Below are 71577 nucleotides of genomic sequence, written 5' to 3'. Positions count from 1 at the left end.
TGGCTCCTCTGGACCTGCATGTGCTGAGGCTGCACGGGGCCATTATCCCCCACCCTGTCCTTCCTCCAGGACACCTGGCCTCCCTCCCTCACGAGTTCGGGTGGGAAAAGTGTCTCAGGTCCCACAATCTGGCCAAGGCCGTGCCCTGTCCTGGGCAGCTCCCCAGCCTCCCGACTCCCCCGGTTGTGGACAGCGAACACTCCCCGCTGGCCACTCTCCTCTGACACCTCCACGGTGATGTCCTCCTCCAGCCCCTCACTGCTGTGACCGTGGCCTCCTTCTGTGACAGCTCGTCCCCTGTAGTGTGGGGTCCCCTCCCGCCCCTACGGGGGAGGCCACCGTGGAGCTCCTCGGGGGTGCTGGAGCCCCGCACAGGCATGTCCTCGTGCCTCCAGGCTCTCCCCAGGGACACCACCTCCGGGTGGCCTTCCAGCAACCCTGAGGATGTGTCACAAATTCCCTTTCCTACCCTGATGTGCTACCGCGGAGGCTCAGCCCCACCCCAGCGCATCCTGGAGCCCGAGGCAAGGGCCTTTTTAGGCGTGAGCCCTCCGCAGGCCCAACTTGGGGACAGGCTGTGACCTGTGTCCAAGAGGGGGGCCTGAGGCCTGGGACAGGAGTCTGTACTGTTTTTAGGCAAGGGAAGCCCCAGCCGGCAGTGGGAGGACGTGGCCCCTTCCGCCACAGAATCAGAGCCTCCCAGACCTTCCGGGACCCCCTCCCAAACCTCAGGTCCTTGTCTTCCCCTGCCAAGGCTGAGCTCTGCCTGGCTGAAGCTTCCTGTGCCCCCGCTGTGGGGCTGGGGGCTCTAGCTGCTGCCAAGGGTGCTCTCTCTGGAACGTCTGCTGTTCCCACCTGTCTGTGCCCCCCACCCCAACGCCGCCACCACCAGAGGTGGGTCCTCACTGCCAGCTCCCAAATCTCACCTCAGTGTCTGCCTCCAGAGGCCACCCCTGGGGGAGCCCACCCTTACGTGGAGACTAGTGTGCAGGAGGGTTATCAGGGACCCTCTGAGCACCTGCACCCCAGGGGAGGGGAGCAGCCGGGCGGACGGAGGGTGAGGCAGGCTGCCTTCGGTCTCCACAAAGGCCTCAGCCCACCCTCCATGCAGCTCTGCCACGGGGATGCCCTCCAGAGGGGCGCCGGGCCTTATGCTCCCCGCCGATACCCCAGGGAAGGGCATGACCTCGGGCCTGCTGAGGGAAACTCTCAGAGACGGCTGGCCTGACGGCAGCTCTCCCACAGCTGGGGGCATAAACCCACTCAAAGAGGAGCTGGCCCGTCATGGCATCTTCTAGGAAGGATGGCCCCAGGACGCATCACCCCACGAGGAGACGTTCTGGAGAACGGACAGAGGGCTTTGATAACTGTGCCGGGCGTGAACGGAGATGGGCCAGCAGAGACGGGACACGTGGCCACCTCCCAGTTACAGTGACCTCACCCCAGGACTTAGAGTAGAAAACTCATTCGATGCAACCACAACCACTGCTCAGCATCTGCGTTCAACTTCCAGGAAGGACGCTGACCGTGCCGCCCCCACTCACAGAGGGAGAAGCAATGGCAGAGGGTCACCCCCAAATTCATGGACAGCCAGCAACCAGGGTGTGTTTGCAACGTGAGTCCCCACCTCCCAGAGCCCACGGCAACTCGCCTACTATCTGCGGCTGGTGACCCAGGTTTACTGAGGGCTCAAGGGGCCTTTGTTAACGCAAAGCTGACCAAGGCCAAGATAATAATAATAATCTTTTTACTTTTTATTTTTTTCAAGTTTGAGAGTGAGTGTGAGTGGGGAAGGGGCAGAGAGGGAGGGAGAGAGAGAGGGTCCCAAGCAGGCTCTGTGCCGTCAGCTCAGAGCCTGATGCGGGGCTTGATCTCAGGTGAGATCACGACCTGAGCCGAAATCAGGAGTCGGACGCTTAACCCACTGGGCCCCCCAGGCACCCGTTTTTCACTTTGAGAATTGTGGTGAAATACACAGAACATAAAAGCGACCACTTGGGGGCGCACAGTTCAGTGGCATTAAATGCCTGTGCCCCGTGGTGCAGCCGCCCCGCCATCGTCTCCAGAACCCGCTCGTCTTCCCAATGGAAACTCTGCCCCCGCTAAACGCTAACTCTCCTCATCCCCTGGAAAGCGCATTCAACTAACTCCCTGTCTGTACTATTTGTGATCCTTCCTGCAAGTGGAATCTCAGGGCACTTGTTCTGTGACGTCCTCCAGGGCTCACCCGTGCCTCAGCCCGTGTCAGCATTCCTTCCTTTTAATGTTCAGTAACAGTCCACTGCATGGAGACAAGCGATCTTTAAGGACAGCAGCCCCAGCCCCTGAGGCTGCCCCGCGGCCAGCAGCATGGATGAGAGAGGCTGTAGGTCACAGCCGTGGTGACCTTCAGGGAGGAGTCTCCTCCTCCTGTCTTGCGAGCCACCCTGTCCTCGAGGCCACTCTGTGAGCAGCTTTCAAACTAATAAAAGCAAATGGAGTTTTTGATTGCGCCTAATGAAATTATGGGACTTCCAGTGTTCGCTTGAAGGAAACGTTAATTCTGAAATATGGAGCTCACGCCTGCGTCTCCTCCCAAAGGGAACAGCGTGGCTCAAGGGACGTGGCTCGCCGGGCACTAAAAGGCGAGGCGGGAGAGCTGGCACAGGGCCCTCCCGGCTGGCCCTTCCTTTTTTTTTTTTTTTAAGTTTATTTGTATTTGAGAGAGAGAGAGAGACACTGTGAGCAGAGGAGGGGCAGAGAGAGAGAGAGAGAGAGAGAATCCCAAGCAGGCTCTGCACTGTCAGTGCAGAGCTCGACGTGGGGTTTGAACTCATGAACCGTGAGATCACGGCCTGAGCCAAAACCAAGAGTTGGATGCTCAGTTGACGGAGTCCCCCAGGCGCCCCCAGGCTGGCCCTTCTGCCCACTGCCAGGGTCTCCGGGCCTCCCCCAGGGGGTGAGCTGCCTGGCTGCAGGAGGCTGCAAAACACACACTCTTCTGGGATACCAGGGGCCTCTGCGCCCTTCCTGCAGCCGGGAGCGAAGCTGCAGGAAGACAGAAGGCCCAGCTCCACCATCATCCTGGGAACAATGACTCTGGCAGCACAAGGCAGGGGAGGCTGGGTCCCCAGGGAGACAGGAGGCTATGAGAGCCACCAACCCTGGGGACACCCTGCCCCTTTGCACATCACATCCTTCTGGCTCATCACCCTGACACATTTGAAGGGGCCCCCATTTCACTGCAGAGGCCCTAGCAGCCCCTCTGGGCTCAGCACACACTTGGCCACCAAAGAGCAAGGCTGGCCTCATCCCGCTGGCACCTGCCCACCACTCCTTGGCTGGTTCCTGCTGCCCAGCAGCCGAGGCCCCTGGCTCCCTCACTCCCTCGCAAGGACCCCCAACCCCCAACCCTCGCCAGTTCTTACCCCCACCCAACAGCACCCTCTGACGGCAGCTCTTGGGGACCTGCCCCCCTCCATCCCAGATCCCAGAATCCCCCACGTGCCATGCTGCTGCTGCCTCTGCCTGGGACCACCCCCACGCTGCCCCAACCCCCCATCCACCTCATTGTCCTTCCCAGCCGGGCACCTCCTTCCCTCCAGATCTCACCTCCCCTTCTGCGCCCCTGACTCACTGCTGGCACACGGCCACCCTGAGACCGGGCCCCTGGGACATGGGGCCTCCACCACACGCCTCCTGCCAGCCCCACTTACAGATGAGCAAACTGAGGCAGGCCACCACCAGGGTGGCACAGGCAAGGACGAACCTGTGCAAGTCCACATTCGCAGACGGGCGTGGGGTGCAGACAAGTCTCCCAGAGCACACATTCCAGAAACAACACTTCCTGCCTTTTCTCTGAATCACAGGAACATGCTTCATCTGTCGCTCCTGGGGCCTCCCTGTGGCATGACGCCCAAACACGGGGGCATGGTGGGGGGCAGGGTCGCAGCCCCACTGAGGGCATCCCCACCCTACCCCAGGGGAGCCTCATGTCCAGGGTCCAGCGGCACCGGCTATCTGGCATCCCCCTATCCCCCAGGGCTGTCCCCCCCTGCAGACCCACCATCACCCGGGGAGACAACCCCCCGCAAGCAGGACCCACCTGGGGAGTAGTCATCATCTCTCCCTTTCCCTGTCTGCCTTCCTCACCCACTGCCCCCTGTCCCCCAAGCCATGCTCCTTCTTCCCCGAGCCATCCACCCTCCTGCAGGCAGGCGGGGAGCCCAGGGAGCCAAGCCAGAAGTAGACAGGATTCCCCTGGAGGGGGCCTGGAGCACAGACACCTGCTGGAACAGGGGGAGGGAGCCGCCAGGGGAGGGCAGAGGATTAACATCTCAGATAGGCCAGCCGTACTTGGAAATCTGACTTCCCTCTAGGCACAAAGCAACTAAATCTGATTAAAGCAAAGTGTCACTGATTTCCACCTTCCAGCCACCCCCTTGTAAATCCTTCCAGACCACGCATGTGACTTTTATACTCATTTCTAAGCAAAGTCTACACTAAAAAGCAGTGCATTTTAAAGCACGCTTCAAGAATGAAGCCACCATTGCTCTGGACAAAGCCTCCGGAGCTGGGCAGGGGAGGCCAGGGCCACCCAGTCAGACCACGAGCCAGGACCCCGCCTGGAAGCTGGTCCTGAGGCAGGGGTGCCTCATCATCTGGGCTTCCGGAAATAACGAGTACAAGTTAGAGGGGGTTTTTAGGAGCAACCAGATTTCTCTATTTCCATTTACGAAGAGTGCCAGGGGGTGTGGCCCTGCCAGGAACAGGTGCCTCCACTCAGTCCCCCGACTGAGTCTATGTCTGTCGTGCACAATGTACTTTAAAATCATGCCAGGGGCGCCTGGGTGGCGCAGTCGGTTAAGCGTCCGACTTCAGCCAGGTCACGATCTCGCGGTCCGTGAGTTCGAGCCCCGCGTCGGGCTCTGGGCTGATGGCTCAGAGCCTGGAGCCTGTTTCCGATTCTGTGTCTCCCTCTCTCTCTGCCCCTCCCCCGTTCATGCTCTGTCTCTCTCTGTCCCAAAAATAAATAAACGTTGGAAAAAAAATTTAAAAAAAAAATAAATAAAATAAAATCATGCCCAAAGCGCTCTCTTGATGTTCTGCAGAGCAGACCACACTGAGAGCCGCAGGACCTTTGCTGGAAAGTCACCTCACCAGCATTGAGGAGGGTTGTTGTTACAATGCAGCCTGCTGCGCCGTGAAACCTCCAGGTGGGATCCCCTTCCCCACCTCCAGCTTGAGGAGAAAACAGGACAAGTTCCTCAGACAGATCCCAGGGCTCTGAGAAAACACTAATTTCTATTAGCCAAACCTTTGGTGTCTTTTTTCACAATTTCTATTCTGATCTGTATTTGAAATCAATTATTCGCGTGTTTGCACAGGCAGCCAAACATGTTCCCTGAAAAACTGTCACTGAGCGGCTTGCCTCCGTCACCATGTTGACTCTGGTGCTTGAGAGACATGCATGTCCCTCCACCCCAGGGCCCAGAGGGCTGTGCCAGCAGCTGGTACCTTTGTCACACGCTGCTTCTCCACGGCGTCCATTCAGCACGACAACACACAACAGTTAGGTAGGTCATCGGCATTTGTGGAGAACCTGGGGGCATCGCTCGCCCTCTCCCTACAGACTAATCTGCGCTGAGGGGCTCAGCCTTGAGCACTAAAAGAAATCAGTCCCCAGTTTTTATCTCTCGGTTCACACCACTTCGCACCTGGAGAAGAAAGGTCCATGGAATCTGAGTCCAGCCGACAGAGAGGATTTGGAGCAGAAAGGGACTGTGGGAAGCTGGGGAACTTCCCTCCTCTCCAGGGCCCATGGGACCCCTACAGCTGGAGAGGGGCACCCTGGTCAGGAGGGCACGGCCCATATGCCCCGCAGGCCTCCCTCAGTCTGGAGCCTCCAGTGGGGTGGCTGCAGCCGGTGAGTGGCTGACCGTGGCCGTTCCGACGAGTGGGAGGCTGGGTGCCCCACTGCGACCTGCTGTGCCCACGGGTCTTTCACAGGACCCTGTCATGGAGAACAGCCTCACCGAAGCAGGGACTGAACTAACACATGCTCCTGGCAACACTCTGCAAGGTCACACGCAAGCATCTCAGGGTCCGTCCTGGACAGCAGACGGGACCACACGCTGCCGGAGCTCCTGCCCTACCCCCCATCTGGACTCAGACTCTGGCCTTCCACAAACCATCCGGGGGGTTTTGACAAGAACACAAACAAGACACGCTGGAGACGGGCTTGTACCTCCCGAGCACGTGCATGTGCGCGCACACACATACAAGCAAGCACACAGGCACTCACTCACAAGCACATGCCAGCCTCTCTTCCCAGACTGACCAGGACACCTGCACCAGCCTCTGCCCCCGCAGCTTAGCTGCACCAGGACAGGAGAGCCCCAGCTCTCCCTCCCTGCAACCCGGCCCCTCTCAGTGCCCCTCTGCAGCCCCCGGAAGAGGCAGAGTCTCTCTCTGGCCCTGAACTGGGGCTGGTTGCAGCCACAGAGCAAAGGACAGGCTTCCAGCTCTCACCTGGGCCCCAGAGGCACTGCACACGCCCACACCCTCTCCTGGACACTGTGACATGGTGAGAACAAGCCTAGGCTGGCGGGGCGGGGGAGGGGGGGGTGTTGGGTGGAGAGGCCAGCCAGCCCCCAGCCAAGCCCACATATCCCGTGTGTATGAGACCCCCCCCCCCCCCCAAACCCCAGATGGTGGCAGACACAGGGAGGCCCGGACAGGACCAGAGGCGAAGAAGGGACAGTGCTGCTACTGTGGCCAAAGTTGGTGCAGAGAGTGAGAATAAACGTCCTATTTACATGAAAACAATTAACGCTGAGCACGCACAGAAAGGAGTCTTACCAAATCGCCAGGCTGCACAGGGTGGCAGTGCCCTGGATCGTCACCTGACCCTGGAAACCAGAGATCTGCTGTGATAATCAGGTAACACGGAACTGGTGAAATCTGATCACGGCCGGTGCATCATATTGGTACCAACGTGCCGTTAGCACACTGCATGACGCCCCTTATGGGGAGCCGGGTGACGGTACTGGGATTTCTCTGGGTTGTTTCTTACAGTTGCATGTGAACCTACAATTATTTCAAGTTCTGTCAAGGGCCCACCGGCCAGCACTCGCAGAACAGGCTGCAACAGCCCAAATGGCCTGCAGACCCCAGGCAGCCCCTGCAAGAGCCAAACCCTGCAAGGCAGAGACACAGAGAGAGTCAGAGGGCACATGTACACCTGCTGGGGGTCCTGGAGGTGGCCAGAGGGGACAGACTGAAGACGCAAGGATCGGGAGGGCTGCCGGGCTTCCACAGCAGAGAAGAGAGGAGGAAGCAGGCTCCCCCCCACCCCAGGGTGCCCAGCATCTCCCCCAGGCTCCACACCAAACTCCCTGCTAAACAGCAGAGCCTCGTATGGAAATGAACCAAACTTATAACTTTGATAGGTCATCTGAGTTTGGGAATGAGGCTACTTTGCCAAAATGATTCTTCCCTCTTTAATTAAAATCCTTTATTAACTGCCAAGCTAATACCATCCCCCAAGACAGACAAGATAATGAGCCCACATCCATCAGCCCAGGCTGGATGCAGTCCAAGCAGGCCCCCACAGACACACCTCCCTCTGGCTGGGGGTGTGGCCCAAAATCAGGGATAGGAGTTCCATTTAGGGCACAAATGGTGACTCTGTCTGAAGATCCCTGTGGGAAACAGGGCGCCCACAGATGCCCTCCAGCCCAGCACTTTCAAAGTCACATTTTCCTCCACGGCAACAATACTGCAGTCCAGTAAAAGGCAGTGTGCGTGTGCCCCAGGGAGGCCATCTGGGAGGACAGGGCCCTGGTCCAGCCCATCTGAGGCCTGCCCACAGTCTGTGTCAGCTGAGCAAGAGCCCTGACCTGAATGTGGCAGGTTTCGGATGCCACTGGGAGCTGGGCCTGTGCCCCAGGAGCCCTGGACGTGACCCTAGAAGGGAGCTAGGGCAGAGAGAAGGGGCAGAGAACAGCCAGAGCAGCCACCCATCCAGGCTTAGCCCTCCCCATCATCAGGTGCCATGGGGACACTGACAGTCCACCTGCTTGGTTCAGGCCCTCAATGATGGCCCTGACCCTATTTTTTTTTTTTTTTCACTTCGTCTGAAATACTCCAAACACAGACAACAATAGGGACCCATATAACAAAAGCTATGTATACTCCAGACTTACCCAACCTTAAAGCCCTACTCTGACCTACCTTTTAAGCATAAAATAAATACTTGTGAGTCCATACTGATAGGACACAACTGACTGGACAAACAAATGGAAAGAAGAGAAAAATCTCCCAAAACTTCCATGTAAAAGAATCCCTGGTGGTGTATTAGATATTCCCCCTGAAGAGGTCCCTTACACATGGGCTGAGTGTGGTGACTTCCTTCCAAAGACAGTCGGTATGGACAGGGGCAAAAAACAGTATCCGGACAGTGGAGACAAGCGTGACCTCAGCCAGATCAAGGTGAAGGTCAGCAGTGGAAAGTCATGTTGACAATATGGCCCCTCACCACAGTGTGATGAGAAGGGCACTTTACCTTTGCAGACCTCCTCCCCAAACCCACTGCCCCAATTTAATTGTGGCAAAAACCTCAGATCCCAAAAGAGTGACATCTTCCAAAGTACCCAAGCACGACTCGTCCGAGGCCAAGGTTATCAAAAACAAGGGCAGTCTGAGGCACCCGTCACACAGGCGCCTAAGAAAACATGACAACTAAGTGTTCTCTGCGATCCTGAGACAGGAACAAAAGACATCAGGTAGAAACTAAGGGAATCTGAAAAAGTCTGGACTTTAGCTAACAATAGCGTATCCATATTGGCTCGTTAATTATAAGAAATGAAGCATACTAAGATAAGATGCTCATAATTGGGGACACGGGGTGGGGGGTATATGGGCACCCTCAGGACCCCGGACTTAATGTTTCTGTAATCTAAAACTAGTCTAGAAAATAAACACTAATTAAAAAAATCTAAACTCACGTGGTTCCCACTGTCTGGCAGCCCCCCTCCCCCCCCCCACCGACCGTCTCCCCTCTTCAACGGGGCACTGAGGGTTTACTGTGGCCCATTAACAAGAAGTCCCACGCGCGGAGCTGACCACACAGCCCGGTGGCCGCCGGGCACTGAGCCCCGGCACTGCGCAGCCACCTCTGCGCGCGCGGCAGGAGCGCGGGGGCCGGGCCCTCCCCGCGGAGCCGTCTGCTAGAGGCCGCCCCCCGCCGCGGCCAGGTCCGGAGGCGCCAGCTTTCGGCGAGGACCGCTCATCGCGCCAGCCCTGCGGGGTCCCCTGCGGCCCGCACCCGAGGCCTCCCGGGGCCCGGCTGCAGGCGGCGGCCGCGGCGACGGCACCGTGAACATCCCGGGTCGGAAGACGAGGCCCCAACGCTTGGAACTTGCGGACCGGACGACGTGAGTCACTCAGGTGACCTCCGCGCAGGTGCTCGCGGCGCGCTCCCGGGAAGCAAGAGAGGCATGGGACCGCCGTCCCGCAGGTGCGCCGTCGGCACTGAGCGCACGCGCTCCGGGCTCCGCAGGCCGGATCCTGAGCGCTCCTCGGTCCTCGCGCGCCCCCTGGCGCCCGGCAGCCTCCCTGCAGGCGACGCGGGTCGATCCGAAACGCGGTGCGCAGCGCTCCCGCGTGGACATGCGCCGCCTCCGCCCGCCCGAGATCCCCGGCCGGCGTGGAGGCCCCTCGGGGGGCCGACCTGGCGCAACCCCCTAGGATCCGGCAGCGGCCAGAGAGTCGAAGCACCGGCCGGGGCCGTTTTGCACTTGCAGGGACTGAGGCTTGAGACGTTCTGGTGTGATTCTTTCCGGACGTGGCAGTTCGCGGCCCGGTCCCTCCGAGGTCACCCCGAGCCTCTACCAGGCCGCGCGGGCTGGAGAGCTTAGCGTCACTGCCCGCAGTCACCCGCCCTGGAGGTGAAGGCCAGAGGGGCTCCCCTGGAGACGCCGCGACCGCGGCATGCAGGGGAAAGGGACCCAGACGGGCAGGGCCCGCGACCCGCTCCGACCCTGGCATCTGCTTCCAGGCACGCGCGGCAGCGCGCTTTCCTTCTAGGAGCCCGCGGGCCCGGCGCAGACGCGCCCGAGCCCCTCAGCCCCTCGGGAAGGGGGCCACCGTCACCCACCCCTCGGGAGGGGGGCGCACCGACACCGACCCCTTGGGTGAAAGGTGCACCGGCACCGACCCGTCTGGAGGGGGGCGCACTGGGACTTACCTCTCAGGAGGCGCTCGCACTGGAACCCTCCCCTCCAGAAGTGGGGCGTGCCCGGAGCCGGCCCTTCAAGAAAGTTGGCGCGCGGGGACCGAGACTCCGCGGAGGGGGGATGGGGGCCGCCGGAGCCTGCGCACTCCCTCCCCGCGCGGACCCGGAGCCTGCGCACAGACCCGGGCGGTCAGGCTGGGGCGCCGCACCTGTGCGCTAGGCCCTCGAGGCGAGTAGGAAAACTGAAGGCGGGAAGGGCGGGGGCGGACCCAGGAGAGCCCTCCCAGCAGATTACTCTAAATTCAAGTGTACTCCTCCAGGTCATTAGCGGGCTGTATTTGTCAAGATAAGAGGACAGCACACATTGTAACGTTTCGTTCACTTGATTTAGAACTTCGCTGTTGGCACACTGGAGTGGAGGTTAGCTCCCGGAGCGCCGGCCTGCTCCCCAGGCTACCCCAGGGCACCAAGTCGCCCCTCTGGGGCCCCGGGACCCAGACCGAGGCGGGAGGGGGCTTGCCCTGAGCAAAGGGGCTCCCTCCGACCACACACGCTGGTACAGCCGTGGGCCAGGACTTACCCTCTGCGAGCCCCGCCCCCCACGCCAGCCCGAGCGCAGCACCTGCTGAGGAAGACCCCTCGCTGTGTTGAACCTTGGCCCGACCACTCTCTGGTTAGCGGCTCGGCTCGGCTCGGCTCGGGCATATTTCTGAACCTGTTTCCCCAAGGCAAAGAGAGTGCCGGTGACACACTGTGCTGGGTCCTTAGCAGCTTCTCAATAGTACCCGCCGTGCGACCAGCAGCACCTGGCCTTCCACAGAGGGCGGCTCCTGCGATAATCAGTTTTTCCCTCCTGATGAAAGCAGGGGACGCTGGTCGTTGCCCTGACCTCCTATACCAGCGCGGCGCATTAGCACCGCTTGCGGCCCAGGGTCCTCCGGCCTCCCGACTCAAGGGGGATCGAACGAGCCTGTTCACGGACTCTGCCAGCAGTAGGCTGAACCCTGGGCCCACATGACCAAGGGCCGTATCCCAGGTCTACTTGGAACTGTGCGACCTGGACCAGTTCAGTTCGTTTAACGTCAGTTTCCCCATCTGTTAAGATGGGGTGGACAATGTAGAATTCAGTGTTTTAATGCGTCCATTATTTAGGGCAGTACCTGACTCCAGGTTAACACCAGATAAGTGATAGCTGTTATTACACTAAATCATTAACACAGGAATTCACACACACAGAGGATTCAGGGGACAGTGCAATCGCATTTGGGGTTAAGTGTACATTTCTCTAGAAAACAGTTTTTTTATTTATATTTGAAAGAGAGAGCATGAATAGGGGAGGGGCAGAGAGAGAGAAAGAAAGAGAGAGATTCCTGAGCAGGCTCTGTTCCAACAGAGTCTGACTTGGGGCTCGAACTCACCAACCACGAGATCATGACCTGAGTTTCAATCAGGAGTTGGTTGCTTAAACGACTGAGCCACCCAGGCACCATCTAGTGAACTGTTCTGATCAAGTTCAGAGAGAAGGTTCCTTAGCAGGTAGTGGTTACACTCACTACATGGCTCTTTGACAGAATCTCTAGGAAAGAACACTGGGGCCAGGGCTTGACCTCCACCCGTCACTCCTCAGACCACACCCTCTGAAGCAGGCCCAGCTTCATGGGCCTTACAGTCAGTCCCACAGGCCTGCCCTCAGAAGGGCCCACGCTAGTTTCATGCTCTGGCACTTGGAATTCCTTATCATCTTACCTTTGTGCTAGTGTTCTGGAAGTGTAATGGGATAAGGGAGCAAGCACGTGAGGAGACACGTGTAATGCAGAGGTCCACCGGCTCCAGTCCACACACAGCATTCCTGATGCCCTGTGAGCACGGAATCCCAGCGGCCCCCAATGTGTGAGAAGTCAGTGGGACTCGAGGCCGGTACAGGTGAGCATGTTACACATATGATCAAGGAGCAGGGAGCACACAGCCCCAAGCAACCATGCTTTCTGTTCAAACCACAACTTGTTTTGTGCACAGGAATTTCGAAGGCAACAGCGGTCTAAGAGACAAATGACTGATGCTTATCCCTTCTGACTCTGTCACCCCCTGTGCTAGCCAGTCACCTACAGGGAACCTGACAGAAGGAAAGAGAGAGCACCCAGTCCTCCTCACTCACCATGCACTGAAGGTGAACGTTGAGAGAATGTGCACCAATCGAGAAGTGAGCGAGAAGTGAAGTCTGGCGCTGTGCACATTTGCGATGTCCTGGTAACAAAATACGCAGGCGGAAGCAGTGAAAAAACCAAACTAGGGTCAGGTATTCCACATACAAGCCAAATGCTCCTACTTTTGCATTTAAAAGCATCACTGCATGACATAAAGAAAAATGGATTTGTGCTAATCATTGTTAACTTTACTTAGAACATTAAATTGCAAATTTTAAAAACCATGACAGGTAGAGAATGTGCAAGAAAACAGCTTTAGGCCTTAGCACCTGTAAGGGCACTTTTTTCCTGCTTTTTGAACAAGGGGCCCACAATGGCATTTTGCACCGGGCCCTGGGAACTCCACGGCTGGCCCTGGGCGCAGGCCCTACACGCACGTGGCCTGCTCAAAGCACAGCACGGGGGAGCTGAGGTCAAGGGTCCTGCTTCAAATCCTAGCTCCTGGCCCTGGAAACCAGCAGTGACTTAACACACCAGGAGTCCTTCCACAAAGGCTGCTGCGGCCCTAGATGAGCCGGCACATGGTGAGCCCCAATACACGCCCAGCACACAGGCGAGCCTTATCACCCCCCTCCCCGGGTCCCTGACTGTCCCCGAGGCCAGCTGAACTCCCGTCTATCAAATGTGAACATCTATAGGTAACAGACAAAGCTATATGGGAGAAAAAAGCCAAGACTCTGAAACCAGAGTTGGGAGACCAATTATGAAACCTTGTCTTGCTTGGAACTATGCATTTCAGTTTATGAGGCGTCAGTAAGTTATTTCAACTTCTACCCATTCCTAGAACCCAACACTTGAAACACATTAAAAAAAAATGAATTTATCTACAAAGAACCAAATTACTTTTATTTAGGAAAAACAAGAACCAACTGTCCATTTTAAGAAAATGGATTTAAAAAAAAATTTTTTTTTAACATTTATTTATTTTTGAGACAGAGAGAGACAGAGCATGAATGGGGGAGGGTCAGAGAGAGAGGGAGACACAGAATCTGAAACAGGCTCCAGGCTCTGAGCAGTCAGCACAGAGCCCGACGCGGGGCTTGAACTCACAGACCGCGAGATCATGACCTGAGCCGAAGTTGGATACCTAACCGACTGAGCCACCCAGGTGCCCCAAGAAAATGGATTTTAATTAAAAACTAACTCAGAAATAATATTTCCTATTTTAATCTGAAGCTTTTAACTTCTCTGAGCACAGGACACGTCTGTATGATTCCTTCCAGGGACACAAAGGGATGGTGACCGAAGTCAGGCACTTGAAATGTATTGCAGTTATTTTACTGAGCAATTAAACTTTTCGTGACTACAATGTAGTTTTGCTAAAATGAGATTTTCTATTTATAAAAACATGCTATTTGTATTTAAAAATTTTTTAACGTTTATTTATTATTGAGACAGAGCATGAGCTGGGGGGGGGGGTGGGCAGAGAGAGGGGGAGACACAGAATCCGAAGCAGGCTTCAGGGTCCAAGCTGTCAGCAGAGCCCGACATGGGGCTCGAACCCACGAAATGCGAGATCATGACCTGAGCCGAAGTTGGACATTCAACTGACTTGACCACCCAGGCGCCCCAAAACATGCTGTTTTTAAAAATCAATCTCAGTAAATACAATAAATAAAAAATCCATCTCAATTTGAAACTCAGTAAGATTCTTGTCGACTGAACATGGAAAATCATTGTCTTCGTCCTTCTTGAGCAAGTCAACCACCTGTTAAGATGGACACGGCCTGGGGTTCCTGACGGAGGCCAGGAAAAGCGTGGTTCCACAAGCCTCAGCTGTCCCACAACGTGACACAAAAACGTCTAATAAGCTGCCGCATGGGCAAAGCCAACCCTCCATCCTGTTATCTTCACGAGGGACATCGACATTATTACAGCAACTTTCAACACACCTACCTACCGGGCCTCCTGCAGGTCAATCCTTGGACTTGAGTCACCTGGTGCACCTAGGAGCGGGCAGCTCCAGGTGGAGCGGCCCGCGCCCCTCCCCACACACATAAAGGCACCGTGATCCCCCCACCTTCACGGGGGAGCCTGGTGGTGGCAGTGGGCCCCAGCCTTGGGGAGTCACCGAATCCTGAACGGGACTCCCAGCTCCGAGGCCGCAGCTGCACTCTTGAGCAAGTTTTGACTTTACAGAGTTCCTCCCTGCACAGAATTCCCAACTCCCCTCGTTGGCTTTTTATTTTTTCTATTTTTGGTTATGAAACAAAATCAGAGCTTAAAAAGTGGGAGGGGGATCCATTCCTGCAGGCTCCTCTCTCCAGGTGGATGCTAACTCTCTAAGAACCCTTCCCTGGAAAGGAAGTTACCTCCTGCCTGGACACGCAAGTCAGGAGGAGTTACCAGCCCTTCCTCGAGGAGGCCTTTCTGGAAGGACGGCCCTGAGGGTGGGGGTGAACAGGCCAAGTCCCAAAGGCAGCCACCCCTCGTGAGCCTCTAGCAGTGCCGGCTGCCCTTGGAGATTTAACCGCCCTCCCCAGCCCCTCAGGGCCCCACGATGAGCTCCATTTTACAGAGAAGCACAAGCACAGGGAGACAGCCTAACAGGCAGAGCTGGGCAGCGCACGGAGCAGTTCAGCCCTGCCCCTGCTCCTCCAAAACATCCGGGACTCACTAAAACCCTCCGACAGCACCCAGGTGAGCCCCGCCCCCCACCACAAGCTCCCACCACGGCTTGGACAGGGCAGCCTCCCAATGACGCGGTCACCTAACCCTGTGAGCTGAATGGTCTCTCGAGCACTGGGCACAACCTTCTCTAGGATTTGTGGACCAGAGAGGATTTCAATTTTGACAAAACGCTCCTACGAGGGTAGGCTCATTTTGATTAGAAAGCTGGATCTGGGACTGCCTATGGAGCTCCCAAGATCAGGTGGGCCCAAGAATCGCTTGCCTTGCTCCTAAAACATACCTAATAAAGTCAGGTTAGGAACAACTAAATCGCTTTGTATGAACAAGATCCCTGATCTTCCCAATGTCTAGCCGGAAACACCTATAAAACAGAAATATGCACCACCGCCCCTCCACCATCCCTGGAGCCAATGGCGCCCACAACTGGCAGAATTTAACAAAGTGACATGTCCCCCAAAAACTCTGAACACTCACCCTGACTCAAACTATGATGTTCAATCACGGGTGACGCCATCAGAGTTCTGCATCACGCAAGAGTCACCCACAGGAGGAGGAGGTCACCCTACGATGCATGAGCATCTCACATTACCCGAGCAGCCACCTTGGCCAGATCAGTGGTTCCCAAATTGGCAGGTGGGCATTCGTTAAAATTTACGCATTTTAGTTAAATGTGCATTAGGAAAAAAACTAGCTTATCCAATCTGCGACCACAAAGATAGATATTCTCACTTGGGATAAGGGGAAGTTAAAAGGTGGCTTGCTGACAGGTGGCACTTTGCAGACAGAGCAAAAAATCACAAAAGCAGTACGCAAGGCTTTCAGTGTCGGGACACCGGATATGAGAAAATTATGCACTCCTCCGTGGTTCACGGCATCCCTGAAGCTTCATAGAGTTTCAGTTAGAATTCCATTTCCATCTGTGTTGTAAAGGTTTCGCTTATGCAAGGATTTCTGTTTTAAAAAGAAAAAAGAAGTTCATGCACCAATGCCCAAAGGAGCCCCATCTAATTACACACACTGGCAAGGAAACCCACTACAACAGGTGTCCTCCTCTGGCAGGAGGGCCGTGACCACCTTTAGGATTTTGTGCAGACTTGCCCTTTGTGACATACAACAGACATCAGATCTCTCCTCTACACAGAGAGAGCAAGGAAACAGCCGGGTGCTCGTGTCCTGGTGAAAGGCTAATAACTTCACTAGATCTTCGTGCACTTCCTCTGGTTTCTCATGTAAACTGCTGACCTTTGCACCCTTTCCTTATGATCACCAGACACTTCTGTGGAGCCTCAACCACCCAGACCAACAAGCTGGGAAAATCTAATGAAGAAAACCTGCGCCATGGGCACCAAACACAATCTACAAACCCAGGAGGTGAATTCAGCCACCTGTTTGAGGCACGCCCAACAAAGGCCCAACAGAGCAACTATTTTTTAAATATGTGAGAGTCAGGATCAAAACTGTTGAAATTTTCATGGACCTCAGGATGTTCTCAGCCTATTTAAGGGCTAAATCAATGCTTTCAGCATAATGACTAAAATAAACTGTGGTGCTTAACACACACTGATGACTGTCATCCCCCGGCCCACCCCGTTCTTCTCCTTGTCCTGGAGCAAGTGAGGGCAACGCGCTCACGAGAAATCACTTTCCTCTGGCCCGCCGCCAGCTAACACACCACCGGCGCTGTCTGAAACGAGTCTCCACGTCTGCAGAGCCCTACACGGCCTGTGCGATCTTCACCAGCGCCTCACACAGGGATGCTGTCAGAGGAAAATTTTCAGTTGAATTTTTCCAAGCTGTAAAGAGATCTTTGGCCATTGAGGGGAGCCACTGGTTTGGTCTATGAGCTCTTCCAAGTATTAGTGTGGATTTCAGACAGCTTCACCGTTCTGAATTTCCTGAAACCGGCCGTTTCTGAACTGCGACAAGGTGCCCGTGTATTTCGAAAAAGAAATTTAAAGCAGGCTAATTACTACATGTTTAACATCATCGTAAAAACACACCTTCTTTACACAAGTATTTTTAATTGGATTTTGAAGATGTTTATTGCATTGTTTGGTGGAAAAAACAAAACAACACATACACGTATTTAGCACAAGCTTGTGAAATACACAGAGCGTAACGGGGCGAGGCGCAGTCTCTGCCCCTCGCCCACCTCTGAGCACGGAGTTGTGACCAAGTGGTTCCCGCAACAGTCGGGCGCTGAGCGTACAAGCCTCTAGTTCTCTCCTTTCAGCACTGGTAGCAGCTCACCGTTGTCTCTCAGTTCCTAACGACGAAAACAGAAAGCAAAAACAACATGTATGCGGACAGATGAAAAATGGAAACGTCTGAAGAACAATCACAGGTTGCTTCCGTTATCAGAGACCAGAAGAAACACTTCACTGGACTAAAACTCTAGCTCACCAACACGCTGAAACTCACTATTATGCCATAAACACTATCAGATTACAGAACTGAGGTTTTAAAAGGCATTCCAAAGCCAACAGAGTGATCAGCATTAACAAACACAGCAATTAGAGCAAAACGCCCATAGCCCCACGAGTGGTGCACAGGCTTCACTGTTTCAACCCAGCCTGGAAAGGCCGCAGTACTACGAGTGTAAAAGTGTACATGTAGAGGCCAAAAACCACTAAAAAGACATACAAATCCAGAAATGTTGTGTGCTATCTTGCAGATTTAAAATCTGGAACACAGCCATCAAATTTAAAATGTGACAATAAATGATGAATGAGATTTTCTAGTTTAAGACAAACATTTAATCTGATGTAAATTCGCAGGTTATTACTAAGCAGCATGAACATCCATCAATAAAACCACGAAAATCAGGGCACCTCGCTGGCTCAGTCGGTAGAGCATGCGACTCTCAATCTCAGGATGGTAAATTCAAGTCCCACGTTGGGCATGGTGCCTACTTAAAACACACACACACACACACACACACACACACACACACACACACACACACTAAATTCCATGTGACTTCATCTCTGGTTAAACCCCATCAGGTGTGATTCTGTCATATAAACTCAGACAACTCTCAGCGATGTTCTGGGATCTTCCAACATTAACTCATTAACAAGCACACATCATACTGCACTAAAGGACCAGGCAGGACTTTTCTGAGCACATGACCTGGAGGGCAGGAGGCCATGCTGCTCACGGAGAGGCCCAGAAGCCTGCAGGTGGAATCTGGACTCAAGGACTCACGAGTTGTGACGTCACATGCAGATTACCTAACTTCTCATCCGTGTCCCCTCATCTGACGACTGAGGACAAGGAACTCAGGATGCTGTGAGGACGGCCTAAGCACTAAGGCAGCCTGCCTGGCACACGGGGATCGCCATCATCATCACCACTAATGTGCGCCGACCTTATCTAAATATTCCCTCTGTAAACAAACATTCTGCAGTAGTGATAACATGACCTCACTGAATAGGTACTAATTAGTTGCTATTTTTCTCAAGACACTAGATTGACTGAGTCACTGAATTACCGGGTAAGTTCTTTATCTAACCATTCAACAGCAAAAAGCACTCAGTGCTCTTAAAGGCCAGCCAGAATTAACCCACCTGGCAACTATGATGTTTCCGCTGAACTAAAGACGGAAGAACCGTGCTGTGTGGGAAACGGACTAAAATGGCAACCTAAGAACTGTTCCCAGTTATCTTCTCGGGAGAAAATGTTACCAATATCACAAATGTCCAGATGTGTCTTTTTAGCAGGTGAACATCAAGAGTCCTGTAACATCCTGTTTTATACCTAAAACGAAGTTGCCTGCACAGCTCGGCTTTAGAATTAAATGAGATTGATCGATTGTTATCTTCCCAAGAGTTAGCAATGGCTAAGGTACAGGCTATAAAACATTCAGACAAGAACAGGCTCAGGAGTATTTGGGTTTGAAGACTGTGTCTTAAAAAAATAAAACACATATATAACATAACAAATGCAGATCTATTTTTGTTGCTTCAGGGCTATTCAAGAGCTACTATGTTAAGCCTGTTCTTCTCCTCCAGGAATGAGACACTTTACTAGTAAAAATGCCTCACTCGCTGCCTTCAGAAGCGCCATGTCAAACAGCACTCCGCAGCAGACAAGACTGGTGTGGGTGAAACCACAGCAGACGGCACCCCTGCCCCGTGTTCACCACACGTCCAGGCCCACAGAGCTGATGTCACTCAGCGCTGGGCTCGAGTCCTCCCAACAAGACCAAAGTAGGAGTTAAAACTTATTTTAAAACCTAACTAGGAGCAGTGCTGCTCCCGGGGGGTTAGCACTGCAGCGTCCCTGCGGGACCAGGCTAAGAAACAGTGCGTGGCACACACAGGCGCTATCAGGTGTAAGCGCCCCAGAAAAGTCCTGCCCACTGAGCATTCGCGGAGGGTTTCCTTAAAGCAAACTAAACAAGTAAATTAATGGTCAAAGATGTCAAGGGTGTATAAGAAAAGGTATTGTTTCTAAACATGCTTACGATCTGACAGAGCTAACCGATCTCCTAGCGTCTGAGCCAAGCTGGACGTGGGGAAGGCCCACAGCAGCCTCGCACAGTTCTGTTAGGAAGCCGGGGTCAGGGGCCTCAGGTCTGCCACACAGCTGACAGGACCAGGCAGCACTGGGTGTCAGGCCTCCTGCCCGTGCCCCGGCGCTCTTCCCTCCATCACCCCAGTGCAGGTGAGGCAAAATAACACAAAAACACAATACAACGTAAATATAAAAGGACAGAAGAACTTCAGGAACAGGAGCGAAACGTTTCTGGCTTCAAGAATCTATACACGATTCATAGACAACAAGGGTCCTGAAGGGCACAGAACACATGTAACTATGGAACACAAGATATCCAAAGCAGAGGGGGGACGAGGAAAGAAAGGCTAAAAACACGGAAGACAGTTCCATCAGATTTAGTAGCGTGGGAGTAAAAATCACATTTCGAGCTTGGCCATCATCAGAGCATCCTGGACGGCCAAGTTACAGTTCTGGCCTTGGCCTGAAGCTCTTCGGGAGAGGAAGGAGGTTGTGCAGAAGACCCGGGGAGGCAGAAGGCCCCACAGCAGGGGGATGATTTGGCTGGCTCAGGGGATGGGTGAGCACAGCCTGATCCAACAGGGACAGTGGGAGGACAAGGTACTAGGGACACAGAAATGGTAACACGGGGTGAGTGCCTGGGTGGCTCAGTCAGTTGAGTGTCTGACTTAAGCTCGGGTCATGATCTCGTGGTTCGTGACTTGGAGCCCCGCATGGGGCTCTGTGCTGACAGCATGGAGCCTGCTGGGATTCTCTATCCCCCTCTCTCTGCCCCTCCCGCACTCGTGCTTTCTCTCTCAAAAACACACATGTAAAAAGTAAAAGTAAATAAAAAAATAAAGATAAAAAAATCTTTTAAAAGAAATGGTAATCAAAAGTGAGCCAGAAGTGACTGGACAGGAGGCCAGGAAGGAAAGGAGTCAGGGAAGCTCCAAAGTTTCTGTTCAATACGAAATTGTAATTTTCAAACATGCCAACATTTCCCATCTTTAGGATGCCAAATGAACTCCGACCTTACCTTAACAATATCCAGACCTCCAACAAGTTCCCCTTTCACATACAGCTGAGGATACGTGGGCCAATTCGAGAAAGTTTTTAACCCCTGCCGAACCTACAGAAACAAGAGAAACTCTGAAACCTTACTATTAGACCCTAATGACTAAAACTAAAGGCAAAGGATGAGAAACATAAAACACAGAACTTACTTCTTCATCCTCCAATATGTCAAATGTCTCATATTCAACACTACAAAAAGGAGAGAACATTTTAACAGGAAATAGCTGTATTAAACAAAAATTATAAAGCCTACTTGGTGTTTGAAAAAACAGTCAGGAAAAGTAAATTGTTTCGTTGCTAATGACATTCACTCTAAAAAATGGAAATGACTTTACTTCTCTCAATCTGTCAGGTAGGTACAAATTCATCTGGACTTTTCTCTAGACAATACTGGATTAGATAGGGGTCAGCACACTTTTTCTGAAAGGGCAAGGCCATAAACACGCAGGCCCTGGAGGCTAGTCTCTGCATCACACAGAAGCAACCACACAGGGCAGACAGGAGTGGGTGTGGCCGTGTGCCAACCCCAGGTTAGACCTGTACCCCAAGTTTACACGAGTCTGTCCTTAACACTCCGTTCCCAGCCCTCACCCCCGGAGCCACTGCTTCTGATGTCCTGGAAGCTGCTCAGGGAGTGGGGAGCAGCTCTGACGTCTGTGACCGCTCGCGGACGCCAGGGCTGGGCCGGACGCTCACCGCCCAGGACGCCGCCGCCGCCAACAGACGCCACCTTACGGAGGTGTGCCTTCCCACGTGAAAGCGAACTTATTTCAGAACACACATGCTGTTTTCAATACGCACAAACCAGTGAGAGTGGTGTGGATTCATGCTGTACAATGAACTCTACTTGTTATAATGAATGAAAAATCACTGCATGGAAATCCAGCCATATCTACTCAGGACTTCACCGTTTGGTGGTCAAGGAATCAGTATGAATGTAGGACTGAATTCCTGCAGGGAGACTGCGGAGATACGTGCAGTCCCACAAACCGGCCAAAGAAAACGCCACATATAAAAGATAAATTTCGGGTTCCATAAAACCAAAACCACCTTCACAGGGAAATCTCACTCAGTAAACAAGTTCCCAAGAAAACTGTTCATGGTGCAGAAAACAGTCAAAAAAAACAAGATGACAGGATAAATCAGCACCAAGTACCAACAGGACTGTCTGAAAGCAAGAGAAGATTAAAAAAAAAAAAAAAAAACAAGACCCAGTGTAAGTTTCCCTTCAGGTTGAACTAAAGGAGGCAGATCTCCTAGTCTGAACAGTACGATAAGTGCGAGTTACAGGTCCACAAGGGAGCTGAGAGGCACCGGGCCCACGCACGTGCAGGCGTGTGTGCAGTCACGACAGCCAATGCGTCTCCTGAAAGTTCTGTGCACAGAGTACCTCCATACCTCCGTGTATGCTCGGTACACGGCCCCTCGAGGCGTGTGTCTTTGGGCAGAGAAGGCGAAGAGGAGTGTAAGAACGGAGGGAAGGAATAAAAAGCCAGAGCTTTCTCCACAAACTGACAGCTCTCAGCAAGAGGACAGTCTGTTCAAGGTGAAGAGCGGCAAAGGTCCCCACGGCCCCGCTCACCGCAGAGCCGACTGCGTCAGCAAGTCTGCAGCTGGGAGCGCTTTGTCTCCAAAGAAGCCCCTCTGTTCTGGGGAGCAGGTACTTGCAAATCCAAACAGGATTAGACAGGTATTGGGCGACTCTCCACCGAACATACGAGCTGAGACGGCCCGATGCTCCTGTGCCCTGGCCCCATGGCCTCGTGGAGGTACGCCCTGAGGGGACACGCTGTCACTAGAGACAGGTGGCCTGAGCGTGTCACACCGGGGAGCTGTGACAGAAGACAGAGAACGGGGCCATTAAAACTGATGACCAAAAGCAAACCAGCCTCTGCTCTGTCCTCGGGCAGGGTGAGGAAGGTCTGGCTAGAGACCATATGACAAAAGACTCTTTAGACTCTCCTCTGTAAAATGTCACCATCACTTGAAGAAATCAATCTTTGCTTTTCATGTCCCCAGAGTTGTATTTAACCTGTGCTACTCAACTGACTACTTTCAACCATGCCCACGCATGTCTAAATATTTCAAAAGATTACCTTCCCCACGACTTCAAAGAAATGGTTAATCTCTTTAAAGCTATGGCTAAAAATTTAACTTAAAAACTAAATAAAGCAAGCTATGGCTAGCACAGTAAGAACATTAAAAAGAAAGTGTTGTGAAATAAGTAAAATAATAATAATAATAAGCAAATACATTTGATAAACTCTACCGAATATGGGCGAAGTATCTCCAAACAAGTGGTTTGTTTTTAATCAGAAAAAAATCAACTGCAATCTTCTTACCTGGCAGCATTACCACTGAGCAGATCAAAAGCATGAACACAGCCTTCAATTTACCCTGCTTCTGAGATGCACAGAATGACCTGTACATGGGCCCTATGCATTTGATAAAATGTTGAAAACTAGAATAGTTTTTAAGGAAATTAAAAACCTCTAATACATTTCTCTAAAATATCTTTGTGCGTGTTCAAGAACTCAGTTATTAACTTTCCTCTGGGAAAGCAGACAAATAGTTATTCCAGTAATTGCCTAAGAAGCTCCTTTATGTTACCAATCAGTTGATACTGTCCAAAAAATCCTCTTGTGGTCTAAGTTAAACCATTCACAAAGCACCACAGCAAAAACAAATAGATAAACATATACAGATAGAGCCACAACAACCAAAAGGCATCAGTGGCACTACGGATAACTGAAGTTTCTTTAACACACCATTTGAAAACAAGATTTACCTACCCGGTACTATTTAGTATCTCCAGAATCTGTTTGCTGAATCCACATTTTGCTTCCTAAATTTAGAAGGGGGAAAAAAAACACACACACACATGTAAAGATGGATTACATTTCCTACTCAGCCCACTGGCCTGGTCCTGTGGACGCTCTGTCCCTGGGACACAGTGGGCACAGCGCACTCTAGTGACGAGCCTCCCAGTGCCTCTGGCATCACAGAGCAGTGGGTCAGCTGGGATTTCAGGAGGCCACCAATCCCCACCCCACCCCCCTTTCAAGTCCTGACCCATCCGGACATCACCCTGGACTCTCAGCCCACAGACTTCCTTCAGGCTCTACCCACCGGGGATGACGCGTGTCCTGGAACCTGACAGTCTCTGTGGTGACACGGTCCTCAGAGGGGAACCTTGCCGCTCTACCAAGACTCGAGTTCCTTCTCCACTCGCTCTCAGATGACCTCGCCTCACCTAACCTTTCTGCACTGAGCGGGATCATCACCTGCCTGTTCCCAACTGGACTTTTACTCCCCGGTTTTTAAAACGTATCTTTACGTTATAGAGTCACAGAGTGCCAGGCTTCTCTGAGGTTATGGAAGGGCTACACGGTTCTGTCAGGCCGCCAGGTCCCAAATCCTAGCGATCCTGGAGGGAAGACTCAGCACCACATGCATTTCTCAACAGCGCAAGGAACTCTGCTCCCAAGATGTATGAATACTTGCTGACTTCCAGAAACAAACTCTTTTGAGAATAAAAACCTGCTTTAAACAATCACCAAGAAGATATAAAAAGATGACTTTATCACTACTGGGAATTATTAACTTCCTCTATTTTGTTTTAATAAAATTAGTGAGCCAGTCAAAGAAGCTAGGTCCTGATCTGTGATCTCAGCATGCTGAGACATGTATCACCATTTTCCCGGTTACTGCTTACACTGCAACAGTTACGTTGACGACTTATGGTAACTAGCTGGTTTTACTGTATTAGTTATGTTAACTTTCACACTCGCTATCACAACCTCGTTCTCCGGGAAGCACACTGAACACTCACACAAGGGGCCGTGAGGCCCTGGGAGGTGAAGCAAGCAGCCCGGGACGACAGAAGAGACGGACTGCCGTCCCTCCGTTCCACCAGCCTCGCCTCCCAGGGCTTTCACCTCTTCCCCTGGGCCACGAGCCAGACTCTGTCCCACCTGCCTACCTCTGTCACTGGCTGAGAATAAAGGAAGGGAACACAGCCTGGTTTCTGGAGATCTCCGTTCTAGTCCAAATACAAATGATAATCAGCTTTGCTCAAGCTGCCGGTGGGAGTGCTCTTATCTAACTTGGTCCTCAAAACGATGCACAGCCAGTATGCTCCTTCATCCAACAAGCTCCAGGAACCACCCCATTACAAGTAAGAACTGCCAAACTTTCACTCAGTCATCAAACCGGTGCCCCCGGCAGCGACAAGGCTCCCCCTGCCCGGGACGCGAGTGGACCCAACTGTTCACTACACGAGCCCAGGGACTCAAGTCGGGACGGGACAGCAACTAACAGAACCAGGAGAGGGTGAACAGTGTTGACCAAGTTTGGCAGCAAGGAGAAACGCACCCCGCTGAGATGTTGATGTTATGAAGTCAGGCAAGATGTGGATTACTTTGTTTGATCTCCATAAGCACCAATTAAGGCCTGGATAACTTCCTGATGCCACTATAGCTTCATTAGCCACAGCCAGGAGAAAAGATTTAAGCGTCCCCTAGTTGCAGATGTTAGCATCAAAAGAAATTACAAATAAAACCATTTTTGAGTTCTTTACCTGTTTGTTTCCTTTCATAAAGAGCATCACAGAAGCTTTATTTGTCAGTACTTTGAGCCTGAAGAGAGAAAATTGATATAAAATGGCTCAGCTCAATTATTAAACACCACTTTTGCTCCGCTTCAGGAGTAACATGCATATTTGAGGGATAGCAGGATGATAGTTCACAGCTTTGAGTGGTATTAAACAAGCAAATGCATTGACATTTTCCTTTATTTCATTCTCTCCCTGAGCCACCATAAAACACAATATGGCTTTTAAGGCAACGAATGTTCCTTCGAGTTGCAATTCAAGCCCATCAACTCACAGCACTAAAAAAATAATAATAGCCAATTCAGTAAGGAATTGTTCAGGAAGGGGCCTGTACACTGAGCCCACCCACAATTTCCAGAACTACATCTTGTGGGCTCCCTTCTCCGCCACGAGGCGGCACACGGCCCCACACTCCCCGATGTTCACAAGGTCACAGAGGGAACGGGAGGTGCTAAGTGCCGGAACGCCAGCTGCTCACATCAAACGCCCCTGTCTTAACTTTGCGTTTCACACTTTGTACGATCTTCCAAAGGCCATCCCCCACTTGCTGTCAGGAGCGGCAGCCGTCTGCGTGCCGCCTAAGGGTCAGTCACAAATCCCAGGACAGTCAGCGTCAGGACAACCTGTGGTGGTCACGTCATCAGATGCTCCTCCCACCGGTGCTCTGGGTCACTCACAGCTCAACACCTCCTCAGAGAACAAAGTGATCACAAACGAAACACCCAAATCATGCTCAGGGCTTCGTCACGTACACTTCCGGTAGAGTACGATGGGCCGACTCTCAGAAAAACTCAGAAATAAAGAATATGGTGCTGATCGCCGTCAGTCACCTGCAGCGACCCAACTATCTGGGCCCAGGAAACCAAAACAAGCGCTTCCGTCCGACTCACAGAGACGTCGCCAGAGCCAGGAACTCAGGCTCTGGCCCTGTGCTTGCCAGGAGCACTTCAAGTGATTACTCAAAATACAAGTGTATCTCTACAGCAATCTCTATGGGACTCCAGCTATCTAGTCTGAGGCCACAGGAAATATAGACAGACACAGCACATTAGGAAACGAGACAGAAGGTCTGATGAAGACGAGGACATAAACAGCAGCAAGACAGAATGAAGGCAGATACTAGCGCATACAAAGCACAGCAGGTTTCTGAGGCCACTTGGCCTTCGTGAGCCACCCAGGTTATTCAGCAAAGAACACAACTGGGGACCCAGAGTCAACAAAGGCACTAGGAGACTCACTGTCCTACCAAAAAGGCAGCAAAGGGTCTAAATCATTTGAGAAAGTGTGGCACTCAAAGGTCAGTTTGACACACATGGGACACTGTTTATTAATCAAGGACAGATAAATGAGGTGCTCACTATTAAACACTTTTATCTCAAAATGCTGAATGGCAAGAAAACTACAAGAGGAGGCTTCGCCTTACAGACTCAAGCCCCAACTACGAACGGCTGATCCACGGATGTATTTCAAAATAAATTCTTCTTTAAACCTCTACATTAATTCAAATTTATCACAATAAAAATCCCTGTAAGTCTCCCTACAGGCCAAAGTCCAAAATTTCCATAAGATAAGATCTTTAAAAGCTGATTGAGATCTTTCATACAACAAAGACCAATTTTTACAGCTCCAAATCTCCTTGAATTTTAAGTTATCATGGTTACAAAGGCAGCGTGAGGCCCCCAAAGTGTTTACGCGGGTACCACACGCGCAGCCCTCGCTCCTCACACTGGGCACTCTTCACAGCCCGCGTCCGGATGATGCTGAAAGGAGGGGCTGTTACTGAAGGCTGAACACCGGGACCGCTGGAGCCTGGCTCCGAGATGCAGAGAAGTAAGTAAAACTTAGTCATTCCACCGAGACAATGACATTTCGTTCTATAAAAACGAAGAATATCCTCCACGTGCTCATTAAATTGGCACAAAAATTTCTCCAGTGCAAATGAGACCTTCCCAAGTTCGCATGACTAGTCTGACTGCAAACAACACTCTTATGACCTCGGCACACGAAAACAAATCCCTCGTTTCTATATGGAAAGAGCAATGCAAAAACTAAGAATTAGGAAATATTTTTAAAGTAATAAATGGTAGACTATTTGACACTTTTAAACACTTACCTTTCTTCTAATTTGGGAGCTTTGGGGCAAATTGTATCTAGTTCGTCAGATGCCTCCAGCTCCTGAAATAAACACATGTGTAAGTTTAAGAAACGTTCACTACAAAGCAACTCTCCTTGGTCGTACCCTGACACAGAATATCAATCAACCATCTCATCAGAAATACTTTGCATATACTCCAGATTCATATTCGTAAATGTAGAGATTCTTAAGAAATTCCTACTTTACATTTATTACAGCACTTACAAAAGTGTGCTCTACATGAAAATTCTTTACAAGGTACAGACTTCTCAGTTCTAACCTTGATTATATCAAGTCCTCCTATGAGCTCCCCAGACACATAGAGCTGGGGATAGGTAGGCCAGTTGGAGTAGGTTTTGAGGCCCTGACGAACTTCTTCATCTGAGAAGATGTCAAAACTGCTAAACTGAATATTGTGTTTGTGAAGGATTTCCACCATCTGCTTGCTGAAACCTGCATAAGAAAAAGAAAATAAAGAACTTAGCTTCTCTCTTACACATGATTTTAAATTAATTCACAACACACATTAGCTACTGAACAAAGATGTCTGCCTCAATCTCACCCGTGATTTAATTAGCATGGCTATACAGCATGGAAAGAGAAAACAAATTCCAACAGCCCCTTATCTGACCTTGAAATAAACCACGTGTTCAAGTGGGGCTTAGAGTTTAACACATTTGTGAATTTTTTAAAAAGTCTCTCTTTATCAATGTTCCTCTTCAGTATTAGGCATGATTTTGTTGTAGGAGAAATAAGGCTGGTCAGAAAGCCCCAGAACCTGCCCCACCCACCAACGAGACAAACAGCTGAGCCCTGGATGGCCACCCCACCTTCCCGCACATCCCCATCGATCAGGGGACGGATTCGGATGCCTCCACGGTCCCTCCCAGCCCTGCGGTCTGTGAGTCTATGAGAATGAACACTGGATGGGGGAAAAATATCACAACAGTCATTTTTAACCACTCCGTGAGCATACTGAATCCCAGCCGTTTGGTTTCTGTTGCTCTGGAAGTACTTCCTGAGTGTCCATTTCAGGAGCTCTCAGCCCATATGATCTTTAACAGAATAAATTATCTAGGTCGAGGAGGAATGTGTTCTGTTAGTGGACACTGGATACACTGAGTTTCAAAGCTGTCTTTGGTGTTGTTACATAGGAACTGTCAACAGGCTGACAGCGTCTTTCTCATCTGGTGCTGTTACCTGACAGTCTCCTTTTGAAAACTATTTACATTCCCCAAAGTATGTAATGTGATTTTTTTTTTTTTTTTTACTGCACCATAGTGACAATCTTTGTTCCGTGATTTTATTATACTTTTGTGACACATTTCTGTCCTGTACTTTTTTGACATCGTTTTCTTATTATGACATTAGTACTGAAGAATAAGAGTGTGAATACCACTCTTTTATAAATCTATTCGTCTTGTCTGAAAAGAGGATATTTTTCTTTCCATAAGCTAATTCTTCCCAATTGTTTTTCAATACTTTGTACCACTTTACTCTTTTCACACACCATCCTTCTTTTCAAACAGTCATAATTCACTGGAAAATGACCTGTTCTTCAGGTGCAAAATTCCTATAGGATTTCACAGCATCAGCAAGTATTTTTAAATAAAATCAAATCATAAAATTCAGTGTGATTAATTGCAAGAACAGGCTTCACCTGGTGTCCTCCAAAAGCACTTTTACTACGAAAACGGAGATGTACTACTGAGCTCCAAACAATTTTCAAATCTACAGTTTACTGAGATGAAGCACTGGTATTTGTACGGCATATAAGTTGCTTTCCCTACAACTGAAGTGTTAAGTTCATGTACAGCCTGAAGTAAAACACTGATTCTGAAATTTTTTTCGCTCATCTGGGAGTTCATTAGTAAACAGCTAACGGCTGATTGCTGATGGTTATTCTGTTGCCAATATATTAACTCACTTCTACTGTAACTGGCTGAGGAAAAGCTTTCTTTTAGCTTTAGGCAATTACATGCAGACTAGAAAGATTGATGGGGAATGTTCAGTTTTTAAGGGTTAAAGGAGCAGACTGGAAATGTTATGCTTAAGGATAAAACAGTGAGAAGGCTTCATTCCAATAACAAAATATTTACATACTTTTAAGAAAAACGTATGCACGCAATTACAAATATTTAAAAGTAGAAGAACCACTTAGCTGTCACAGAACCACCGTTTCTGTCTGCAGTCATTTCTACTCATGACAGAAGGCATGAACAATAAGCCTGACTGGTACATTTCATCTAGTAACAATAAAACCCTAAAGCCCACTTCTCAACCTACAATGTTTGTGTCAGATTTAAAAAGAAAACCCTGTTAGATGACTTTTGCTGCAGAAGAAAAGTCTGTCCCGTGGTTCAAATACGCTTTGCTTTGCTAAAAGCTTTGTTAACTGAAATGGATACAAGAATTCCCAAATAACTTAATTAACCTGCATGTTCAAGGATTTAACATTCTGTTTAAAAAGATGTACATCTCAGTATGTCTTGAAAATCTGCCTAAAACACGAGAGCCCTCTCTTTCCTGTCCTCCTGAGGAGCACAGAGTTAAGAATAATCTAGTTCTTTGACAACTGACACCCTATCGCCACGTCCAGCTCCTAACACACTACCCAGCTCTGCCGGGAGAAGCCAAAGCTGAGAGCCACAAAGACAGGGTGTAAAGTGTGAAAGGGCTGGGCTGAGATCAAGCGGGGCTCCAGGGCAGACCCTGAAATGGCTCTCAAGGTTTCCCTGACAGAAAATTTAAATGTTATACATTCATGTTTTCTGATTACCCGAAAGCAAGGTGGGGTCGGCTAATCAAACATCACCGCAGCTCCACTCCACAGAGGGGGCCCACGGGGAGTACCGGCTGCCACTGACAGCAGGGCCTTCCGAGGGAATTCTTTCCAAATATGGAAATACCAGCCAGTGGCGTTCGCAAGCACTGACGGTCACTGCTTGTACAGAGGAGGCTCCGCTTGTACCTCACCTCGGATGTGCGAACACAAGAGCAAAACCTATTGTCCACTAGGCGGGCTCAGAAAGGAAGAGGGTGAAAGTCGAGTACATTCCTGAAAGAGAACGGTTTCGAGATGCAGAGTCCGTGTAGCAGGGCACACAAAGGGGGACACAGAGCCAGAGGAGCATCAATGAAGGAAGTGGCAGGGTACAGGCACAAGAAAGGCACCCTCTAACTGATCCTTGAATAGATGTTTTATTAAAGAATACCAACATTCTAAAATGATCTATTTCCCATACGTCACTTACTTACTATATTTGATACAAAGACATGTTGTTACACAAATCAAGACCTCAGGAAACAGAAAAACTTGTCAAAAACATAGTTATAAAAATTATAAAGAATAAAGCAAGTACTTGTTTGAAATGAAACTGTACCTGTTAAATTACATATATCTAAAAATCTTGTTTGAATTCCCCAATTACATCTCTTATTATCTATCTGTAATTATGTTTTTCAGATTGTTCCAAAATGTTTGAAAGCTTCTTTTTTACTCTAACTTGCTTTTTATACACTCTTCTAAATGCCAGTTAACATACAAATGACTAGAAATGCATTATAAGTTAAGTCTAATGAAGAGGTAAGCAGAAAAATGGTTATTCCTCAGGGTAATTCTAATTTATTTGAATAATCATACAACATCTGATTTGAAAAGGATCCCCAAGACTGGCTCCAACCCCAATGCCACCAAAGGAAGGACCAAAGGCACAGAAAGGGTCACTGACCTGTACCTACGTCACCAAGGGTGGCACTGGGCTGCAGCCCCCCTGCTGTGACACCCGGCCACTGTGCTTCCCCCTGCTGCCTCAGCACACCTTCCCCAAGCTGCGGGTTTTACCACCTGCCGATCTGGTAAGGTCACCACTCAGAAAAGAGTGAGAGGACGGTCCTGTTCGAACCCAAAGAAGAGAGCACTGTATCGGCTTTACTACAGGTTTCCTACGTGGGAACCTGTCATTCAGGTGCATCCACGTGACAGCCAGTTCCACTACTCGTCACATTTCAGTGAAGGCACTGAACAAACCCCGTCAGACTCACGTTGTAAGTCCTTGTTATTAGGTCACCACAGAAAGCACCAGAAAGGATTCTCCTGCCTGATAGGGGAAAGTAAACCAGCCACAACCTCTATTAAAAACAAACAACCACAACAGAGACTGACTCTTGCTACCTGGAGTTAACTCTGGTAGAGACAGAGTTTGCTTTTCAACATCTGAACAGCAAGCATCCTTGGACACGTAAATGCCAGCAAGGAAATTTTTCAAGTAGAAGTGAGAGCTAAAGGAGCCTTTTATCGTTTTAAGATGGGACTCAACATGAAACTTTATCTTTAAAACTGGACTTCTTCAGAATCTAATATGTAATTTGCTAACCATATAGGGAAGAATTTACAATTAAAGCTATGCTAGAAGCTAGGTTATTTTTATAAAGTCACACTGGACATGCAGTAATCTTATCAACAGCACACTCAATTTTACTGCCACCTATCTGAAAAAAATTCCCCCCTGTATAGTTGAAACAAACTGATTCTCAACAGCATCATCAAAAGGCATTAAATGCTCAATTATGAAGCAGAATAATGTTGTACTAGGCATAGGAAAAAGAAAATAACATAAACCCGATACCAGAGGGGTCAAATAAACCCTAAAACTTACTTCAGGAGAAAATTACAAGCGTACATATACATGTATATGTGTGTGTGTGTGTGTGTGGGTAGGTGGGTGGGTGTACACATACACAGAAAACAAGAGCACCTATAAGCTGGAAGTGACAGCAGTAGTTGAACACTAGTCGCGTAATTCGACGTGCGACAACAGGGAAGGCCAAAGTCCAGGGGGAGACACAGAACCACCACCAAAATTCTGAAAAGTTTTAAACCGCTCAATCTGGGCAAGGTGAATAAAAAGAGACTCCCAAGAGAGACAGGAAACCGTTAACAGCAAACAGAACTGAACAGACAAAAGCCCATTCACACAACAGCAGTGCCCTCCCAACTCCGCTCCCAGTATGCTGAGTGGCTTTCCGTCTCTGGGTGCTTATTACATAAACAAAAATCTTCAACTGGATGACTTCTAAGAAGCCTCTGGGTTCTGAAATTCTCTGTGTCTGTGGTGCAAAACAGATTCTCACCACCTCAATACAGAGTGTCAGCGGGAATTAGGACCTTCCGGATTTCCTAAAGCTGTCTCCACACAGGCGAAGGAGGGATGGTGTGGCAGGACCAGAGCACGCCCACCCAGCCGCACCCCACGCCGGTGGAGCCCACTCTGCTCGTGTCCGTGTGAAAGCAGCTTCTTACCACAGCGGGGCTCCTGAGGAGTCCCCTTCATAAACAACATGCAAGGGGCAGCATGAGTTAGTTTCTTCAGGCGCAGGTTGAGGTCTTCTTTAGGGTGCTCATTACCGCTGGGTGGGAAGGAGCCGCTAGATGCGTGTCGCTGAACTTTTTTGGTCAACTCTGGGGCGTGTGCACCATCTAATCGGTCAATTTTCTGAGAATTCTGAAGTTAAAAAAGTCATTTAAAATACGTGCGGCATAAAGCTCCAAAATTATAACAAGCACGAATCCACAGCTCTAGCTGATTTTTAAAGAGGTCAACACTACTTACTATCAGGTGAGTTTTTAAAACTCTGATTACCAATTGGCGGAATGCATCTCCATTTCAGAAATATGTTAACTGTTTTCTTTCATCCCCTTTTTGGGAACATACTAGGAAAACATCGCTACACCTCAAACTCAAACCAGATCAGAGTCCAACCTTAAAGAGAAAAGATTTCCTCCACCCTCGTGGGGATTAATCTGTTACTAAGTACAAATGCAGTACTTGGAGGAACTGTGGGGACACTCAGGGGTGCCCCGAAGCACAGATTTGCACCTGCTTCCTAAGAGAGTCATTAATCAAACCAGGACCGGCCAGATGTTCCATTATGTCCAGGCACATGCCCTAAGCAACCAACTTCTACCCAACGGAGGGGACATTTTGCGGCTATAGCCAAGTATCTGGATTGTTCTCCAGAAGCTCCAATTCTGGTTGCTGGTCCTCTACATGGCCCATATCACTTCTGCAGGATGCCCCAGGCCAAGCTTTAGCATCAATGCAAACAAGGAGACTACAAGAAGACGGGGCAAAGCCAGGAACAACCGAGTGTCTAACGTTCACGGATCAGGGAAAGGGGTAAAGGAACCAAGATTCAGCCCCCCGGCCCACTACAGATGCAGGATCTCTTGTGCGTCCTTATCCTTACCTTGAAAAACAGAAAGGTGGGAACAGAACTAATTTCGTATTTTTCAGATACTTCAGGAACGGCTTCAGCTTCCAACTTTAAAAACAAAAGAATATAAAGCTTGATTATGAAAAGGTCCTTTTTTACGACTTCAATATGTCTACCAGATTCACATGCAGCATCCCTTCAAGTAGGTGATGTTTCTAAAGAGTCTGGTACAAAAGTTTATGACACATTTACATTTAAATGAGACTCACTGGGCTGGTGTGTCATCCACTGAGTCCGCAGTGTCAAAACAGGTTCAGAGGTTTTTATTTTGTTGCACATTTCGAAAGATGCCTGGAGGCTGTGAATAAAATTTTTGGTGCACTAGTGACCTAGTAAATTTTCAATCATATGCAGCTACTACTATATTGAAATCCATAAATCACTGACCCCAGTTATGTCATGATTACAGTGCTTATTTTCTGCCCACAGCAATTCTTGCTGTTTGCTCTATTGACTAATTTCAAGAGGCAGTACATCATGACTGACAGTTGCAGCCTTCTGCAAATTATGAAGCAAAAAGGAGTATTTCTTCAATAAACTATTGATGTCTGATAAATTTTACTTTTAACCCCTGCAAGGCTGCCGGACACTAGGCAGAGATCTTGCTAGGTTATCTACTTCTGGGTCTATTCATACATTTAAATGCATTTTCAATAAGATGACTGCATTCTGCTTGATGATTTCCTTGAGGCCCCTCAACGAGACACGATGTGTTACCTGACATATGAATTTTACGCAACTCGATTTCTAAATAATTAGAACACAGTTCCTGTAAGCTATTTATGTGCAGGATTTTGTAAACAATACACTTTGAGAGAAACTAAGACGTAATATTGTATCCTTCCCTCACAGGACTTTCAATTTAATATAAACTTTTTAAAACCAATAAAAATCTGAATTCACATTATACCTGTAGGAAATAAAATTTATTGATAAATTATACTGTTAAAAGAGTTAAAGATCTATATCCTGTATTTTTCCAGGAAGAGAAGGTTTCCACAAAATAGGCTTGAAACACTATTCTTATCTAGAGCCTTCCCCAATCCAGCATCCATCTATCCAAATGAACCTGGACGGTAAGTGGGAGGCACAGTCATTCGTCTTTGGTTTCTATCTTCTGTCTCACACGTTCCCGGGTGCTCTTTTACTACTTTATTTTTATTTCTTCAAAACGCCCTTTAGACAAATATTTTTAATTACCTTCATCTTTCAAAATGTATTAACGTGAAAATTATATACGTTTCAAGTCAACATCAACTGTCCAATAAACTAAAAAAAATGAACAGAGAGAAGACAAAGCATTTGGAGACCACTATGTAGAACACGCTTTCTGAAAGTTCTGAAAACTTCTGTGCCGTTTTCTTTCATACAATTGCACACTCAAAGCAAATAACAGCAGAGAAGGCGATGACTGGGGCAGCTCGTTATTTCCTCTTGCAAATAATACCCCTGGAGTGCCCGGCACACACTGGCACTGGGTGAGGCTCAGTTACGATCCCTATCTTTGGTACAACTGGATTCTAACAGCAAAATAACACAAATTTTAAAAAGGGGCAGTACTAAGGGGCACCTGAGTGGCTCAGTAGGTTGAGCGTCCGACTTCGGCTCAGGTCATGATCTCACAGTCTGTGAGTTCGAGCCCACGTTGGGCTCTGCAAGCCAGGAGCCTGGCGACTGCTTCTGATTCCGTGTCTCCCTGTCTCTGCCCCTGACCCCCTCATGCTCTAGCTCTCTCAAAAATAAATAAACATTAAAAAAAATTTTTTTTAATAAAAGGGGGCAATACTCAGCAAAAACAAGATACTATGGTCTTAAACCAAACCAAAACAGGCAACATCGGGAATCATAAAAACACATTCCTCTGTGCTGCTTAAAGTTGACCTCTTCTCATATTCCTGCTGGTTTCCAAGGGTCTCCCTTAGTGACAATTCTTCTAGGAAGCAAATCATCCTCTTGAAATTCCTAAAGCCAGGAGGATCACCACAAGCACCTCTCCTCAAAATAGCTCCCAGCGAGATGACATCTTCGTAAGACAAAGGCAGTGGTGACAAACAAATCCTCCCAGAGCAGGGGCTAGGACTGTCACTAAAGGCACAGCCATTCTCCCAGAACATCAAGGGTTATCTGAGGCCCTAAAACCTTTGCAGCAGTAAAATTCTCTGGAAACATTTTTATTGGATGTAAAGCAACATGACAGTTCTATCAATGAAAATAGAAAATAAATAAATACTGAAAAGTGAGCTGCATTCAGAAAAGACCAACGGCAGTCAATAATAGCTATCTTTCATGGAAAACCTACTCGGTGCCATAAACCATGACAGGCTCTTTGCATTCAATTGCCTAAACTACTTAACACCTGGAAAAGTGTATGGTACATTATCATCTCAACCTTACAGGGGGCTAGGTAAAGATGTAACTTGTCCCAAAACACACAGTCACTGGGTAAGAGAGAAATAAACCCAAGACTGACTACAAAACCTATGCTTTTTTTCACTATACTACGGTAAACTTTTTCTACTCTATCGATCAAAAAGAAAGATTAAATTTCAAAGATAGGATTTATACATGACTTTAGCCCTCACCAAACACGAACGTTTCCAGAATGGAATTTCAGACAGAATGCCTTTGTTGGGAACCATCTACTTCCTGAACCATGACTCTCAAACTCAGACCCTTCCCGTGTGCGGTCGGGTGAGGAGAGGCAGGGAGCTGTTACCACAGCAAGGTTAACTGCAGAGGTAGGGAACTCCCTCTCTAGAGGGTCACCGAAGACGACTATGATGGTAATGGCTGACAGCTATGATTAATCTAAGCCAGACACTGTTCTAAGTGCAGTTTGTATACTGAGCCATTTAATCTGCACGATCATAGATGCTGTCATTACACCTAACTAACAGAAGAAACTGGAATTTAAGGAGGTTAGGTAACTCAGCCAAGATTCCAACAATGGTGAGCAGTGGAGGAGGGCAGTGTAGCTCCAGAGCCAAGCTCCTCTCTACACCGCCAAGCTACCATTTCACCAAAGCCAATGGTTACTCTTTGTTCATCATGTTACTGACCTTTCAGTATCATTAGTACGACCGCACCCACCTTCTCATGATACCCTTCACCTGGCCTTCCATGTTTTGTTTTGTTTTTCCTATAACTCTCATGACTCAGTCTCTTTGGCTTCTTCCCTCACATCTGGCCAACCTCTCCACGGCTGGCACATCCCAGGACTTGGTTCTGAGTGCACTTCTCTTATTTACGCTCATCCTCCCTGAGCGGTCTCATCTAAGAAACACCAATATGGCGACAACGCCCAAGTTGTATCCAGGCCAGACCTCCCCGCTCAGCTCCAAGCTACACACTTGACATCTGTATGTGGATCTCTACCAGGCATTTCCCACCAAGCCTGTTCCTCCCCAGGGCATCTCTGTCTTCTTTCATCCAGCCAGTGATCCAATCAAAAGGAAGACAACTTTGATTACTCCATTTCCCTCACCCGACATCCAATCCGTTAACAGGTCTTCTGGGTTCCCCCTCTAAAATACAAGCCAAATCAGACCATGACGTCATTTCGATGCTCCCTTGCCACCCGTGTCCAAGGCATCTCTTACCTGGCCTGTGAAATAGCCTCCTAACGTGCGTACTTGCTTCCAGTCTGCATCCTTCCGCCACTTCAACCCACTCCCCACAGGACAGCCAGGTAAGCGCTTAAAACCAGAAACTGATGTGTCACTTCCACTGCACTCAAAATAAAACCCAAACTCCACCAGTGCCCACAGGTCATGTGGCTGTTGCCTCCCCTTCCAGCCTCCTGCCATACCCTCTCCCCCTTCACTGGCCCCACCGGTGGCCCATATGCAGGCCAGGCCCTCCAGCAGTACTCACTTGCTAATCCACAGCCTAAAAGTTTGTCCTGGCTCTCCCAAGGACAGCTCCTTTTCCTCTTCCAGCTCTCTTACTAGATGCAGATCTCCAGCCAGACCGGAATAAAGCGCCCATCAGCCCAGGTCTCTTCTTCCACACCCGATTTCTTTCCTTTCAGAACTATTCTCTGAAATTACCTTGATAACGTTACCCGATTACCCTATTGTTGTGTACCCCCAGTGACTAGCATAGCAGTGGCCTGTAAGTGTTGGGTAAATAAATTTTGACACAATACTGAATAAATGGTGGTCACTATTGCTAAGCCAACAACGGGAGTGACCACTGGCCAGCGTGGCACTGATCCCCAAGGCTGAGGAGAGAACAATTAAACCTGACATTCAGGAATATTTTGTTAAACATCAAAAAGAGGCTTCTTTCTAACTCTGTGACTTGTGATATTAAAGGAAAACCTTTCGAAGTAAAATTCCTTGTCCAAATAGATCTTTAATGTTTTTGATAGCTTTTTAAAAGACCTTTACCAAACGTAGCCCAGGAATGGCTAATGAACTGTTAATTGTTAATTTTTTTTTAATTACCAAGACAGCATAAATAAAAACTAGAATATTTTTAAGATTTAGCAATTCTACTTGAATTATCTGAGAGGCATTTTTAGAGTTCTCCAAAAATGGAATCCTACATACGTTCTCTAAGATGCCAAATAAACTGGTTATTCTCTGACACTGAAAAACAGGAATTCAGCTAAGTGGTACCTAGTTACACAGCTGGCTGGCACCCTTCTGGAGATGACCCTACATTGTCTGTTTACAAATACTAACTGAACAGACATTTAGAATTGAACGTTTCTATAACCACACAGAAATTATCTATACTGATTTTAGAGACCCTTAGAAACTGAACTGTGAGCTGTATTTTAAGATGCTTGCGCACTCAAGAATCAAATTATAACAATTCCTGTTTTTTAAGAATCAAAAAATACAAATTTAAGTATCTAACTCCTATACCTTTGCCTTCGTATCTGAAGTTACAATGGACGCAAAATTCAAGTTCGGCAGGAACTATACAAATCAGATTACTACTAAGTGAAATACAGTAGTACAAAACCTCACCAACCAGGTGTCCAATAAGCCTGACTTTGAGGTTTCATGTACCAAAGTGCCTTATATGGTAAAATGAGTACCGCGGCTTAACTGAATCAGAATACCAAGCTGGAAGAGGGGGGGGGGAGGCTGGCATAGGAGACGGAAGCCAATGACACAAAGGAAAGCCATAAAAAAATGAGAACAAGGTAAGGTACAGGTCTCTACTTCAAATATCCCACCACCTACTCAAGAAGCCAAACAAAACAGGAATTAAACGACAGAACAGACAAAAGTACAAGATATTCTCTAATCGTTGAACCATAGGCACAGACTAAGTTTGGAGATGGGGAAAAAAAAAAAAAGCCACAGGGGTACATGGGAGACTTCATATAAAATGGATTTGATTTGAATCATCATGTTGCACACCTTAAAAATATACAATTCTCATTTGAAGAAAAAAAATAATAAATTTAATGTAACAAACTGAATAAAATATTTCAATTAATAATTTAAATCACAATAAAATCAAACGTAAAATAAAAAAAAAATAAACAGCCACTCTACGAAAAGACGAATGTGACTCGGACCTCGAATAGAACTACTGGTACCCAACTACACCATCACAAGGAGCCTTATGCTGTTCTCACTCCTTCCCACCCCACTACCACACCCTAGACCTGGAAAGATTCTATCAAACAAGGGAGTAAACAATAAACGTGTATTCCCGTTTTAAAGGCAAAGAGTTGGGGCACCTGGGTGGCTCAGTCGGTTGAGCGTCTGACTTCGGCTCGGGTCATGATCTCACAGTCTGTGGGTTCGAGCCCCCTCCCCCCGTCGGGCTCTGTGCTGACAGCTCGGAGCCTGGAGCCTGCTTAGGATTCTGTGTCTCCCTCTCTCTCTCTGCCCCTCCCCTGCTCATGCTCTGTCTCTCTCTGTCTCAAAAATAAATAAAAACATTAAAAAAAACAATAAATTAAAGAAACAAAATTTAAAAATTTAAAGGCAAAGAGCTAACAAACTGACTTTACACATTTTGAAAAGCAAGGACATGTAACATTTTAATTAGCCATTTTATTTTACTCTGAACAAATGTTAAGTTTTCAGTAAGACTTTGGGCAATAAGAGCGACTCCTATGTCTTCGCGAAGGCCTTGGAGGTGTGCGAACCTCCTGTGGGGCCCAGAGCCTTGGGTTCGGGCTAGATGGGGCAGCCAATGCGCAACAGAGAATCACCGCAAGGCACGGGCATAGACGTGGTGCCAAGGAGCGTGCGTGCACTTCATCACCAGCCCATCAGTACAGGAAGGAGGGTGTTCGTTCACGTGCAATAAATGTGAGAGTCCTGCCTTTCAACAACCTGTTCCAGTGAGCACAGACTAATTCGGACCAAAACGTACGCTAACTTTTCTCAGGTATTACTTTCCCATTGTCTACAAAACAAGAAACTGTTGGTGGTCACAAAACTCTACACTCAAAGTATTAAAGGGGCGCCTGGGTGGCTCAGTCGGTTAAGCGTCCAACTTTGACTCAGGTCACCATCTCACGGTTCATGGGTTCCAGCCCCGCGTCGGGCTCTGCTGACAGCTCGGAGCCTGGAGCCTGGACCCTGCTTCAGATTCTGTGTCTCCCTCCCTCTGCCCCTCCCCTGCTTATGCTCTGTGTGTCTCTCAAAATAAACAAACAGTAAAAAAAAAAAAGAAAAAAAATTAAGTATTAAAAACATTATGCTTGAGATCACCTACATGATGATTTTGGAAATCTAAGTTATAAAATGGACTGATCTCTATAATTCACAAGTCAAAAATGCCAGACTGTTGGCAGTCAAAAAACAAAAAAAACTAAGAAATCAAATTAAAAGACACAGAGCAGAACATCAGTTCCCTTCCCTAGACTGTTCAAAAAGCTCTCAATAACAAAAGAAAGTTATTTTAAAATGGGGGCGCCTGGGTGGCACAGTCGGTTAAGCATCCGACTTCAGCCAGGTCACGATCTCGCGGTCCGTGCCCCGCGTCAGGCTCTGGGCTGATGGCTCGGAGCCTGGAGCCTGTTTCTGATTCTGTGTCTCCCTCTCTCTCTGCCCCTCCCCCGTTCATGCTCTGTCTCTCTCTGTCCCAAAATAAATAAAAAACGTTGAAAAAAAAAATTTTTTAAATGAACTGCACCCTCTCTTCCTGGGGAATGCCAACAGACCTCTCAAATATTTTACTTCTTATTTGCTCACCAATTAAATTACCTACCTTACAAAGTCCACTGCAGGTTATCCCTGCCATTTAAAGACCAACTACTCCACAGAGTGAATTTTCAGAAAGTAATGACTCCTGGGAGAACTGCCCCACCTAGCGCCACCCCCTACCCCCGAGAGGCAGGTGCAGTAGGGTTCAGGCATCCCCAGCAGACCAGGACTTCCAACGCCTGGCGAGACACTTAAGCACTTGAACAACTTAAAATCTCACAGCCAAGTGTGGTACCAATGTGAGAAGTAATTCTATAGTCTCTTTAAATAAACCATTCAGATGGCAGCTCAGAACAATGTGTCACCTAAACCTGTAACATTATACACATAAAAGCAGACTTGCAACAATTACCATCATCTTGATTAATCTTATGATTGAAATGTTTAATCATTCATTCCACTTGTAATCATTATCTTTTATCACTGACCAAACATGCAGTTTTAATGTCTCCTTCTATTATTTATACTGGACATTTTAGGGTTATATTCTAAGGTTACATTTACACATTTCATTGGAATTTTAAATAAGTCCTTAAATTTTAAAAAGCTAGCTATTACTTCTATATTTGCTCTATCTTCATTAAAAAAAAAAAAGGAAACACTGAAAGGATTCATGCAAAATTAACACAGGCAGCCCCTTCTTTATAGGGCAGGACAGCGGGGGGGGGGGGGGGGGAGGTGCAGGGGAGCTTCGCGTTGTACACCTTTCATGCTGTTGTGATTTTGAGACATCTAACTGCAACACCATTCAAAGCACACTTATCTGTACAGAAACTGCCTGAAAGTTTTATCTCGTTACACAGATGAATTAGCCTTCAGAATTCTGTTTTCAGTTGATACACAAAGCGGAAAATAGAGATGTCACTTTTAAACCCACATGTGGGTATATTTACTAAACATGTCCTCTGAACTCACAAATTCTGGTTTTATAAAATAAGGCTTTGGTCTTTCTTGTTTCTTTAAATCTGAAGGATTCAAGTTTCTGAAACCAGGGTTTCATTTCTAAGATTCTCGGCTTCTCTACTGTGGCTTTGTTGTTTCAACCAGTACTAAGTCCTGAATAACAGCATTAAATGTGCTAAACCAAGTAGCTAATCCACAGCCTCAACTATCACTTCCTAGTACATGCCCACCCAAGACACAAACTAGGAACTAGAGCATGCAAAGCTGGGTGAAAACAAGGCAAGCCAGAGAGACACCAGATTCCTTCCTTCTCTGCTTCCTAAACAGGTCAGCAAAGCTTTCGGTTTCTCCTATGGGTCTGCATTTACCTGACCCCAGATCCCAGATAGCAGCTTCTTTCCGTTCCCTGGGTTCCCAGCCGCCTCACACACCCTTTCTCCAATCACTTGGCACATCACACCTTGCTCTTCAATGAAGCAAGCTCTGTTAGTATTTTTACCGTACTAAAACCACAATGGCCGACACTGAATGATCTAGTCTGCTTCTGTTCACAAACATCCCCCCTGCCCATCCTGCAATCTACCAAGCATGTGTCAGGGAAAGTATGGTGATTGTTACACTACTCGGTACTTGAGAAATGCAAAACAATTTTAAGATTTTTAAGAATAATCTACTGCAAAAATAACAAATGCACCAACTATAAATGTAGAATCCCACACCCCTCCTCCCTTACGTTAGTAAAATGCAGTCTGCATCATAAGTCAGAATTAAGCTCACAAAAGATGCGACAGTGGAAATACAATACCTTCACAAATGAAACTTGAGGGTGCTCTTTGGCCAACTCTGCCATCACGTCGTTCATCTGAGCACACTGCGGAGCCCATGGCGCCCAAAAATGGACCACGAGGAGGGACCTAGAAATCAACAAAACGCAATGTTTTAAAGCTACAGTGTCTTTAAAAATAAGGAGATTTGTATATATATTCAATTCTATTACCAAAAAACCTGTACAAGAACTGCCTGAATTGCTTTTGTACTGCTACGATTTTGTTGTATTAAACAAAGACTGAAATGGAAGGCTTGCAAGGTCTTGATAATCTTTCGGATGAACTTTCAAGTCAATGGTATCTCTTGAGTGAAGACTTACTTCATATGAAGTGGTTCTAAATATTCATCCATCCCAACTCACAGTCCTATAAATCAATTATGTTCTCAGATCCTTAGGAAAGGCGGAAACTAGATGTCTGCACGATGTCTCTGAAAAGGGACTGCAGATAGATGGTCACTACAAATTCTAGGATTCACTTTCTAAGCACAGTACTGTGGAGGCAGAGGTATAGTTGTGACCACAGGAACAGGAATAAAATGTTGAAAATGAAGGCACGCAGGCAGAAAACAAGGGGAAAAAAAGAAACTACTTTTTACAACAACATCCTTTTTTTACATTATACTACAAAAGATTTTCTAAAAATTGATAGTATGAACAGACAGGACAGTGGATTAATAAATTGTTGACTAAGTTCTTAGGCATCTCAGTGTATATTTATCAACTATTTTCATACAAAATTGTCTTGGCAAAGATATCTTTTAAGTCTATCCTCATACTGAACTTAAAAAACCCTTCCACAGAATTCTAAGTTCAAATATAACCACCCCCAATCAGAAAAAATGTGAAAAAGCAGGAAAAAAACACAATTTTTTAAAAAATGTTACATAAAGAAAGGAAGTAAGGACAACTAACCTGTGGGTAAGCAAAGGAGTGGCAACCTGTAAAACCAGTGAAACAGTACGGCTGAGAGAAGAGTGAGCCTCCCATCCAGCGTCAGAGAACAGAATGAAAGGGATTTCAGAGGTAGGAGGGGCAGGATTTGGTTGGTGACCTTAGAAGCAAGGGCTAGAGCGACTCCAAGTTTCAGTGACTGATGGATGACCAGCGGTGGCAGCAGGCATGGGTCACATATACTAGCCGCTAACCTGAGAGGAGAGGAAACCTGGTGGGCTGCTAGTGATGGTCTCAAACCCAGGAAAGAAGTCTGTGCTTCATCTGCAGACAGACTTGGTAATCAAGAAACAGAGCTGGCACCAAGCTCTACAAAAACACAGAGGTCAGAGCCTCTGGACTCATCAACAGGAGTTGGGACAGACAAAGGAAAAGGAACCCGGCAGTAGACCAGAAAATGGAGCCTAAATGGAACATTCTGGGGCTCGATTCTGTTGTGCCTCTCAAAGGTTAAAGGGCCTCACAGAAGTCAAGAGAAGGAGGAGGAAGGAATGACAACCATCTGATGCAGGTGGCAGGGCACCAGCAACGCTGGATGGCAGAAGCACAAGTCGGACTGCAGCATGCAGGGGACTGAACCTAAGAGGAGGAAGCAGGTTGCTAGAAATCTACACTTCAATAAGAGATCTGTCTGTAAACAGGGGGAGTCCCAGGCAGAGGCAAAGACAGGCTCAAGGGATTGGCTTTTTTTTTTTTTTTTTTTTTTTAGTTTATTTATTTCGAGAGAGAGAAAAAATGTGAGCGGGGGAGGGACAGAGAGCGTGAAGAGAGAATCCCAAGCAGGTTCCACACTGTCAGCGCAGAGCCGGAGGCAGGGCTCAAACCCACAAACTGTGAGATCATGACCTGAGCCTAAACTGGACGCTTAACTGACTGAGCCACCCAGGCGCCCCTGTTTTTTTTAATACAAGAAAATCTTCACGTTTATCTTGTGAGGGGGTAGTGTAAGTGGAGAGGAAAAGGTTGAAGGCAAAAGAGCCTTCTAAGGATGCAAAGTCTCGGGGCGGCAGGGGAGGGGAACCTAAGAGCAGAGAAGAATTCATCTTGAGATAAGGGGCAGTCTGCTCCAGGTCAGGAGTGAAGCAATCCAGAATGGGTAAAGCTACGAATAAATGTTAGATGTTGGGGGAGGGGAGAGTAGAAGGCGAGTTGGGGAGATGCTGTTTTCCCAGGTAGGAAGCGTGTCATTTGCTGAAACAAAGGAAAATGGAGGTCTGAGTCCCAGACAGCACTGAGGCAGAAGGGAGAGCTGCCCGGGGGCACACAAGAGGAAAGCAGCATGTTCTCAAGAAAGACCCACCTAAGGCTGGAAAGGACATACTGTGGGTCCCTAATCAATAGGTTATCGCTCATGTCCAGCAGAACTCAGAAGCTCCAACGTGTGGGTAGGTGGGCCTCAGGGCCTATGGCAGAGACTATGCTGTGTTTCACCAAGTGTGGTTTCCTTCTCCTCCTGGGCATAGAGCCTGACTACACTTGCAGCTGTCTGGGGCCCCAGAACTGAGCTCTGGCCAGTGTGACGCAGGCCATAAGTGATCTTTTTTTTTTTTTTTAATTTTTTTTTTTTTCACGTTTATTCATTTTTGGGATAGAGAGAGACAGAGCATGAACGGGGGAGGGGCAGAGAGAGAGGGAGACACAGAATTGGAAACAGGCTCCAGGCTCTGAGCCATTAGCCCAGAGCCCGACGCGGGGCTCGAACTCACGGAGCGCGAGATCGTGACCTGGCTGAAGTCGGACGCTTAACCGACTGCGCCACCCAGGCGCCCCAGGCCATAAGTGATCTACCTGCCCCTCAAAAACCTCTGAATGAGCCTGTGCAGAGGATGCTGGGGAGGCTCCAAAGCCTAAGGGGACGGGGAGAAAGAAAAGAGGCCCACGAAAGGACCTGCACACGAATGTTCAACAGCCTCAGACACAATAGCCAAAAACCGGAAATGACCCAAATGTCTACAAATTGGAGAAACTGTTGTCTATTCATATAATAAAATACTCCTCAGCAGTAGAAGGAACTAATGACAGATCCATGCAACAACATGCATCTCGAAAGCATGCTGGGCAAAACAACCCAGACATAAAAAACCAGCAGCTGTAGACTCCATTTACATAAAGTACCAAGAACAGGTAGAACTAATCTACACTGACAGAAAGTGGATCAGCGGTGGGGATTACTGGAAAGGAGCGAAAGAACATTCTGGGGCTCGATACTGTTGTGACTGGTGATTACTTGTGTACGTACAACTATAAAAATTCATCATACCTAACTATTAAGATCTGTGCATTTTACATGGTGTGTATGTTCATACCTCATTTTTAAAAAACTGGGATACCATTTTCTACTAAATTGAAAAGGATTTTTTAAATAATATTCCACGACCAAAAAGATGGAGAGAGCCAAGCATTTCCATATCCTGCTGGTAAAAATTAAACTGCAACCTTTCAGAAATTTCCTACACACGGTCAAGTATCTATCCTAAGGAGGTAATTAAAGAGACAAAGATTTATGTATATGAATACTTTTCCATTATCTTATAGAAAATAACTAGAAAAATCAATTCTTCAACAATACTATAGTTTTTTTAATGGTCATACAATAAAATACTATCAAGACATTAAGAATCATTTCTCAAGGAATTTTTACGACATGTAAAATTGCTCACAATATGATTGTATTTTTAAAAATTAAGGGGCGCCTGGGTGCTCAGTTGGTTAAGCGTCCAACTTCGGCTCAGGTCATGATGTCACGGCTCCAGTTGGAGCTTCACATAGGGCTCTGTGCTGACAGCTGAGAGCCTGGAACCGGCTTCGGATTCTGTGTCTCCCTCTCTCCCCCTCCCCCACCCGTGCTGTGTCTGTCTGTCTCTCTCTCTCCCCCCCCAAATAAACATTAAAAAATAACTTAATTAAAATGTTACCAAACTTTATAATAGTATGAACTGATCTATGCAAAAATAAATAAATAATGCACCTGAAACTAATATACTGTGTCAATTATACTCTAAGAATTAAAAAAACGAAAAAAGTACACCTACACAACTTAAATTCCATTATCACTAACATGGCTTTGAAGAGTAATTTAGGTCTTAATCATGGAATCTTCCCAATTATAAAATAGCAGTAACTAATACCCTGGAGTGTTGGGAAGATCAAACAAAAATATGAAAACGTTTTGAAAACGCAGAAGTATGATAGTATCAATAGTTATTTTATATTACCCACAATATTCTCATATTTAGATGCTTAGCTTTCTAATTAAGTACCCCGGGTCTGGTAGCATGAGGATATAAACCTGAAACAAACATAAACGCTGCCGCCGCCCTCTCTTAGGTTACAGGTAAGAGTACTCTGTCTGTAATCCAGTGTGCATGGTGTGCCGTTTGAGGACCAGGTTCAAATCCCAACTAACGTGACTTTGGACAACGTAACAGACACCTTGGTTCTTCATCAGCAGGATAACTGGTGCTCGATAAATAGCAGTTTCTCTCTCGTTAGGTGTTCTGCTCCTGCAGTTCCTCATCTGCAGATAACACCAGCTACCCTTTATTAAATACCGCCTATACTCGACTCGTAAGTATTTTACACACGGGCAAAATCTCAATTACTCTGCAGATGGGTATGAACATTCCGCCCAGCACAGACCAGCTGAGGTGTCAGCGATCTACAAACACCTGACACGACGCAAGCAAAAAGTTCAATTCACGTAAAATTTTAAAATTGAGAAGTGATGTTTACAAAGCACATTTTTAAATGACTACAATGCCAAGTACGATTTAATTTTTTTTTAAGTAGGCTTCACGCCCAGCGCGGAGCCCAACGCGGGCCCAAACCCACAGCCCCGAGATCAAGACCCGGGAGGTGATCAAGCGTCTGAGGCCCAACTGAGCCACCCAGGCGCCCCTACTTAATAACGTAAATGCTTCCATTTTCACCGAAACCAGCAGATTTATTCCCTTCCTGGATGCCATGCATCATTGCCCAGGTGCCTGTTTAATCGCTACGGAAAAGGTGTCTTGTCTCCTGGGTCACTTTAAGTGCGGGCCAGCGGCAAGAATACGTGGTACGGTACGGACTGTGTTATTTTAAGGATTTTTATGAATAAAAAATGAAACCTAAAAACCAAACTGTGCAACACACAGAGCAAAACAGTCTTTCAGGTGATAGTAAGTTCAAACACGTCCGGAGCGCAGGCCCGCGCAGGCCCTGGTCCTTTCAGGAAGCGTCCACCTTGGCTGTCCTCGGTAATCTGAACGCAGGCGCTGGATGAGTCAGAACCCACCTTTCATCAAGGAGTACTGGTCATTTCTCTCCTTCCTCCCCACCCCAAACAATTTTCCAAGCAAGGCTCAAAACTCAAAAGAGCTGTTCTGGTCAATACCTTTGACTCCGCCACGTCCCCAGCCCATGACCAGCCACAAGTTCGGGCAGGAATTCTCACCCTGCTCCATTCCCAACACAGGCACCTAACTCCCCCGTCTCACTTGCTCTCCCAAGCAGGGCACTACCTGCCCCTAAATCAAATCCGGGGGGGGGGGGGTGTCAATCCCACGGAATTGGGTCCACAGGCACTTACTTCCTGGGACCGCCATGCAACTACTCTGTTCCATACTGAAAATACTCCGGGCTGACGATCCCGCGCGCCAGGCGAGGTCGCGGGGTACACGCACCGCCTCCTTCACCCACCACAACCCTAGGGATCCGCTACTCTAAGAATCCATCTCACCGTCGAGGAAACTGAGGCCCGGTAATGAAGCCTGCCCAAGGGTCACAAGGCTAGGTAGTGGCGGGGCTGGGGACTGGCTCCCCGGCCATCCGGCCCTGGAGCCCCCACCGTACCCGGCGGCAGTAGAGCGGTACGAAGCTCAGAGAACCCCCAGGCCCCGGAGGGCTCACGGGGGAAGGCGGCCCCGGAAGCCCTGGATCGTACGCGCCCACCCAGTTCGGTGTCCCCTAATCCCGCGCAGCCCCGCGGGTCCCCTTCTGGAGCCGTCCCCAGGGCCAGGAGCGCGTGTGCCAAAGCAGCACAGACCCCGGCTCGGCCAGCTCCCCAAACAGGAAATCCCCGTCTGCGGCTGCAGGTGAGCTGGAACACGCGAGCACTACCCGAGTATGCACACGTCTCGACCGCTCGGCTCCAGGGAGGCAGAGTCACCTAACCCGCTAGGCCCTCCTCAACCGCCCGCTGCTGGCAACGCGGCCGCGGGGTCTCCGCGCCCCTCCCCCGGCCCCGGGGCCGACTCGCCGCGCCGCCGCGCCCCGCGGCCGCCAGGCCGGGCGTCCGGGCCGAGCCGGGGATCGGGCCCGGAGACCAGGCTCGGGATCCGGGGGCCGCCGGCCGCCGCCCGGGAGGCCGCCCCCCGCGTGCGTCCCCTCAGCCCCGCCGCCCGCCGCCCCGCTTACTTGGCTGTGAGGCGCAGCAGCTCCTCAAACTGCCGGGTTGAACCGACCTCCACCACAGCCGCCGCCGCCTCGGCCGCCCCCGCCGCCATGCTGCAGCCGCCAGACAAGAGCAATCGAGCGCGGGCGGCCGGCGGGGGCGGGGCCTCCGGGCGACTGCGCGCGGAAGCCCCGCCCCCGGGCCGCCCCGGGCCTGCGCTTGGGGAGAGCACGGAACCGGGGGCGGAGCTTCCGGGGGAGCGCCAGCTCGCCTGACCCGCGTGCTCCTGGCATCGCGGACGCCAGCCTCGCTGGGCACCCGCTCCCGGAGGCTCCGCCCCTTCCAGACAGTTCTACAGCAGCCGGGAGGAGGGTGTGTGCGCGACTGCAGGTGAAGTCAGGTCTGGACGTCCCACAGGATAGCATTTTAATCTAAAATGAAATTAACTAAAAGGTGCGGATGGAATGGGATAGATGTTACTGAAAATGGAAAATTACATTATTTAAAATGCAATGGGAGCCATGAGGAACTGTTTTGTATCCTGACTGTAGTTACACATGCAAACCTAAACATAAAATTGCATAGGACAAAATACACACACAAATGAATTCCAGTAAAACTGGGGAATCTGAAGAAAAGGGGCGGATTGTGTGATCATGGACATCCCGGTTGTGGTTTTGTACTATGGTTTTTTGCAAGATGTCCTCTTTGGGGGAGAAGGTACACAGGATCTCTCTGTATTTAGAACTGCACGTGGCACAAAATTATTTTACAATGAAAAAAAGTTTTTTAAATAAAACCTAGAGATTACTATGCAAAAATGCAATAGAAGGAGGGGAACCCCATGTTGCAAAACAGGGTGTATACTCCCATGGCCATTTTTAAAAAGTTTTTTTATGTTTATTTTTGAGAGAGAGAGAGAGAGAGAGAGAGAGAACTCCAAGCAGGCTCCATGCTGTCAACGCAGAGCTGGACGCAGGGCTCGAACCCACAAACCATAAGCTCATGACCTGAGCCAAAATCCAGAATCCAACACTTACCTGACTGAGCCACTCAGGTACCCCACTCTGATGGCCATATTAAACAGGAATATAAGAAATTAAATGACATAACTACCTATAGCTGAACACAGCATAGAAAAAGTTCTTCAGAAGGATGTGCCCCAAAGTGTTAGGAGAGCTTGCCCCTGCAAAAGAGCAGAGTGAAAGGGAAGACCTTCATTTTTTACATTATGTACTTCTTAGTGTCATTTGCATTTTTTCAAAGAACATGGACTGTCTTTGTAATTTTAAAAATAATGAAATTGTAATGCACAAGGGAAATGTGCAATAGTGATTCTTCTTCAAAAAGCAGTAGTAATCACCCCTTCTGAATGTGGCTGTTTTAAAAATCCCTATTTCCCCTTTAAATGGAATTTGCTGATAGTAGCACACACCAGCTACAGAACATGCTCTCTACTTACAAAAAAAAAAAGGAAAACTCCCAGATTACATTACCACTTGTCACTCATGCTCTTTCTGCCGCTATCACCATCGACATAGTGAGTGATAGACATTAGACACAGGCATAATGGTTAGCAGCTGACCTCTGAGCTTTAAAATGCTCTGGCTTTGGGGGCACCTGGGTGGCTCAGTTGGTTGAGTGTCCAACTCTTGATTTTGACTCAGGTCATGATCCCAGGGTCGTGGGATTGAGCCCAGAGTTGGACTCCGTGCTGAGCGTGGAGCCTGCTTGGGATTCTCTGTCTCTCTCCCCTGCTGGCTCGCTCTCTCTCTCTCTCTCTCTCAAATAAAAAAATAAAATGCTCTGACTTTGACAACAAAAGACCACTCCCCTCAGCCCTGAGCCCAAGCCACATGTGGGAGACTGTTGCATCTGAGTTACAGGTACTTAAGCATATATACACGTATAAAGTGCTTGTCAGCCTTCCAAAGCCCTCACAAAAGAGTCTGTATCACTCAGTGCTCCTCCGGCTGCTGAGGTGAAAACATCACCACCTACCTACACTTCATAGCTAAGGAAACACCCAGACCCGCGGCAGGGAAGGACCAACACCAAGATCACACTAGGCCTTCTCTTTACACCTCCTGCCCGTCTCGTGTACCCCACTGCACCCCATCCCTCCCCTGTGAGTACGCTGTGAGTATGCTGTCGTCTCTAAGCTTGTTGCACCCAAAGGGGAAAGCTCATTATCCTATTAAACTGGTTTGGCCCATTACAGAATACTCTGGACTTGGCTTTCCCTCCAGCCCGTTAGTGTGGAAGAGCGTAAAAACACAGGAAAGCAATATACTGGGGCTGTTTTCGGCCTGTGTACCGATGTGTGTTCATCCCAGGCACTGACCTTCTGCTGACCCCATACAGAAGCATCATCTAGCCATGCTCTATTCCCTCCCGGCGCCCCCTTAGGGAAGCCAGTGACATTTCACCCTAAGTGTCCCCTGAGCAGGGGCCTCTCCCGGGCTCCCAGACCCTGCTCAGTCAGGAACCAGGCACAGCTCAGCTCTCCTGGGACAGTGGCCCAGCCCTGAAAAGGACAGGACAGTTAGGTTTCTCCACGGGTGCTGTGCTGCGTCTCAGGGACCCGCAGCACAGGGATCTGGAGGCCGGGACCCCGCGTTGTGAAGTCTTGGCCTGGGAGAACCAAAGCTCCAGACAGAGCTGCGGGAGGCCTTCCTGGCAGCAAAGCAGCCCCCCCCCCCCACCCTGCATCTGTGAATGGACCCCATTTTAAAGAGGGGTAAGTGTGAGAGAGAGACTGAGGGGTCGTTATTTTTCCAGGTAACGACAGCTAACATTAACTGCTCCTAGATAGGCAAGGAAATATTTTCACCCTGCATTTTTAATGACACATCATTCCTTCCTGGGGCCAAGTGTCACTTACTCCCTGGCAGGGCACAGTGCTGAGGAGCTAGGCAGACACAAATAAGTCATGGCGGACAGGAATGCCTGGTCACTCTAGGTGAGGACTTGGAATTAAGTCCCCACCTGGAGGGGGTTTCTGTAAACCTCACCCCAAGGATCTGAGAGACACAGGAGCCCTGGGGTGGGGGGAGGGCGGGGAGAGAACGAACCAGCGTTTTTAATGGGCAAGGCATGGCATTAAAAAGTGTTGTTATTCAAGTAAAATGGCCAATGTTTCCTTTCTTTTAAGAGAGACTCTTAAATTCCAATTACTCCGCCCCCGAAGACCAGTTGAGAATAACCCCAACTGGAGGGAATTAATTTCCTTAGGAATTTCACTGTTACAAGATTAATGGAGCCCCCCTGCAGAGAAACAGTAAAACTGTAAGTACAGTAGATTTGCACCTGAAGGATACATATTTTAATTTCTGTTCTCAAGCTGCGATAACATCTTCTGGAGCTACTATAAAAAGCATAAATGAGCACCCGCATGTCTGCTGAGAACTTGCTAACACGGAGCTTCCCGGGAAGAGTCTGCACCTGGCTGGGGACGCCCAGGAGCCTTCAGCTGCAGGGTTCATGCTCTGTCCACACGTGCTGGTGGCCAAGGATCATGATCAGGGCACAGTGAGACCACCCCAGGACGCAGAGCTGGGAAGGGCCCAAACAACACACCTGGAAGGGAGCCCTGACTAGTCGGAGTTGGAGGTGACCAAAATCCAGAGTAGACTCCTTGGACCAGATTCTGCTAAATGGACCCTAATCCCCCTGCCCCAGCCCTGCCCACTCACCTTGGCATCCTGACACCACCCTCCTGAGAGACCGCAGGGCCGGATGCAAAATGTAGAGGGTCTGCATCCTGCCCTCCGGAGCCCTCTGGGGACCTTCACCCCACCGTCCATCAGCTTTGGTGGCCCCAAGAATGGGCCCTGGGGCAGGTGTCTCACAAACCACGTTGAAATATACCAGCAGTTGGGATGCCCCAACTGTCCCCGATAACCAGGGATTATCCCAATGGAGAAGTGGAAACAGGCTGTCGACCCTTAGGAGCCCAGACCTTGATCTCCGACCAGTCGGCCAATTTTCTGTGTTCCTTTCCCTACTAGAAACTGCTTTTATTGGAAGAACTCTATGTATATGCTGGCTATAAAGGTTGTTTATGCTGTCATAGCTAGATTTTTATTGGTTGTATTTTTGCTGCACTTGCTTGAAAAATAATTATTTTCAAAGAAAAGAAGAATTACATATCCAGTAAACTAAATAAGACTCATGTTTATTAGGGACCTCTGACAGCTCCTCAAACGTGAAAAAAGATTTCAAAGCAATGAATGGACAATTTATGTGCAAGTTTATTTGTAAAACAGATTTCAAGACATACTTCATCTTGGCTGTGCCAATAAAAATACATTCCATTTCTTTTCAGAAATGTGTGTTATCTGATGGTTCCACAGCAATCCAGTTTCTCCTAAGATACGACTATGCAGGTAAGCATGTACCCAATAACCTAATCTAGAATTGGGATGAAGCTTTTGGGGTTGCTACCCACGAAAAAAATATGAACGTACCTCATAAGGTGCCCTGCAGAAGAAATGTATTTATAAGAAATGTAGTCCACGAATCTTAATCCAATTTATTGCGATCTCCAAAAACACTTTAGCCAGATAATTTTTAAATTAATTTTTAATTCCCTGCAGTGTATCACCGTCCTGAGAGGTGACAGCCCGTTTTCCATCCCTGGCATAAATTCTAATCTCTCTTCCACCGAGGACCAGACGGGGTGGCCGGAACCAGCTGCAGAACCAGTCTCCGGGCGGTAGGTGGCATTAGCCACCTCCTCAGGCTGGGGAAGGAGCATCCTTTGTTGAGTGGTTTCTTTATTCAACCTAGAGAGGCCAGAATTCAGATTGGCCTCAAATACTGATTCTGAGTCTGTAGAGGCTCTGCTGATCCACCAAATGGGTACTTTTTTCCCCAACCTGCCAACTTCTAGTACCTTCTCCTGCCCTTCTCAGCACTTGACATCCTGTGACATTTACCAAGTCTGAACTGTGCTGTGAAGGCGTGTCAGTACGGGGCTGGGGGAAGCGTGGTGGTGAGGACAACTCTGCACGTTGTCACTACACGCACACTTGCACGTGCGTGTTTGTTTACCTGAAGGTCCAGGTCCTGGGGTGTGATCATTGCAGATACAGGACACTTGGTTGGCCACGAGTGTTTGTGATCGCTGTGTGTGTTTCTATGCAGCTGCTCGTTGTCTTGCGTCAACCTTTCACAGGGAGACCGTATTGCGTGCGCGCCCATGTGTGACTCTGTCTTCTCTAAGTCCTTTTGGTGCTAATTCTCTGCTCCTGGTTATAATTCCTGCATCGGTTTTGAGGAACTAAGGACACAGATGAACTTGACTTGGTGTCACAAACCAGATCCCTTGTCAATCAGAAGTCATTCTTAAGAGAGCTGAGAAGTTTTAGGGGCGCCCGGGTGGCTCTGTCGGTTGAGCGTCCGGCTTCAGCTCAGGTCGCAACCTCACAGTTCACGAGTTTGAGCCCCGCGTCGGGCTCTGTGCTGACAGCTCAGAGCCTGGAGCCTGCTTCAGATTCTGCGTCTTCCTCTCTCTCTGTCCCTCCCCCGCTTGTGCTCGCTCTCTCTCTCTCTCTCTCTCTCTCTCAAAATAAACATTAAAAAAAATCTTTAACAGAGCTGAGAAGTTTTAACCAGGGAAGCACCTTCAGGCTGTGTGGCCCCAACAGCTCACGTCTCCACAGGGACCCTTACAGACCCTGGCTCTCCATCCATGTTGTCTCACTTGAATGCATGGGCCTTTGTCCCGCTGACCTTGGCGCCCTCTCACAGTCTGCTCTGGCACGGAGAGGTCGCCACACAGAGTGGACACCTGGAGTGTCCAGTAGGCACTATGAGTGAAGCTGGCCCTTCCTGTCTGTGGAAGGGATTCAGGGCACAGAGGTCTGGGAAACACTGCAAACACACACATTCCTTGGAGACACAGCTCAGCGACCCACCGCTAACAGCCAATCATCGGTTCTCGGTGCACAGCAGAGGCCATCCCAACCCGGGAAGCTGACTGGTTCGACTTTGGTTAAATCAACGACCACAGTAGTCTTACACTTGCCTAAATTCCTCGAAAGTCCGCCACACCCACAACGGCTTCCTGCACAGGGGCAGGACTAAGGTAGGCCAGGATTTTTATTTTAATCCTCTGGAATCTGTCTTCTTGAACCTTTTCCAGAGTTGCTGTGTGAACGTTGGCCCAGCGCCACGGCGCCCCCGCTGGAGTCCAGTGGGCAGGATAGGGCAAAATGCATGACGTTCAAGGCACACCTCTACTCAGCCAGCTCAGGAGCCTCTGTGCCCGTTCCCAGTAGCTGCCCTCCAGGAAGTTCAGGGGCAATGTCAGGAATTTGGCAAAATACTAACTCTTGGTGCTGGGAACAAATTTGGATTTGCTTCAAATCCAGAAAGGATTCTCAGTTCAGATGGTCTCCAAACTGGCTCACTCATTTCGGGTTTTCACGGTTGGGGCGGTTTTCCTGTAGAATAGCTGCTGCCTTCAAATTGCTTGCTCTGGGGGCACCTGGGTGGCTCAGTGGGTTAAGCATCCAACTTCAGCTCAGGTCATGCACGATCTTGCGGTTGGTGGGTTCGAGTCCTGAGTTGGGCTTTGTGCTGACAGCTCAGAGCCTGGAATCTGCTTCAGATTCTGTGTGTCTGTCTCTGCCCCTCTTTCACTTGCATTGCCTCTCTCTCTCTCTCTCTCTCTCTCTCTCTCTCAAAAATAAACATTAGGGAAAAAAATTCCTTCCTCCAGAACCGAACAAACAAAAAAGAAAGGAGAAAAAAGAGCAAACCACTGATTTTTTTAAAAGTTTATTTATTTATTTTGACAGAGAGAGAGAAAGAGAGCACGGGGAGGGGCAGAAAGAGAGAATCCTAAGCAGGCTCCACACTGTCAGTTCAGAGCCCAACGTGGGGCTCAAACCCATGAACCATAAGATCATGGTCTGAGCTGAAATCAAGAGCCAGACGCTTCACTGACCGAGCCCCTCAAGGTGTCCGGCAAACCACTGATTTTTAAATGATGCCTGGGTCCTATTGCTCTGTAGCATGTATATAAAATAAATGAGTCACTATTTCACATTCTCATGACAAAGTAGCTGAAGTTTAGACCTCCATGGATGTGTCCCTTCCATCAGAGTAAAGCAAAACTTGGTGGTAACTCCATTATTAGCCTACGTTTAAGTTAGTATCTATTATTCACTCATTCATATGAAATACGCCTTATTGTAATCGAAAGAAGTATCTCACTTAAAAATGTCAATGCTAACATTCCCTTTTGACTTTCCAACCATTCTTTCTTTCCTCAGTTCAATGAGTAGTCGGAGATGGAGGGGAAGAGTCCCCTTCCTATGTGAAGAGGCAAATGTGTGGGACCCTGGAAGGGTCTGAGGGAGAGGGTGGGTCCCACAGACCCCACAGGAAGGCTCTGGCAGGTGCTGAGCCCAGCAGGTGGGGCTGGATCACCCCAGGGCCTGTGGTGGGAGAGGCAAAGAGCCTCCTGGTTCAGCGAGGTCTCCGCCAGCCAGCAGCCCAAGCCCCTCCGTGTGGGAAGCCCAGCTGGGCCCCCGTTCCGTCCTGCTGTGTTTTACTACTATCGTCCTGGACCCTCCCGCCTTCTTACCAGCCTGGCACGGACCAGGAGGGATGCTTTCCGCCGTTTGGATGAAATCCTAATTTTCTAGCTTTCCATGCATTTTTGGTCCCTGAATCACAAGCAGTGACTGGTCCCCTCTTCATGATGCACAGTGGGTTTCCGGCCACTCACTTTTCTCCCTGCTTGAATCATCCTTCCTTACCCAGGACCGAGTTTTTATTGACCGTCCCTATATTTACCCTGCAGAAATATGTCCTTTTATGATGGGGCATAAATATGAAATGGCAGTGTTCTGGGACACCTGGCCACTGACACGGCAGAAGGAAGCCGGATTCCCGAAGACTCCCCAGGCCTGATCATATCCTTAGAGAGAATGTTCTAAGGGCTGGCCGCACAAATCTTTAACACTATTTAGCAATCTCTTTGGAGGTGGTTTGTCTCTTCTTTACCTGAGCTGTAGTATATGAGCTTGCACATCTTTGCTTTTCTTTTATAATTTCAAATTATATATAGTCAGGAAATATTGCGTTCACTGGCAATCAATTTATTTTGATTGATAAAAAGGGGTTAATAAAACCCCCCTTAGAAATAACAAGAAGGGAAACAGTAATATATCTTTTGTGGTGGCTTCTTTGGCGGTGCATAAAGAGAGCAAGGTTCTTTACTTCTCCCCGATAAGTCTTCTCCTTTATTTTCTATACCTAGTGAGTCATTTATAATCCTTATTATTTCCAACCCACACACAGCCATATTTCCACATGCAGGGGTCCTCCTTACTATGTTGTGAGAGCCAAGAGGCCCAAACACCCTATCATTTATATGAAAATACATGCCAAAAATGGATTATCAAACATAACCAATGTGACTTCATACACTTGCAAATAAAAAAAATTTAGGATGAAATATAAAACATCGTGCTAAAATCTCAATCTATTGTTGAAAACACAGCATAGCATAGAAAGTACACCTGTGTCTGGCATTCGACAAATATTACCGAGTGATTAGAAGCAGAGAGAGGTCAGAAGGAGACCCAATTAATCCCTCCATTCAAACATAAAGCTATTATTGATTTTAGGCGGCACAGTTGTGGTTTATTAATATTTTTATTTATTAACGGCGCCTGTGAAGAAAATGCAAAACGACGGACCATAAAAAGCTTGCCTTCTGTACGTAACAAGTGTTTACACAGACGTTATGGGATGGGTTGGGGCGCACACATCGTGTGCTATGTCATCTCATGTATGTCTCTAATTTGTACTTGTCACAAAGTCTTTCGGTATTTTTAAAAAATTTTTTGTAATGTTTATTTTTGACAGAGAGAGAGAGAGAGAGACAGAGCATGAGTGGGGGAGGGGCAGAGAGAGAGGGAGACACAGAATCCGAAGCAGGCTCCAGGCACAGAGCCCAATGCGGGGCTCGAACTCAAGAACCTTGAGATCATGACTTGAGCCGAAGTCGGATGCTCAACCGACTGAGCCACCCAGGCGCCCCCAAAGTCTTTCAGTATTAAATAATCATCTGCTGCTGGTCATTCCCAAAGAGTACACTTACAGTGTCAGGAAATAATGTAGGGAGCTGGCTTAGATCAGAGACGTCTCCACGGAGAGATAGCATTTTGAAAGGTGAAACGTGCTGGGCTGTGTTTGGCCTCAACAAACTCTTCCTGGAGCATTATCAAGATCGCATGTAGAAGAATCTTATACCGACTCTTTCCATAAAGGAAAATATAGCCCGGACTAAAATGGCATTGAACAAACCGTGACCCTCGGGGAAACAAACGTCTCCCTTCTAGAGAGAGACGTGTGTGTGCCTCAGATTCGGATCCTCTGGGGATGAAGCAGTCTGTCCACAGGGCGAGGGCCTCACAAGCTGCTGAAGACCAAGGCTAACGATGCGAGCCCAGAGATAGCAGAGCTTACGTTCCCACTCACCAGCCCAGCGAGAAGAGAGGTCCTTACCGCTAGCAGCCCAGAGGCCAGAGGGCAGGACACCCTCCTGAAGGCCCCCCTGGCTGTGGCTGGAGCGATGCCTCACAGATAACGGTGCTGCACTCATTCATTCACTGGCCTTGCCCTGAGTACCCGCCCTGGGCCCTGCCCGCGCTGGGAGCTGGGGACACAGATAAACATGCTCACGGAGCTTCCAGAGAGTGGCAGGCCGGACCCTGAGTTCATGGACCACAGACCTACTCCCACTCAGAGAACCTTCCACGTTCCAGGCAACGGAATGTTTTGGAATGAGTGAGCGGGCGGGCAAGCGAGCCTCAGTTTCCCCATCAGCGCGTGAAGCGCTGCCCTTCCAGTCCTGACTTGGCGCTGTGTCTGAAGGTGGTCTCACTTGTCGGCTGGCTTCTCGTCATGATGGAAAGGAAAGCACCATGCTGAGGCTTTCGTAGGCAGCACACGTTCCACGTTAACTCGCCAATAAAGGGCATGTGTCGTATGCCAGCTCGATGCAGAAAACATTGGAGTCGGGGTCCCCTGGCACAGGTTACTTGGCCAGTCCAGACGGGCCCACGTGGGAAGATACAGACAGCATGCCAGACAGAGGGTGGCTCCTGTGGAGGACCGCAGGGCCGTCAGAGCCATGGAAGGGAGGTCCCATGGGTGAGCCGGACGTTGGCTGGACCTTGAGCCCCGAGGTGAAAGAGAGAGGTGGGAAGAGAGAGGCCAGACAGGCACAGGGCTCCTGGTCAGGGAAGGCAGCGGGCGGACACAGGCCGCTAGGTGAGGCCGTACCCAGGAAGGCAGAGATGGGCCGGTTCTCAGGGAGGAGAAGGCCCTCGACCGCCCACTCCTGGGCAGGAGCCACTTCCAGCACAGAGGGGAGTGTGCAGAATAGACTACTCGAGCCAGCGCACAACAGACGGTCACCTCGCGAGGGCCGATGCCGGTTCCGCGCTTTCCAGCAGGGCGCCTGCAAACTCGGCCTGTGAGACGAAGGCCCTTGGGGCCAATGGCAGACCTGAGCTGTTGCTGGTGCTTGTTTGCTGGGGTGAGCAAACTTGCCCGGTTTCCAGCAAGACCTGCAGCCTAATCGGGAGGCTCTCCACAGGCAGGAAGGGCTCCGGGGCAGCAAAACTGGTGAGAGGTCCCAAAGGAGCTGTGAGGGAATTCGGGTCGGCCAGCCGGTCCTCCCGCAGCCCTGGGCTCCACAGGTAAGGCCTCGGAGCCTGTTTCTGGTATCTGAACACAAAGACACCCCTGCCGTGGCTTCACTGACACCAGGGACGCGAAGCTGACGGCTCCAGCTCCGACGCCTGATGGACGGCAGGCCCAGTCCCAGCCAGTGGGGAACCAGCCCTCAGTGGGGCCTACGGGACGTCGGTCGGCAAGAAGGAAAACTGACCCCTGAGCTGAGTGTCCTGGAGGACTGGAGTCAGGCCACGGCTGAGGTGCGTGTAGGTGGCTGCTCTAGGTCAGCGGGTCAGCTTGGCCTCTCTGAGGAGGGGCGGGACCGCCAACATCTGAACAAGAAGAAGCAAGTTGTTGCAGAGCAGGGGGAAGTGTTTCCAGGCAAAGATGATGACCCTTATCACTATGATAGTGTCTAAAAGCTGAGAACTTCAAAGAAAGAAAGGTATCCTTATGCTTGTGCCCAAAGAAAGTGCTGAGAATTTCTTTCAATAAGAGGGCAAGAAGGGGCATTCATTAAACACCTACTGTGTGCCAGTCTCTGTACTGGAGGTTGTGGATGTATTGTCTCTTTCACATCCCAACAAGAAGAGGTAGCAAGTTTTAAAAGAAGTCGTTGGAGGGGCGCCTGGGTGGCCCAGTCGGTTAAGCGTCCGACTTCAGCCAGGTCACGATCTCGCGGTCCGTGAGTTCGAGCCCCGCATCAGGCTCTGGGCTGATGGCTCAAAGCCTGGAGCCTGTTTCCGATTCTGTGTCCCCCTCTCTCTCTGCCCCTCCCCCGTTCATGCTCTGTCTCTCTCTGTCCCAAAAATAATAAATAAAAGAAACGTTGAAAAAAAAATTAAAAAAAAAAAAAAAGAAGTCATTGGAGAGTGAAAGGGGGGTGTTTAAGTTCATGAAAAACTAGTCCTAGCTTTGCAAAAGTTGAACAGAACTGTCGCTCATCCCCCTCCCTACAACACACGTGCGATCTCCCTTGACCGGGCTGAGCTGTACCTGGTTTCCGAGGCCATCTGCAGGCTACTCTTTGAAGCTCCCTCTTTCCTGGAAGGCAGGTGACAGGAGCAGGCTATTTCATTCCTATTGTACAGATGAGGAAACTGAGGCTTAGAAATGAATGCTTGCCCCGGTGAACATCACTAGTTAGGTTTGACAGCCATGTGCCAACTGAACCTCCAGAAACCGCCTGGACTTCGAATGGTCTAGGGCTCAGATGGGGACAGACTAGAGATGGTCGGGCAGCTACAGTGACCGAGTACCGCACATCAGGCTCGCCACCTTGCAGACGGTATCTCGCGAAAGACGCACAGGACCGCGCTGACGCAGACATCGCTATTAACACCCCGAACTTCTACACTGAGAGGGGCAGGGGGTGAGAGGTTAAAGCAGCTCGCTTGGGAGCTGGACATCGGCAGGGTGGAACCGGACCTCAGGTCACCTGAGAGCCGTTTCCCTGGAAGGTGGGTGCAAGGGATGGTAAATGGTGTGCAGAGAAATGCTTTTCTTTTAATATTTAATGTATTCATTTATTTGTGGTAAATAATTAATATTTATTGTGGTAAAATATACGTAAAATTCACCATGTTAAACATTTTTTTCTTATTAAAGACTTCTTGGCATTTTGTTTTATTTATTTGTTTATTTATTTCTGTCTGTCTTACCTTTTTTTTTAGTTTAAATTCAAGTTCATTAACATACCGTGTAGTATTGGCTTCAGGAGTAGAGCCCAGTGATTCATCTCTTACATATGACACCCAGGGCTCATCCCAACAAGTGTCCTCCTTAATGCCCATCACCCATCTAGCCCATCCCCCCCCCACTTCCCCTCCAGCAACCCTCAGTTTGTTCTCTGTGTTTAAGAGTCTCTTATGGTTTGCCTCCCTCTCTGTTTTTATCTTATTTTTTCCTTCTCTTCCCCTATGTTCACCTGTTTTGTCTCTCAAATTCCACATGTGAGTGAAACCATGTATTTGTCTTTCTCTGATTGACTTGTTTCGCTTAGCATAATACACTCTAGTTCCATCCACATTGTTGCAAATGGCAAGATTTCATTCTTTTTGATTGCCAAGTTATACTCCATTGTATATACGTACCACATCTTCTTTACCTATTCATCAGTCAATGGACATTTGGGCTCTTTCCATACTTTGACTATTGTTGATAGCACTGCTATAAACACTGGGGTGCATATGCCCCTTTGAATCAGCATTTTTGCATCCTTTGGATAAATACCTAGTAGTGCCATTGCTGGGTCATAGGGTAATTCATTTTGAACATTTTTAAGTGTAGAGTTCAATGGTATTAAGTGACCATCACCACCATCCATGTCTGGAACTCTTCACGCCTTCCCAAAGTGAAAGTCTATACCCATTAAACACTAACTCCCCATTCTCCTCCCCAGCCCCTGGAAACCACCATTCTATCTGTCTCTAGGAGTTTGATTTTTCCAGTATTTCCTGTAACTGGAATTATACTTTATCCTTTTGTGACTGCCTTATTTCATTTCACATAACGCCCTCAGGGTTCCATGTCGTAGCTGGCGTCGGAATTTCTTTCCTTAAGGCAGAATGATATTCCACTGTATGGATGGACCACGTTTTACTTATCCATTCATCTGTCTATGAACACTTGGGTTCTTTCCATCTTTTGGCTACTGCGTCTAGTGTGCAATGAACATGGGCATTCGAGCTCCATGCTTTCAGCTATTTTGTGTTAGACACCCACAAGTAGGGTTGTGGATCATAATTTTATTCTTAATTTTTTGAAGAAATGTCATACTGTTTTTAGTAGGGCTGCACCATTTTGTAGTCTCCCCAGCAACGCTCAAGGGTCCTAACTTCTCCACATTCTGGTCAACACTTGTTTTCTTATAATGCACCTCCTAATGGATGTGAGGTGGTATCTCGATGTGGATTTGATTTGTATTTCCCTAATGAGTAGTTGATGTTGTGCATCGTTTCATGTGGTTATTGGCTGTTTGGAATCATCTTTGGAGAGATGTCTATTCAAGTCCTTTGTCCATTTTTTAATCAGGTTCTTTCCCTGATGTTGAGTTGTAGACATTCTTTATGTAGTCTAGGTATTAACTCCTTATCAGAGACGTGATTTACAAATATTTAGTCCATTTTTGGGGTTGCCTTATCACTGTATTAATAGTGTTATTTGATGCACGTAAGTTTTTAATTTTGATATAGTCCAATTTATCCATTTTTGTTGTTGCTGTTGACTATGCTTTTGATGTCATATGCAAGAATCCAACGTCCTGAGAATTTTCCAGTTTTTTTCCTAATAACTAATGTATTTGTTTTAACATATTGAAATAATGAGTACTATAAATATCATTTAACAGATGTCTTATATTATTTTTAGAGTTTGAAAAATATATATTAATTTAAATAAACTAAGTAGTAGCAGAGTTTTGTATACATCGTAATTGTATCCAATTGACTGTTGTTTGGTAACTAGCGTATCACACTCAATTGCAATGTATTAAATATACCTATCGCTGTACATAGTGTTAAAGAAAAAAAATGCATGACACTTGACATGAGTGGTAAGGCAGACTTTATTCAGGGGGTCCATTGTGACAGATATAGAGACTATTATAACAGGGTTTTGCAGTAGGAGAGGAAGAGTGGGATTAACTCCCAACACAAAGAAGAGTGGGAATTCATAGCCTAGGAGTGTGATGCGGGTAGGGGGAGGTCAGTGGGCGAAAAATCCTAGAAGGAAACATCTGGGGTGAGGGACAACTCTTTCTGAATCAACCCAACAGGATTCTTGCTGAAGGCAGGCCGGGGTGATCAGACATCACCTGGGGGAATGTGGGGAATGAGGAACCCCATCAGACATTGAGGCTGACCAGAGAGCAAGGGTGGGAGACTCTTGCTAAACCTGGACAATGCAGAGACTAACATGGAAACCCCAGAGTCAGGGACTAGTTGAGAAGAGTTCAGGGGAGCCTGGGTAGAGTTTGGTCAAGGAGAACAGCTGTCACCAGCCTGTGGGCTAAGCGTTCCCCCATTACTCAATGGTTGGTTCAAGTGCCTGAAAGAGCAGCCCCAAGTCCAAAGGCCAGTGATACTGACACTGGACCACACAGCACATCATTTAAGGTAAACTGCAAGGCCAAAAGAACACAAAGTTTTTAAAGTAGGGGTAGTAGTACAGGTTCTTGATAGCACCTTATTTTCAACTCTGAAATGCAACAGTTCTGAAAATCAGTACTTCCTAAGTTTCAAGCAAACACATTTGAACGGGTATGAGACTATTTAAAGCAGTTATATATCCCACTTAAGGTGAATATTTCTGAACATTCACACATTTTGCCACATAAATATTGTGTCTGATCATAGGGTGTTGTCCCAGGCCCTACTGAAGGCGTTTCATACTAGATACGTAATATATATATAGAGAGAGAGAGAGAGAGAGCGCTTCAAAAACAAAAAAAAAAAATCCTAAAGATTTTGAATTCCAAAACACAGCCAGCCCCAAGGTCCCACCCCCAACTTTATTGAGATATAACTGGCATAGGACATCGTACAACTGGAATGATTTGACATATTTACATTGCAAAATGATTACCATAGTAAGATCAGTTAGCACATTTATCACCTTACACAGTTTATTTTTTTTTATGGTGAGAACTTTCAACGTGGAGTCTCTTAACAACTTTCAAATATACAGTATTGTTAACTTTCGCTCACAACTGTTAAGTCCAGGGTTTTGATACAGGATTGTCAACTAGGAGCAGCAGTGTTAGTATAGGAAGACTAGTAATAGTAATATACCATTTATTGAGTAGTTTGTGTCAGTCGTTGTTCTAAGTACATTATATGTATACACCTCACTTAATCTTCATAATGCCCTGATTCATCATTATCTTTCATAAATAACAAAACTGATATAGATTAGCTACCTAGCTTGCTGAAGATCATGCAGCCAGACGCCCAACGGAGTGGAGGAGTCACGCATTTCACCTTAACGGGTAAGAACCAGGCTTTGCAACAAAAAAGATGCCTTTGCCTGCAGCAGAATGGTAAACTCAGCCCTCAAATAATTGAAATGCAACAAAAAGCCTGGAGGCTGGTAGGCATGTAGTTGTGGATTGGTGCGGAACTCAAGGCGTTTCGGCCTAGGTGCTGTCGCACTTTTCACCAGGTTTTCCGCCAGCCGCCCCTCATGGTGGCAGGAAGGTTGCAGCGGCTCCGGGAAGCTCACACTTCGGCGGGAAACGACGGCAACAATAGCTGGAAAGAACGCAGCCCCCGCCCATCCATCCGCTTACCACAGATGGGAAACTCTGTCCCGGAGCCCCGCCCTCGCAGACCTACTTTACTGCCACTGCGCAGAGCTCCGGCCCTGCCCACCGCTAGCAGATACCCGGCAGAGGCCCGGCTCGGACACGTGTTAGTTAATCAAAGTACGGGGCTGGGCGCCTCGGCCTTTACGGGGGCTGCCAGCTCCCCTAGGGTGCGAGCGCAGAGGGCAGCCGGCGCGGCCCGCCAGGCCCCCGTTCCTCCTCTGCACAGCCCGCTCCCCGCTCAGGGCCACACCCGGGCGGGCGATCACCGTACCGCCCCCAGCCACGCCCGCCCGGAAGTGAGGCCCCCTTCCCGGGACTACAGCTCCCAGACACACCCTCCAGGGCAGCTCGCCCACACGGATTGGCTCGCTGCGCCATCCATCAGCCGACCAGCCACAGGAAGACGGTTGCTGACGGCGCTCGATGACCAATCACAAGAGCGAGGAGGCGGGACCTCCCCCTGCCGATCCGCCACCAGCAGTCGAAGCCTGGCAGGACCCTGAAGGAGTAAGGTCTTCGGAGTCCCACAGTCGATCCAGTGACTGGAGAAGTGACAGGCTGGCCCTCTGTGCGAAATAACAACCCTGGGCGGAAGTCCCCTTTTGCCCAGAAGACTCTGGTCTCCGCTACTCCTGTCTGCTGCCCTCGCGAAGCAAGGCCCAGCCGTCTTCGCGGCGCCCCGCCCCCCGTCTCTCATTGGCGCCCTCGGCGCACGTTGGGGGGCAAAGAGGCGTGGACACAGTGGCTGGGGCGGGCGGCCGGAGTCCGTAGGTCATGAGAGGCCCGTGGACTCGGGCTTGGGGCCGCAGGGATACCATGGTGCCGGGCCCGTGGCGACGGCGGCGGCCGGAGGAGCTGCAGGTTCCGGGGGACGCGGTGAGCCCCCCCGGGGCCTGGGCGTTAGGAACGGGTTGGCGGAGCCCCTGGGCGGGCCCACTGGGCTTCGTGTCTCCCCGCGGGCCTGCCCGGGAGGATATCTAGTCGGACTAGCGCTGGCGCCCTCCTGCCAGGGTGGGCGGGCCGGGGGCGGGGCCGCGACTCAGGCACTCCGCCTCCCCCCGGCCGCGCCTGCGCAGAGATGCGGGGCCCCGGACCCTGGGTCCCTCTCAGGAGCGCGGGCTCCCTGTACGGCCTGGCAGACTCGGTGGACTCGGGGTGAGGGTCAAGTGGCGCCCCGCGGTCTGCTCGCTGCTGCTCCTGAGTCAGGCCTCCGCGTGCAGGCGCTGGGCTGGGTGTGGTGGGGCTGCCAGGTGAGCAGACACACCTGGATTGAGCACTTTGACCCGAGGGAGCAGGGTCAGGTGACGTGACTGGTGATAAAAGCCCTGATCAAGATCCGCGGGTGGGTAATCGGGCCTGCACGAGACTGGAAGGGGAACAGGATAGGAGGCAGGGCATTGCTTAGACTTTTAGGGAACTGGAAGTCAAGTACCGTCGGATTGGAACGTTAAGGCAGAGCCCCTGAGCAGCGCCCGGTGACTTCCACCTCCGCTTGCGAACTGGCTGGTCTCACCCCGCCTGCTTTATTTCATGGTTCCTTGCTAAGAGCACCAGCGAGCAGCCAACATACCCAGCACCTGAAGTTTTCTGTGTCTTCTGGACCCACAGGCTTACTAAGCACGGGATCTGTCTCCCGAGTTCATGCAGGCACAGTTTTCTCGCATGATTTGACAGCATAACAAGAGTGCCTAGTTTCCTTCCCTGCATGTGTTTCCTCACCCACCACTGCCTGGCCACGAAGCCAGTGTCACTTAACACCCTGTCACAGAAGCACACCACTTCCAGGGACCGTGTTACTAGGGCACAGATTAAGCTTCTGTAACTGAAGGTTTCAAACCACATTGGTTCCAACGAGGTGGAAGCTTGATCCTGCTGTCCATAATGTATAGAGGTGAGCAGACCGGGGGGTGGGGGGGCGCCTAAATACAGGGTGGGGCTGGTGCTACCCAGATCAAAGACATCCAGGGACCCAGGTTCCTCCCGTCACCTGCTTCCTGCATTCCCTGGTGGTGTCCTTTACGTGAGGTCAACGCCAGGTCATCACTACACTGCTCACCTTGCGTATGGTGGGAAGTAAATGTAGAGTGACATGATCATACTGACATTTTAAGAGCCTATTCTGGGAACTCTGGGGAAAATGAAAGGGATGGTGATCAGAGCTAAGGAGGGGGGCAAGGGGCGTATAAATTACGAGAGGTTACAGGTTTGGACAGTGAATGTAGACAGAGGGCTCTGTGTATCGGAGGAAGAACGGACTAGTCTTGCTGATGGAGTGGACGTGGAAGGTCACAGGAGAGGAGGAGCCCAGGATGACTCCCAGGGCTGTGACTTGAGCACCTGGCTGGGCAATGGTGCTCTTACGGGAGAAGATTGGTGTGGAGCTGCAGGAGAACACCAGCTCTGGTTTTGTCACTGCGTTTTCCACTTTGGGCACGTTTGTCACAGGTAGTGCTAGTCATTGAGCGCTTAGCAGGTGGGTTGTCTGTATCTCACAGCAACCTGCTTTTATTCCCATATTACAAATGAAGAAACAGAGGCACAGGGAGGTTAATCAGCTGGTCTGAGGATACACAGCTAGTGGTGGACGTAGGTCTTTGACCCCACCGCCTGCCTCCAGAGCCTGTCGTCTTAGTCACAGCCTAAGACGTCTGTAGCCTCCCATGTGGGGCTTGCAACAAAGCCCTGAATTGGCCATACAAAGATGAAAGGTGTGATGCCACAGGCTGTCAGGGACAAGGCACTGGAGGTCATTATTGATCAGAGAGAACGAGAAAGGCTTACAGGAGAAACTTGGAATGATCTTGCAGATTGTGATGCTGAAATTAAGTGCCCAGCTGGAGGCTGCAATACTTCCTGTTACCAAGGATTAGTGACTTGGGTGTCTTATTGCCATGGTGTGTGTGGACTCTTGGTTTGATAAAGTTCTTGTTCATATTGTATTGTGCCTCAGTCGTTGATCCAATAATCCAGATTGAGTCCTTGTCCCAAGTTTTCCTTTCTCTTTTCTCTCACTCTCTCTCTCTCACACAGACGCCCCCCCCCCCCCCCCCCCCCGGCCTCCTCAGAGTTTGGTTACGTGGAAAGAGCAACTCATGTCCTACCTCTGTTCACAGACTAGTGGGTCTACACCCTGTGCGTTGTAACCACCAGTGGAGCTGTAGAAACCCCTGCAGCTGCCAGGACCCATCTCTGTAATAGCTCCACAAGGGTTCTCCGGCAGAGCCACAGTCAGGAGCCTCCCGTAACCCCCTGGGTGTCCTGATTGTGGGAAGGTTGCCCAGTGTGGTGACACGTGTAGCCATGGACTATGAGTAGGGTTCATTATTCCTGTTAGAGTGCCTGCTGAACAGCAAGCACTATTCTGGGCTCTGCAGAAAGGAAAGAGAAGTGAAATCCTGGTGAGATTGACCCTGAGACTTGGAGGCATCCAGCGCTTGGCTGCTTCAGCCCCTCTGCCCCCCGCACCCTCACCACCCTACATGTTCGGGAAGAAGAGGGTGTGCCCAGAACGCCCACCTTCATGCATACTCAGCCTTTACTGTCCGTGAAGGTGCTCCTTCCTGACGACCTCTGTAAAAATTCTGCAGGGAAGCGACACCCGAGGTGTCTGGGCTCACCCTCCTCCAATTGGTATCTTTTCTAGTTTCTTCTCGGTTGATCCAGGATCCCAGTTTCCAGCTTATCCTGGGATTAGTGACCATTTCCGCTAATGTATTTTCATTCTTTATCAGTGACCTGTAGAAATAATGTATCAGGATGCAATAATGAATTGGCTATTGACCGTTTTTTTATCACTAGTTTTTTTCTTTAAAAATTTTTACCTTTATATTTCTTTGTTGATATGTATTTTTTAAAATTGAAGTATAGGGGCGCCTGGGTGGCTCAGTCGGTTAAGTGTCCGATTTCGGCTCAGGTCATGATCTCATGGTTTGTGGGTTCGAGCCCCGTGTCGGGCTCTGTGCTGTGTGCTGACAGCTCAGAGCCTGGAGCCTGCTTCAGCTTCTGTGTCTCCCTCTCTCTCTCTCTCTGCCCCTCCCTCACTCGCACTCTTTGTGTCTCGAAAATAAACATTAAAAAAAATAAATTAAGAAAGTAAAATTGAAGAATGCTGTACATACAGTGATCGTTTCAGGGATGCACTGTAATAATTCCACAGTTGTATACATTACTCCGTGCTCGTCATGATTACTGTACTCTTGATCCCCTTGAATTCACCCATCCCCCCACCCGCCCACCTCCCTTGTGGCAATCACTGGTGTTCTCTGTATTTGAGTCTTTTTTTGTTTGTTTTTGTTTGTTCTATTTCTTAAATTCCACTTCTTCGTGAAAGCATATGTTATTTGTCTTTTTCTGACTGACCTATTTCACTTAGTGTAATAACCTCTAAATGCATCTGTGTGGCAAATGGCAAGACCTCATTCTTCTTTATGGCTGAGTAATATTCTGCTGTATGTATATACCACATCTTTATCCATTCATCTGTTGATGGACACTTGGGCTGCTTCCATAGTTTGGCTATTGTAGATAATGCTGCAATAAACACAGAGTGCAAATATCTTTTTGAATTAGTGTTTTTCTTGGGGTAAATAGCCAGTTGTGGAATTACTGGATCATATACTAATTCTATATTAATTTTTTTGAGTAACCTCTATACTGTTTTTCACAGTGGCTGCACCAGTTTGCATTCCCACTAACAGTGCATGAGTTTCTTTTTCTCCACATCCTCACCATCGCCTGTTATTTCTTGTGTTTTTTAGTTTCACCATTCTGGTGATTAATGATATTAAGCATCTTTTCATGTGTCTGTTGGCCATCTGAATGTCCTCTTTGGAAAAATGTCTATTCGTGTCCTTCCCATTTTCATCGGATTATTTGGGTGTTTTGGTGTTGAGTTGTATGAGTTCTTTATGTATTTTGGATATTAATCCCTTTTTTTCTTTTTACTTATTTATTCATTTACATCCAAGTTAGTTAGCATATAGTGCTATAATGACTTCAGAAGTAGATTTCCAGTGATTCATCCCCTACGTATAACACTCAGTGCTCATCCCAACAAGTGTCCTCCCTAATCCCCCTTACCTATTTAGCCCATCCCTTCACCCATGATATTAACCCCTTATGTATCATTTGCCAATATCTTCTCCCATTCCATTCAATAGGTTGCCTTTTTGTTTTTATTGGTAGTTTGCTATGTAAAGCTTTTACTTTTGGTGCAGTCCCAATAGGTTATTTTTGTTTTTGAGACCTATCGAGAAAAATGTTGCTATGGCCGATGTCAGAAGAAATTACTGCCGGTGTTTTCTTCTAGGATTTTTATGGCTTCAGGTCTCACATTTAGGTCTTTAATCCATTTTGAGTTTATTTTTGTGTATGGTGTAAGTAAGGGGTCCAGTTTCATTGTTCTGCATGTAGCTACTGGTTTTCCCAACCTTTTGTGGAAAAGGCTCTCTTTTCGCATTGCATATTCTTGCCTCCTTGCTCATAGATTGATTGACCATATAACTGGTTTTGTTTCTGGGCTCTTTATCCTGTTCCATTGACCTATGTGTCTGTTTTGGTGCCAGTACCATGCTGTTTTGATTACTACCGCTTTGTAGAATATCTTGAAGTCAGGGATTGTGATACCTCCAGCTTTGTTCTTTCTCAAGATTGTTTTGGCTCATAGGGGTCTTTTGTGGTTCCATCCAAATTTTAATATTATTTGTTTCTAGTTCTGTGAAAGTGTTGTTGGCATTTTGGCCAGGATTGCATTAAATTTGTAGATTGCTCTGGGTAGTACAGACGTTTTAATGATACTGGTTCTTCTGGTCCATGAGCTTGGAATATCTTCACATTTATTTGTGTCCTCTTTAATTTCTTTCATCAATGTTTCATGGTTCTCAGAGTACGGGTCTTTCACCTCTTTGCTTAAATTTATCTCTAGATATTTTGTTATTTTTGGTCCAATTATATATGGGATTGTTTTCTGGGGTGCCTGGATTGCTCAGTTGGTCGAGCGTCCAACTTCAGCTCAGGTGTAATCTCACGGTTGGTGAGTTGGAGCCCCATATCCGGCTTGCTGCTGGCCGCACAGAGCCTGCTTCGGGTGCTCTGTCCCTCTCTCTCTTGGCCCCTCCCCCACTTGGGCTTGTTCTCTCTCTCAAAAATAAACATTAAAAAAATACATTGGGTTGTTTTCATAATTTCTCTCTCTGCTACTTCATTGTTAGTGTAGAAGTGCAGCAGATTTTATTAGTTTTGTATCCTGAGACTTTTCTGAATTCGTTTGTCAGTTCTAGTAGTTTTTTGGTGGAGTCTTTAGGGTTTTCTGTATATAGTGTCATGTCATCTGCAAATTGTTGAAATTTTACTTCTTCCTTAACAGTTTGGATGCCTTTTATTTCTTTTTGTTGTCTGATCGCTGTGGCTAGGACTTCCAACACACTGTTGAGTAAAATTGGCGAGAGCGGACATCCCTGTCTTATTCCTGATCTCAGAGGAAAAACTTAGTTTTTCACCACTGAGGATGATGTTAGCTGTGGGCTTTTCATTTGTGGCCTTTATTATGTTGAGGTATGTTCCCTTTAAACCTACTTTGTTGAGAGTTTTGTCATGAATGGATGTTGTACTTTGTCAAGTGCTTTTTCTGCATCTGTTGAGATGACCATATGGTTTTTATCCATTCTCTTGTTAATGTGATA

The 71577-nt window shown here is 48.5% G+C and overlaps 1 protein-coding gene and 1 long non-coding RNA gene across 3 annotated transcripts; one reads left to right on the top strand and one right to left on the bottom strand.

Annotated features, from left to right (window-relative positions):
* Positions 1–17067: 17067 nt before the first annotated feature.
* Positions 17068–49067, bottom strand: GLRX3 (glutaredoxin 3). Of its 2 annotated transcripts, none has more exons than XR_015241928.1 (11): positions 48912–49067; positions 42540–42648; positions 33621–33695; positions 32674–32875; positions 27652–27824; positions 27351–27412; positions 25205–25262; positions 23418–23470; positions 20775–20814; positions 20588–20700; positions 17068–17317 (listed from the first exon to the last, which is right to left on the bottom strand). XR_015241928.1 is itself a non-coding variant. In XM_025917907.2 (11 exons), exons 1-11 carry the CDS (start codon positions 48998–49000, stop codon positions 17267–17269), a joined length of 1005 nt encoding a protein of 334 aa, XP_025773692.1. In that variant the 5' UTR covers positions 49001–49067; the 3' UTR covers positions 17068–17266. The 2 variants fall into 2 exon arrangements, 1 of the variants encoding a protein (XP_025773692.1); XM_025917907.2 differs by having other exon boundaries at positions 20588–20680.
* Positions 49068–49149: 82 nt separating this feature from the next.
* On the top strand, positions 49150–54450 carry LOC147576240 (uncharacterized). The gene is made up of 3 exons (XR_015241929.1): positions 49150–49341; positions 52232–52419; positions 53216–54450. It is a non-coding gene; the product is annotated as an uncharacterized LOC147576240 (long non-coding RNA).
* The last annotated feature ends 17127 nt before the right edge of the window (positions 54451–71577 follow it).

Source organism: Puma concolor, chromosome D2 (assembly GCF_028749965.1).
Source record: "Puma concolor isolate L17-30 chromosome D2, mPumCon1.1.hap2, whole genome shotgun sequence".
In the NCBI taxonomy this organism is placed as follows: domain Eukaryota; kingdom Metazoa; phylum Chordata; class Mammalia; order Carnivora; family Felidae; genus Puma; species Puma concolor.
The sequence above is the reverse complement of the archived record's forward strand: the minus strand, read 5'-3'. Positions and strand labels throughout refer to the sequence as shown.

What these genes read in the sequence shown, in the direction of transcription:
- GLRX3 (XM_025917907.2), bottom strand. Translation starts at nt 49,000, where the DNA reads ATGGCGGCGGGGGCGGCCGAGGCGGCGGCGGCTGTGGTGGAGGTCGGT. An exon ending in CTGCTGCGCCTCACAGCCAA is followed by an intron (nt 42,649 to 48,911) that starts GTAAGCGGGGCG and finishes GTTGATTTCTAG; the next exon opens with GTCCCTCCTCGTGGTCCATT. An exon ending in CCACCTTTCTGTTTTTCAAG is followed by an intron (nt 32,876 to 33,620) that starts GTAAGGATAAGG and finishes TTTTAACTTCAG; the next exon opens with AATTCTCAGAAAATTGACCG.